This window comes from Drosophila willistoni (assembly GCF_018902025.1).
Source record: "Drosophila willistoni isolate 14030-0811.24 chromosome XL unlocalized genomic scaffold, UCI_dwil_1.1 Seg142, whole genome shotgun sequence".
In the NCBI taxonomy this organism is placed as follows: domain Eukaryota; kingdom Metazoa; phylum Arthropoda; class Insecta; order Diptera; family Drosophilidae; genus Drosophila; species Drosophila willistoni.
The window spans coordinates 3,588,275-3,660,363 of NW_025814053.1; the positions used below are offsets into that span (position 1 = coordinate 3,588,275).

At 33.5% G+C, this 72,089-nt stretch overlaps 3 protein-coding genes across 3 annotated transcripts; 1 reads left to right on the forward strand and 2 right to left on the reverse strand.

The window, feature by feature from the left end:
- Positions 1 to 3,878: 3,878 nt before the first annotated feature.
- LOC6652922 (poly(ADP-ribose) glycohydrolase) lies at positions 3,879 to 6,628 on the forward strand. Its single transcript, XM_023181336.2, has 3 exons — positions 3,879 to 4,106; positions 4,173 to 4,839; positions 4,906 to 6,628. The coding sequence occupies exons 1-3, from the start codon at positions 4,004 to 4,006 to the stop codon at positions 6,338 to 6,340; spliced, it is 2,205 nt and encodes a 734-aa protein (XP_023037104.1). The 5' UTR covers positions 3,879 to 4,003; the 3' UTR covers positions 6,341 to 6,628.
- A 904-nt stretch (positions 6,629 to 7,532) lies between these two features.
- LOC6653107 (probable insulin-like peptide 7) lies at positions 7,533 to 9,908 on the reverse strand. Its single transcript, XM_047011609.1, has 3 exons — positions 9,711 to 9,908; positions 7,808 to 7,989; positions 7,533 to 7,743 (listed from the first exon to the last, which is right to left on the reverse strand). Exons 1-3 carry the CDS (start codon positions 9,851 to 9,853, stop codon positions 7,574 to 7,576), a joined length of 495 nt encoding a protein of 164 aa, XP_046867565.1. The 5' UTR covers positions 9,854 to 9,908; the 3' UTR covers positions 7,533 to 7,573.
- Positions 9,909 to 18,556: 8,648 nt separating this feature from the next.
- On the reverse strand, positions 18,557 to 48,383 carry LOC6653108 (allatostatin-A receptor). The gene is made up of 9 exons (XM_002075453.4): positions 47,887 to 48,383; positions 35,406 to 35,595; positions 35,235 to 35,330; positions 35,013 to 35,163; positions 22,907 to 23,025; positions 20,951 to 21,026; positions 20,530 to 20,685; positions 20,373 to 20,478; positions 18,557 to 18,577 (listed from the first exon to the last, which is right to left on the reverse strand). The coding sequence occupies exons 1-8, from the start codon at positions 48,284 to 48,286 to the stop codon at positions 20,377 to 20,379; spliced, it is 1,290 nt and encodes a 429-aa protein (XP_002075489.3). The 5' UTR covers positions 48,287 to 48,383; the 3' UTR covers positions 18,557 to 18,577; positions 20,373 to 20,376.
- Between the last annotated feature and the right edge of the window lie 23,706 nt (positions 48,384 to 72,089).

Genomic DNA, 72,089 nt, shown 5'->3' on the forward strand with positions numbered 1-72,089 from the left:
ATAAGGTGGTCCCGTCGGCAAGAGACATACACTTAACATATGCTTGCAATAAGTGCGAGTGAAAGGAATAGTATTCTGAGTGTCTATTGAGGGTGAGCGAGACGGTGATGTGAGTGAGCAAACGTGCACTGAAGTTAAGCTTCGGCTTGCGATGAGACCACCTTATGTTATTTCATCATGATCGACATCAACACGAATTCATTTTAAGAGCCGAAAAACTGAGCGGCAGGCATAAAGAGAGTCAAGAATATAAAAAAAAAAAATTTTACACGTGGCACATGCTATATTTGTACATATGTACGTACATACATATGTACATACATATATAGAATGCCCTCTGCAAATGACCAAGCTGCTAAAATGCAATCTAATATTCATATTCAGATTCACATTTTTTGGCATAAGCTTCAATTTAAATTACAAAGATCTGAAATTTCCCAAGCATATTAGAAAGAATAGAATTTCGAATTTTTTATTTTCACAATCTGATCACAGTTTTATCGCATTTTGCTCACAACTATAAAATGTAGCATACTTTTAGGCCTTTCTAAAATATTTACAAAAATTTTTGACAAACATACAAATTTGATATTTTGTTTTAAATTTTGGGAAAAAAAATTTTCTGAAATAATAACAACATTCGCCCTCTGCCTAAAATCACCAAAGATTTGGTATAAAGTCAAATATAATACAGGCCGATATTTTTTTACGCTTTGGATATCGTTATAAATTAAGTTAAATTGGAACCCAAAAGTAAGGTATAGGCATTCAAAGAACTTTTTGTTTTTTAATTTTGTGTAATCTCTCTCACGATATTCTAAAATTCTCGCATTCAAGATATTCTAAAATCTGTTAAAAATGTACAACAAAATTTCCTTTACTTTCTATAGTAACTTTTGGCAAAACCGAGTTCATATTTGGAATCAGCATAAGCGAATTAGTTAGTCAAATTAACATTGTCCCTAATTCGATTAAAAAAAATGCACATGACATAAAGCAAACTTTATTTCAAAATGTTTATTTTTTATTTATACTGCCCGCCACGGTTTTTATACCATACGCCCATAGGGTGAAATGGTATATTAAGTCGCCAAAATGTATGTAACAGGCAGAAGGAAGCATTTCCGACTATAAGAGCTAGGGCCACCAAATTTGGTATGTGGACTCGTGTGGTATGTATAGTTATCGAGTTTGTTTCAAATTTTTGCCACGCCCCCTTACGCCCCCAGAATTTACATAAAAATGTTTTTCTTAAAAAGTATAACAGATAGAAACATCAAATTTGGTTTATATACTGTAGTTACTTCCATAGAAAATGTGAAAATGCAGTCACAGAGTAATCCTTTCCGCCATCAGCATTTCTATTTTCTTTAGATAACTTTGGAGGCCTTGGAGCAGACAAAAAAAAATTTTATTTTTCTTTGTTCTCAATTCAATAAACTAACCTAATATTAATAATTCTTTCCGTTTTTAAACAATTTTCTTTAAAAAGGTCCCAAAAGACACTCACAAAAGAAATAGAAATAATAAGAAATATAATTCAAATGCTATCAATTTGCTCTATTTTAAATGAAGCCAAATAATCTTATTTTTAGCCTAACTAACACATTAATAAAAAAGTTTTATCGTTGCAGTGCTAGGATGCCAGGAACACATTAATTAAAAATTTATTTATTTCCATTTCAATTTTCCGAAATAGTAAATATTTAAATTAATTGATATCAGAATAAATAACATTTAAAAGAATTTTTAATTAATTTTAATTTTAATGGCTTTCATTCCGTCACACGAAGGTTTGATAATAACGCGTTCAAATTGTTAAACACTGGAAGTTCACATTTCATAAATCCTTATAGTGATTAAAAGGACTTAACGATTTGTCAATTCTTTCGTGGCTTGTTTTCTATTCCCTATTTTTTCTTATTGTAATTTAATATTCCATTTAGGTAAATACATATGTAGGTAAACATCTTTAACCTTTAACTTTACGTCATTGCCCATTAAATTAACTCAATTGCACTGAAGTATAATAATTATTATTATCACATTATTATATGGATAAATTTCTGTCAATTGTATTTCGAAATAATAAACATTTTTTTTATCAACAATCTATTTGAATTTGGCGCAAAAATTTAAATAAGGCGCCAATTTTTAACCAGAAAATTCGGTATCTGGCAACGCCATTTGGCGCGCTTTCCAACATTGTCGTAACATTTGGCCACACTATTTTAGCTAGAAACAGTTAGATTCAGCTATTTTTAGCTTTAATCCCGCTAAAAAGGTCAATTTTTATACCCTTGCAAAAAGGGTATATTAATTTTGGTCAGAAGTGTGCAACGCATAGAAGGAAGCATCTCCGACCATATAAAGTATATATATTCTTGATCAGCATGACGAGACGAGTTCAAATAGCCATGTCCGTCCGTCCGTCTGGATCAACGCAAACTCCTCCTAGACCGTAAGAGCTACAGAGCTGAAATTTTGCATGTAGGCTTGTATATACTGCAGGCGTTGTATATCTCGGATTCAGCCGGATCGGACCACTATATCATATAGCTCCCATACAAACGGCAAAGTCACGAACAGTGACTTTTTTCAATATCTTCGTTATTTTTTGAGCTATTGTCGTGAAATTTAATATTGGTGAGTTAATTACACATATTAACTGCTACGCCAAATTTGATCAAGATCGGGTGACTATATCATATAGCTCCCATAGGAACGATCTTTCGAAAACAGTGACTTTTGTCAATAACTTCGTTACTTTTGACGCGATTGCTTTCAAATTAAACATTTGTTAGTTTAATATATCTGTTAATGACTGTGCCGAATTTGATAAAGATCGGGTGACTATATCATATAGCTCCCATAGGAACGATCGGTGGAAAACAGTGACTTTGATCAATATCTTCGTTATTTCCTATGCTAAGATTGTAGGCCGTTCTTTCGCAAGCTTTAGCCTTTTTAGAAAAAACGTTTTTCCATTTTGATGGCTATAGGTAAGGAAAGAGTTACCATAAAAGTTGCAAGGGTATACAAACTTTTGGTTTTTGGTTTTTTTTTAATTACACAAAAACTACGAAATAAATCGTCAAGGCGCACATGAGGTCGTGCTCGTGGAATTTTTCTCTTTCGTTTGATACCAAATTTATGTTGTTTAAGCGCGTTTTGGGCCCGAGTAGCTATAGTAAATATTTACTGTTGCATTTTGTAAAAGTTTTGGTGACACAATTAAACAATGTACATATGTATGTAACTATGTATATGGTTTATATTTGTTTATATTTGTTTTTTATTTTGAATTTTCGGCGAGAATCGGCAAATGACACCGCGGCGCATTTTTTTTTGTACTATTTTGTTTCTAATGAAGGTATATTAGACCTTGCCAAAGTTTCTAGTAACAATAAGAATTCTATACATACAAAATGTAACAATGATTGGAAAGTATATGATTTATTTATAATTAGCTTAAAATATCATAAATAATTTAATTTTTTATGGTATATAATTTATGTATTAAAATATCTATATACATATTTTGATTAATAACTTGGATATAAAAACGTCTACTATAGTTAGCTTTTTCTACATTTCTCTTTTTTGCAAATAGTTTTTTGCAGTGTGTACACACTTTGCAAATATTAATTCATATGGAGAAACTATATTTTTTCTGATTGTTAAATGCTTGTTTGAATTGGGAATTTTCTTTGCCAAATTTGTATTTAAAAATATATTTAGCAATTTAAACAAATTATAACTGTCAAACGTTTAAAAACAAAAATTATGAGCAAGCTTCGTATGTATATAGTTATCTACCTGTGTAGAATCTCAATGAGTCATCTACTAGTTTACATTAACAGAGACTTAACAGACTGTAGGCTATAACAGTGGTGCATGTAAACAGATAACAACAAAATCGTAATTTTCCTTATAATATTATTATTGAATAGTAATAGATATATAGGCGGGGTATCAAGTGTAAATATTCGAAGTGCAAACAATGGAGACCACAAAGCGGGACGCTGCCTGCGATGGTGGCTCTAATGAGCCAGTCGCCGGCTCTGGGTCACCACAGAGAACAACAACAACACCAGCAACAAACGGTGAGTAGAAGAATAAAGAATCAAGTGAATTTATTACCACTATTTAATTTTTCTCCATTTGTATAGGAGATGCCTCGACGCAGTCGCCACAACATTGGCGAGGACAACCCATTGAGGCCATTCATCGAGGCTTACAGCTGTTTGAGCTGGAACACTTGGGACCGATTCAGCCCAGCGGATTCCATAGAGTTCTCTATAAGCATCCCATATGTGAATCAATTAATGAGGCTCCACGCCCCCTTAAATCGGCACCCAAATGGGATGCACAACATGTGCGTCTGCCCTGTGCCGAGGAGAGTAAATATCCGCGAGAAAATGCCGATGGTTCAAGCGAGATCGATTCACGCTGGGAGATGATCGAACGCGCCCTTTTGCGTCCCATATCGAATAGCAAGCAATTGGAGGCGGCAATTCTATCGTATAATACCACATATCGTAATCAATGGAATTTCCGTTCGTTGCACAAACTTTTGCGGGAGGAATTTGATAAGAGTGAGGCGCGTGTCTTCTTTGAGGATTTATTGCCGCGCATCATACGCTTGGCATTGCGTTTGCCGGAGCTAATCAAGGCGCCAGTGCCGCTTCTAAAGCAATATAAGACATCGGCCTTAACACTTAGTCAGCAGCAGATTTCTTGCCTCTTGGCGAATGCATTTCTCTGTACATATCCTCGACGAAATACGCTCAAAAGGAAATCGGAATATAGCACATTTCCAGATATCAATTTTAATAGGTAATTTAAGTTGATTCCATGAATGATTATGTCTCAATTTGAATGTCTCTTTTTGCTGCATTGTAGACTCTATCAAGCGGAATGTCCTTCCACGTTGGAGAAACTTAAATGCATTTTCCATTACTTTCGCCGTGTTTGCCCAACAGAGAGGGATTCGAGCAATGTGCCAACCGGTTGTGTGACCTTTGTGCGTCGCAGTGCTAAACCGGAAATTCAACAGGATTGGTCAACGAGTGAGGCACCCTTGGGCAATGTACCATTACACATAAATGCTGCTGGAACCATCGAGGATCAGGGTATTGGCCTACTGCAGGTGGATTTTGCCAATAAATTTCTTGGCGGTGGTGTCCTTGGCCATGGATGTGTCCAAGAGGAGATACGCTTTGTAATCTGTCCCGAATTGATTGTTAGCAAATTGTTTACAGAATGCCTGCGGCCACATGAAGCTCTCTTGATGGTTGGTGCGGAACGCTATAGCAATTATACGGGCTATGCCAATAGCTTTATGTGGGCGGGCAATCATGAGGATCTTACGCCAAGAGATTCATCGAGGCGCCGTCAGACTGCCATAGTGGCCATTGATGCCTTACAATTTCGCGAGACATCTATGCAATATCGTAAGGATCTAATGGAACGTGAATTGAACAAGGCGCATGTGGGATTCATGCCTTGGATGCCCACGCTATCACCGGGCATAGCCACTGGGAATTGGGGATGCGGTGCCTTTGGCGGTGATCCCCATTTAAAGGCTCTGCTCCAATTAATGGTATGCGCCGATTTGGGACGACCTTTGGCCTACTTTACCTTTGGCAATGAACAGCTACGTGATGATTTGCATGCCATGTGGCAACTGTTTCGCAATCGTGGAACAACTGTGCAGGAATTGTGGTTCCTTTTGCGTCGTTTTGATCAGCGATTATTAAAAACGAACACGAATCTCAATTTATATGATTTTTTAAAAGAGGAATTGCTGAGAGCAACGAAAGCAACAGCAAGTGCTTCAACTTCTGCATCTAGTTCCAATGTGACCCCAACATCGGGCACATCTGGCTCAGTGGTAACTTTGATTGATAGTGTAATTTCTTCAGAGGATGATGATGACAATGATGTGCCGGCAGCTATCATTAATAACGATGATGATGATGTTCATGATGGAAAAAATGATGACGATGATGATGTTCACAATGGTGATGATGTGGAGCTAGTGGTTAATGACGATGAGGAAGAAACTAATGCCATGATGATGGCTGCCAGCTTGGATTCACATCCCTCGGAGAAACTAACACCACCATCGAAAACACGACAATTGACTCTCCTCGAGATGCTGGACAATCATTATGAGAAAGGACAAACGGCAGCTGGCTCCAAACGGCCACGCCACTCGGCCTCCTCAGCTGGATCATCATCAACAACAACAACACCAGCAACCATGAAATGCCGCAAGGAGAGTTTAGATGACTTGGATGCCAGCAGTAGTAGTAATAGCAATAATCCTCGCTAGAAACTCCTTGAAATTCATACCAAAATTTTGAATCTTTCTCTATTATAAAATCATGAAATAGAAAGAGACAAAAACACACACACAGATAGAAAAAAATCAAAATAGAGAGAGAGATAGATAGATAGATAGAGAGAGAGATAGCGAAAGCGAAAGCGAGATAGTGACAGAGCTTCAAAAGCTACAAATAATTTGGTAAATTCTGTTTTAAAACAATTATTGTAGAACAATAAATTCCAATTCAATAGAAAAAAAAACACAAAAAAACTGAAAATTCAAAATTAAACTCAGGTATGCAAATAAATTGTATAGCTACAAAATAAATACAAAAAAAAAATAATAATATAAAAAACAAAAATACCCCCTGTTATACACGAAAATCTTGTTGAATTGAGACAAAAACTATATTGTGTTATATATTCTTATATTATTAATATATATATTTAAGTAATAAGCAATAAGAATAAAGTCAAAAAAAAAAAAAATAAAAATAAAACAATTGTACGTAAAATAAATTTCATATGAAAACTTTATCTATAAATATTTATTTGAAACACACACACAATTTGCACCAAAAATAAATATTTCGAATAAAAATTATTGAAAATAATTCTAATTTACACGACTTAAGATAAATTTATCGAAATAACAGAGAAATAGAATTTTGTTTGCCAAAATAAATCATCTGTAAATCATCTCATTCCATAGAATATATATAAATATACATACATACTTATAGAACCACAACAGCTGATTAAATATGCATAATGATTTGATCCGGAATATATAAATGGCATATGATTTATTTATTTGTATTCATATAGTAAATGATTCAAAGATTTGTCACCAAACAATATTGTTCTATTAATAAGTAAACAAAAAAAAAAAAAAACAAACAAGAAATAGTCATTAAATAAATACCAAGATTTTGACTTAGATTTGTAATATATATATATATAGATATATATTTATGGCCTGTAGGACTTAACTTTTGTTTTCCCCTTCTATAATTACACAAACACAGACATATATATACCTACACATATATATATACATATATATATATATACATATATATATATATATATATACATATATATATATATATACATATATATATACACAGGACAAACAGAAAAAAAATGTTGAAAAAATTGCATTATATATATATTTGTTTTTTGAATTTAATCTGTATATAATCTGAATTTTTGTTTCAATTTTTGAATTCAAAGCAATTCAGTAATGATTGCGTCTCTTATTGGATGGACAATACTCGGCATACTCCTCCCAGGTGCAGCCCACCTTGGTGCAACATTCATTGGTTATCGATGGAGCGCCCGATCGTCGTGTCCTTAGTAACATATTGGCATAGTTCACATGCAACCAAGTGGAGGCAGCGGAACCAGCTGAGGACAGAAAAGTGCATAGTGAAAACCCATCAATGTCAAATTAATATTTATTGTTTCTTACGATTTGCAGAATTATTAATGCTACGCTTTAGCCAGGCCTCATCGTTGCCCGTCCGTTTGCGATTACGCCGCGTTAAACGATAAATATCCTTTTCACAGGCCCAATACAATTGACGTATCAATTTGTCGCGACATCGCGAATGCGTCTCCTGATGCCAAACATTCTCCCAATCGGATTGAGATCTATACAATATTATGAAATATTATTATGAAATGTAATTAGTTTATGTTTTAGTTTTAAAAAGCCTTAAAAAATATCTTTTTGTTCTTTCCAAGATGACAAAATTTTGACAATAATACTTTTTCGATTTGCCCATTCATCGTGATGTTTAGACAAATAGTAATGAAAATTGGTCCAAATCGTTTAGCAAAGATAATGTTCTTGTTAGAGAATAAATCAATTTTTCTTAAGCAATTTCTTTTTTTTTTTTTAAGACTGTTATTTCTCCAATTTCTAAGCGATTTTTATAAGTTGTAATCGTAAATTCGCATATTTTAATGCCCTTTTATGATTCGGATAGTAAAATGATGATTATACATCACAGATTCACAGACATTAAGTTCTCAAGATTTAAATGCAGATTGAAAAGAATATTTCAAATAAGATATAACGTTCGAAAATCAGTTGCAATTTGTCAAAGTTAAAGATTCGCAAAGAATTTGTCGATTTTTTTTACTAAAAATACAATAAAAAACTATAAGTGAGTTTGGGGTTTTTTTAATTTAAAAGATATAAATCAGTCCTGTTCTTATTTTCGATATCAAATTTTTAAATACTCATAATTTTGCCAAATTTGAACTGATTTTCAAAACTGCTGTCCCATTTAAATGTTTTTAAATTGAAATTTAATTGGAATGTAAATCACGCCAATTATCAAGTTATCTTTTTAAGCGAAACAAAAAATGTTAATGAAAAACAAAGTATTCGAATAAACTTTAATTTCATGAAGTTCTAATTTGGTTAATTTTTGGAGCGTTTCAAAAATTCATGTATTTACTTTTAAGTTAGAAAAATATCCTAGAATCTGCGTAAAATCTCAAAACCTTAATTTTTTGCCAAATGCCAATTTCCTTTTATTCTTTTTTTCCTTTTTTCCTTTTGTCCTTTTTTTTTTTGTTCAAAAACCGAATGGAAATGCATTTTTTTTGTAATATCCAAATGTTTAGTGCCATTTTAACTATACCAAATTTTAATTAAATTAAGAAATGCTTATTTAAAATCACTTAGAAATTGGCAAAAATGCCGTCTAAAAAAAGACTGACTAAGCTAACATTTTTTTATTCTTTGCGAATAATTTTTGACCGATTTTCATTAATGTTCTAATTTTCAGATTGTTAAGTGAACATTTAATTTGCCTTATGATCCCGAAAATGTTTAGGTTTTTGGATTGCTACCGTCCCAGCGCTGGCTTTATGACACCCATATGTTATAGTCGTCCAATCTGATAAATTGTTAGTCAATAAATAGCTTAAGTATCAAGTTTCATTACAGTAGCTTTTGTAATTAATGGCATAAAGTTAATACGAACAGGCGGGCAAACGGAAATAATTGTATCGACTCGGCTTCTCTCGCTGATCAAGAATATACCTACTATAGATTGTGGGGTCAGAAACGTTTCCTCTACTGCGTTCGAAAAATCCTATAAAAAACTGTCGATTTTAAGCCAACTATCAATTGTGGCAACCAATTGTTGACTCTATGAATTGCAATTACCAGACCAATTTGTCAGAGAGTTAATAGCTCTTAGCCTTCTATACCATGCTGACCCATTGGACGCCCATTCGAACCATTTCTATTACTTGTTCTATCTTACATTCACTTTTCGAGTATCATTTTCGATTTCATGTTCGATTCTCTGGGTCAAATTGGATTTTAAAGCCACTTGAAAAGTAAGTTCACTTACCGTTCACGGAATAGCAACTCCAAACCCTCTTCGGTATGCTGCAGGGCCTCAGTTGTTGTTGGCATTAGCTGCAGGGCTAATAGAAGCATTGCACCGCGTAAAGTCCAGCTCCTGGAAGCGGCAATGGGGGCCAAACAAATCATATTTTGGAGAGAATTCTCTTCGATTCTTCCTTCTTCCTGCGTGGATTAAAATACTAAAACAACACAAAAAAATAATCTCACTGTTGTCCGACTCACACGATGGACACACGGCAACTGAACGAGTTCCACGGTGCGTTGCCCGGTTTTGAATTATAACCGAAAACGGGTCGGACTAAGCTGACCAACCAAAACGGTCCATGGATGATAGTTGTGTGTTGGCGGCGTTTGCATAATTAAATGGACACCACCAACACACACACACACACGCACAACCACAAAATAGGCGATGGTTTCTTATTTGAAGTAATGAGAGGGACCGACTCCGACACCACGAGTTGTTAATGAAGACCAACGGCAGCAGCAATTGGCGTTTTGTCCTTTTCGCCGTCACTGGGCTTATTGTCTTGTTTATTTGCTTGGTTGCTGGTACCAAACAAAATCAAATTGGATCCCGATCTCGGTCCTGGTCTCGGTCACTGTCTATGGTGGGCCCTGTTGCTGGTTGCTGGTTCACCTGTTGTTATTGTCCTGCCTTACAAAATAAACACATAAACTTGTCCATGTTACGATTATGTATGTATACCTCTTTGTTTGCATCGTAAAAATCTGACATGAGTGGGAGCGAATCCTCCTCACATTCGGATTGCGAGATTGCTGGAATTTTCGCATAAATTTTTCAATATTTGCTTAACAGTGGTTCATTCAAGAATTCACCGAAATCGGAAACCATATTTCTCTTTTTGTTTTTTTTTTTTTGATTTTTCATTGCATTTGAGAGAAAACTTTCAGGCCGAGTTTTCTTTAACTTTATCGATTAAAACCAACCTATAATTAGTTTTGCTGGCAATTTATAATAAATACCATATATCCATCATAGAAGCTGTAGGATTCAGTTGATAATGTTCAGTATATTTAATAATTGATGAGTTGTGAAATCAACAAACCATTAATTATTTATATTCTTGATTTAGATCGACAGCCGAGTCGATCTACCATAACTGTCTCTATAAACACCGAAATCAAATAAACAACCAAATTTTTGTGAAGCAAGATCATACAATTTTTGTCCGATCTTGATGAAAAATATCTCATACGATGGAAAATACAATTAACTTTCTTTCGTAGTTTGAGAAAGATATAACCTTTAAGTCTATAAGTGTCAGAAAAGATAAAACTTAAGATACGTGTAGAGAAAATAAGCATTTAAATGGGCCTGCAGGAGGAATAACTTAGGATAAATTAAATATTCTTTGATTATAAATTAAAGAATACTATTTAATTCAGTTTGACCAAACATACAATTACTTTAGAGAAATAATTGATGTATTTGAAACGTTTTGAATTTTGATGAATATTGAGTTAGCTCAAAAAATCTGTTTACCTTATACAACATGAAAGCCTTAAAAATAGCAAAATTAAGGTTGGAAAACGACAAAACGTTTTAAAATTACTTACTTAACCCTAGAAAATAATTGTTTTGATTTGTAATAATATCAGCGATTTCAAAGTTGAAATTGATTGAATATATTTTTGAAAAGCCCACAAAGAAGTAACTATTCTTTCGACTTCTTTTCGCATTTTTGTGAGGAGTATCCTTAAAGAATTAGCAGAAGTAGATCTAGGCTTGACGATTGGAGAAAACTTTTGAACTTTAAAGTACGTATAAAGTTGAAAACGTTTTTATTATTTATTTGATTGCCTTGCAATTTATAAATTTGTCTTTAAATAATAATCGATTCGAGGATTATTTTGTATCCCAAATTTCGTTTTATTTTATAATAAGCAAATCCTTGGATTGTTTATAGCCTATTTTAGGGAGAAAATTTCAGTCAGTTCAGTCAACCTGACCTAGCCTTAGAAATTAGACACTGAAAATTTTCAAATAATTTTTAATTTTAATACTTTTCGAATATTTTGTAAGAAAAATCAAAGAAAATCTATTATATCTATTTTCTTAAGCGACTGACACTTATTATTTGTGCATAATAAACTTGAAAAGATTTTTCGACTGGGGAATACATTATTTTTTTTAATAATAATTGATCAATTGTTTTGAAATATTTTGGAAAAACAATTTATCTTTTTTGTTATTTTGTCCTTTTGAATCTTACGAAAAGAACTTTATTTTTAAACCCTTATAAAAGTATTTCCTGTCCGTCTGTTTCAATGCAAATAAGTCTGTTCGATTTTAAAATGTTGATACGAAACTTTGTATTTAAATTTCTCTTCTATATAGGCAGCACGAAATCATTCCGATTAAACAATTATACCATATAGAAACCGTAAAAATGCATCTAAAAGAGAAACAGCTAGTGTCTTGGAAGCGTGTGTGTGTAGTTTTTTAGGTCTTTAGGGTGTGAATTTGTAGAAGAATGTGACTTTACTTACAGTATGTAAATGCGAACCCTCTTAAAAGTTGTTTGAGATTTGTCCCACTGTACCAGGCTCTGACGTTGGTAACGCCCACACGCAAGCGACCGGGAGTGAGACACTTGCTTGGCTTAATAAATGTGACTGTTTACCAATCTTTAGAATCAATTTGGCTTTCAAAAAAAACAAAAAGGTCACTTGACAACCAATTGCTGAAAAAAAGAGCCAGTAGACCAACTTTAGCAGTCACAGCGAACGCTCAGTTGACATTTACAATTCCAAGGAATTGGATCATCTGGCAAACCTCACGACTCACGAGTGAAAGGATTGGAAAATTGTCTTTGGCTTAATACATACATATATAACCGACCTACCTGGATTTTATTCAATCTGTGGTTCTTTACATAAGTTAAAAATAAAACAATTTACAAAATTTAACTTTCTTTTTTTTGTTTTTTGTTAATTCTTTATTAAGTTTGCTTCTTATCCTTATGGTAAACGAAACCAAAAAAAAAAAACAAATATTTAACAGAGAATTTGAAAAATGTAAATAAATATTAAAACTAATGAGCTCTCAACATTTTCAGTATTCTTTTTTTAGTTTGCTCATTTATACATCTTAATGGTACAATATATATGTATATATATATATATCTTTCATTTTTAATGTTGTAAATGTTTGCTTATATCTACAAAATATTTATATTCAATTGTTCTAGAATATTTGTAATTTTTGAAATGAAATTTTGTTAAGGATTTTGTTCCTTTTTGTTTTTTTGTTGTTGTTGTTCATTATTATTATTATTATTATTATTATTATTATTATTATTATTATTATTATTATTATTATTATTATTCTTATTATTATTATTATTATTATTATTATTAATTTTTCTTCTGAATTTTCAATTTGTTCAAATATTGTTCAATTCCACAACTGTGCTAGGAATGCAGTACGATTACATTTACAATTGCATATGTATAAGTATATATGCATAAACACACATAAACACACCCATCCAGTCACCCATACACACACACACACACACACACACTCATATACTTACTTATTTTAAACACTTATCTTATATAGTTTAAGTTTTATTTTCTTTTCAGCAATAAAAAATATATAATAAAACCAAGCAAAAATTGACTAATCAATCAACAATCCGAAACAAATTAACAAATTTATCTAAAAATTTTGGTCTTATCTATGCGAACTTTAAAAACTTTTTAGTACATATACTTATGTTTACGTGTGTGTGTGTGTGTATGTGTGTATAGATATTAGAGCATAGCATAAATACATTCAAAAGGCCCAAAGGGTCATTTGGTTTTTAAAAGGTCTTAAAACTCACTTTAATCCTTTGAAGGAGTAAAACAAATTGAGTTAGAAAATAGAAAATGATTGGAATCAATGACTTCTCACAACTCCAAGCATAACGAATTGTGTGTCTGGTATTTACTACATTGTCTTGTTTGTTTTTTTTTTTTAATTTTTTAAGTAAACTTCAAAACAAAGACAAAACAAGGCAAGAAACCAAAATCTGCAGATATTTTACAACTGTGATACCAACTGTGATACCTTCTTACTTCTGAAAAGCTCGCAGCGAACGGATGAGTATAAAAGCGGAAAATAATAAAAAATTAAGCCATCCATTGTAATTTGAGAGTAAATAATAAACTATTGTACCTCTTACCCACTGAATTCTTTATTCATGTCCGATTTCATATGAATTGAATTACCTGGAATTCAAAAATTGCCAACTGCTCGCGTTATGAAACCTGTCTAAAAAATTCTTTATCAATCGAGATTTTTCTTGATCGATTATATCGAAAGATTTTTTTAAACAAAAATAATGACAATTTGTCTCGCAAAACATCTTGGCAAGAATAAACTTATATCGCCTTTTTTGTTGTTGAATTACTTAACGAGTTGTGTGCATAATGAGAACATTATTTAATTGGAACAAGAGTTTATCAATTTGGTAAGTTTAACTCTATTCTATTCGTTTTCAAATGCCAGGAACTATATCATTCCTATGCAGAATTTCTCGTCTCTTATTTGCCTTATGAATATATTTATGCAATTCTCTAGTTAATATAATAGTATATAGTATATATATAACTTTGACATAATTTCTAAATCAACAGCTTCAACCTTTTTGGAACATAAACGTCTTAAAATACACCTGCATACATAAGTGAGTTGAAATAATAAGTGCTCCAAAATTTTGAGCTTTCTTTTCTAAATAGATCTGTTCTGAACGATCGATTGGACATTTAATGTAGATTATGATGATCCCAAATAGAAGCGATTCAGAAAACAGCAACAACAACAGCAAATGTTTGAAAAATACTTAACAAACCATTGGAATTTCATTGAAAGATATAAGTAGATCGTATGATCCATATTTGGAGATTTGAAGAAAAGAAGCTTAAACCCTATACAGTGAAACCTCGATATAACGAATCTGAGGGGGATCGCAAAATTATTCGTTATATCTATTGATTCGCTATAGGTACTGAAATGTAAAACCTTAGTCCTTTCAAGGGACTTAACAAAAAATTCGTTATATTGGGTTTTTCGTTATAACGAAGTTCGTTATATCGAGGTTTCACTGTAATTTGTTTGAAGAAATTGGGTATTTTGAGAAGAAATCGTTCTTCTATATAAAAAAAATTAATGAGTTTCAAAGAAAAACAATTTTTTGGACAAAATTAGACGTGGGTTAATATTTTGTTCTGAATATTCTGATAGAATACCAATAATTTAATAAACATTGGATTCGCTGCGCTAAGAGTGAGCAAGATAGCCTATGTTTCTTTATATAGGTCTCAATTTGGTCTAGGCTACATAATTAATTTCATTTCCATTATGGCAAATGCCTTATCAAATCACTCAATTTAAATAGCATAGCTATTCAAAATTGTCAAAGCTATAAAATAGTTTTTATGTTTATTGGCGCACCCTGTATTAGTTAAGTACAATTTTTCAATTCTCAACAGTTTTGTAATTATTTGAATTTGTTTACAAATATAATGCTAAAGGAAACAAATTAGAAAATCATAGCACCATCGAAAGATAATGACTGATCGATCATTATGTTATGGAATGTTAATTTTAACTATAAACAAATGAACAATTTGTCTAATGATTAAGTGTGAAATATATAAATTGCTTAAATACTACATGAACTAATCATAAATCTTTTGATCGTATATTTTTTTCTACCAGAACAATCGATCTCTGAAGGTCTCTTCGAAAAGGCTTTTAAGACAGCTCAAGGATAAGATACTTTATCCTTGTCCAAGTACAAATACTGGAACTTTATCATTGTTGAATATTAAATACCTAGAAATGGAAATGGACTAGAAATCAAATTTGAAAATTGTAAAAGTAATTAGAACTCTTCTTGTTTTCGATTCCAAACGATTTCATTGAAATTGGATTTAAGATCTGTTAAGCGTTAACATCGTTTGCCGTTCACCTCTCAAATATTTTGTATTTACTTTTAATATGTTGAGAACATTGTTAGCCATAAGCCATGAATCAATTCAATTCTGTCATTAATTTACAAGAATTATTTTTAGCAAGGAACCAGAAAATTGTGTGGAAATACAGCGCGCAAAATTGAAATTGTTAATCGATGTTGGAAATCGAAAATTGGCTGTAAAATAAATTACAGAACTATAAACATATTACTTTACAAACAATTGACAAATTAAACCCATAGAATCCTTGTCACGATGTGCCAAATAATATATATATCCCTGTCTTAAAAAAATGTACTATACTTGGGGCTAAATCCATAAACAAATACTATGTACTTCTTAAAGTGTATTTCAATGTAATGTTAAGTTCTTTCTTAAAACTTTTGGAGCATGTCTTTAGAGAACTAGTTTTTGAAATAGCTTAATCAGATCTCAAAAATGTATTGATCTTGTTAGTTTTCTTCAATGAATGCTCTCATTTATTTTGGTTTTTGTTTTTTTTTTGTTTTTGTTAGGGTAATTGTTTAAAACATTTTTACCCTAATGAATGACTTGTATTAGCATAATTATAACATTGTAATAGTCATACATTTATGTTTATGTTTATATGTGTGTATATATATAACGACAATATTATATATGTAGAACTTTAGTTTTTCTCTCTCTTGATTTTCATTTAATTCTAACAATGAAAAAACCCTTCTTTAAATAATTAATGCTAATTATTATTATTATAAGTATTTAGTAGTTGTTTTCTATAGGATTATACCACTAACCATAGAACACATAGATGGGACAAACTCATGATTTTTTGATTGCAAACGCTAGCCTAGTCATGGAACCCCAGAGAACTTCGGGAAAACCCGAACGCTCTCACTCTCAATGAGAGCGTAAAGTGGGGAAAGGGCCAAGCAGCTACGAAAATAATTTAGTCTAGCACAGACTACCGAACGACGAAGGCAGTCCTACGTCGCTTGTGATTTCGTTCTGTCTATGTATGTGTACACTCGTCGGTACATGCTCAGGCTTCGTAGTGTGTGTGTGACGTGAAGTTGTACAACATCGCATTTCAATAGCTCGCTCGACCAAAATTTTTCATTTTCGACAAAACAGCGGCAATGCGAATAGGATATGCCCCTGTCGAAAGAATATCAAGAAATATTGGCATCATCTTCGTATGTATCCCGGTGGCTGTACCGATAGAGTGCTCGCTTCGTGATGTGTCGTCTTGGGGAATGTTCTTGGGGAAATTCCCACTCGTAACCGACCAAAAAGGTTTTTTTCTATTTTTTAATAAAAATAGAATAAAAAAGAAAAATAAACAAAAAATAAAGAAAAAAAAAATTAAAAAAAAAAAACAAAATTATAAAATAGAAAAAAAAACTTATTTAAGCCGACGATTTCGAGTTGGGAATCGAACCAGGGACATTACATTCCCCAAAACACATCACAAAGCGAGCACTCTATCGGCACAGCCACCGGGATACATACGAAGAAGATGCCAATATTTCTTGATAATCTTTCCACAGGGGCATATCCTAGCATAGCATTGTCGCTGTTTTGTCGAAAATTAAAAATTTTGGTCGAGCGAGCTATTGAAATGCGTTGTTGTACAACTTCACGTCACACACACACTACGAAGCCTGAGCATGTACCGACGAGTGTACACATACATAGACAGAACGAAATCACAAGCGACATAGGCCTGCCTTCGTCGTTCAGTAGTCTGTGCTAGACTAAATTATTTTCGTAGCTGCTTGGCCCTTTCCCCACTTTACGCTCTCATTGAGAGTACGAACGTTCGGGTTTTCCCGAAGCTCTCTGGGGTTCCATGACTAGGCTAGCGTTTGCAATCAAAAAATCATGAGTTTGTCCCATCTATGTGTTCTATGGTTAGTGATTATACATTTTCTTTGGACATTTGTTACTGTTTTTTTGTTGTTGTTGTTGTTGTTGTTAGTTTAATTATAATCTCCTTCGTCTCTGTAAATCACATCGTAAGTAATTAAATTATATAATGCTTTATACCCTTGCAAAGGCTATCAAAAAGTAATTAGAAAAAAGAGACTTCTCTCTCTCTGTCTCTCTCTCTCTCTATTTCCCTTTTGTTTTTTGTTTTCTTGTATTAGATCTTGTAACTACATTAACATATATGTTAATAAATCACTTTTATTTCTCATATTTGCAAGAGTATTAAAACTGCGAAATGTCCGTAGTTTATATATATAAACCATTCATTTGAGAGTTACAATTAACTACAGATAGTTACAGATTATGCAAACTCTTAATATTTAAAACACACAATATTACACATACAAAGTTATACAAATACAATACATACATACACACACACATACACATACAAACACATAGTTATTGGATTACAGGAATTTCCCATTAACATTACAATATACATATTTGTATTTGCTTTTTGTCTTAACACCTAACGCAATTAAATTTGATGTCATTTCATCGTCATTTTTGTTTTTTGTTTTGTATTTTTTTTTTTTCATATTTTTAGTTGAATTCCAACAAAATTTCTCACCTAATTATATACATATTACATTCCTTTGAATAATTATACATACACAAAAAATAAAAAGCAAAACATTCTTATTCAACTGGTAAATGGATTATCCTCTTCATCCTCCTCATCGTCCCGCTCGCTGTCATTCCAATTCACACGATAAATATTCTGACGGAGCAGAAATTGCAATTTTCAGTTGCGTTTCAGTTGATTTCATTTAAATACGTTTTTTTTTGCTTGACATTCGCTAATGACTAATAATCAAGATGAAATATATAATAGAAAACAAAACTGTAATTTGTAATTATTATAGCCAAACAATATTCCAAAAACTGTAAAGATAAAGAAAAAGAGTTTACATTATTACGGAGTTGTATTAACAATAGAAATGTTTATTGAATATGTTTTTCATTTAATTGTCTTCCATTTTTTATAAATCAAAATCCAATTTCTTTTCAAACCCCAAGTCAACTGATGAAGATATAAGTAATACGCCTTTGCCCTTAGGTCGGAGGTTATAGCATTAACTTTACTTAGGGTCATTCTAACAGGCCCGGGCCTGGTGTCATATGGGCTCCTTGTTCGTACTGAGTGTTGTACGACTACGTCTATATAAAGATCTGTGCATTAAAGTGGATCTCCCAAAACTGGAATACTGAGTGGCAATTTAAGTTGAGACCAAGTTTGCCTTAACTTTAGATATATGTACATATATAAAGTGTTTTTCAGTAAGAGAGCTTGAACTCAGCGTATTTTCCTTCAGGGTAGAAGTGCTTCAACATTACTTTAGTAAGGGACATCTCTAAAATAATTTTAATCTTATCTGAATACAAAATTTAAACATTTGACTTTTATGGTCAGTACCATGAATTTTACAAAAGTATTGCATACTTATTGGGGTTATGAAGAAATATCAAATATTTACATTGTTCTTATCAGGACAAAAGTGGTGTGTAGCGGCTTATTTAAGTTAGGCGTTAGCTGAGAATAAATACTTTCCGATAGTTCCCAATAATTTCAATAGTTGCATTTAATATGCCTTTCAAAAATAAATTAATTATACTAATTAACTAAGTTATCTTTTCACGCGAAACCAAAATTACCCAAAAAGAAAAAACTGCAAAGTATTCCAATAAATCTAAACTTCAAGACGCTTTAATTAGGAGTATTAAAAAAATCCATGTCTTTATTAAAAGTAGAATTCATCCGATCTGCATTAGAACATTTTTTGTTTTTTTTATTTTTTTTTTTATTTAAGCGCTGAATCCATACATACAAAAATAGTATCATAACAACACAAGTAGATGATATAAAAAGGACCAAACCTCATTGGTATACCCAAGAGGACTATTATTAGAACATTGAAAACTAAATTGTTGCCAAATCATTTCGGCATTTGTATACATATCTCAAATTTGAGCCCTTAACTTTAATTCTCTACTTAGAACTAACAATTTAGGCAATAATTAATTTTCCAATAATTCCCAATAATATTCCATAGTAATAAAATCAAAATTATTAAAATTTCGCTGACACATTAGTAGGACTTAAAATAAATTTCGTTTACTTTTCCATTTCAATTCGTATAAAACTAAACAAAAATGTTCAGTTTGCATACTTTTAGGCAGTACTATTAGTTCTTCGAGGAATTTTGTGAAAAGCAAATGTGTCTATAGATAATATGAAATAAGTTATTCTATCTATCTTTATTTATTTGACTTTGTGCCTCCAAAATCAAATTTCTGACCATAATACACAGCTTCAAGAGAAGATACTAGAGTCTGCAAGTCTTCTCAAAGTTCAATTTTGACAAATCTAGACAATTATTATAGTATATATTTGGTCATAATTGGTCGATTTCTAACCGATTTTCAAAAAATCATACTTTAAACGTCTAAAAAAAAACTTGGATACCAAAACCGTTTAGGTTACTTTTCAAAAATTGACAAAAATATAAGATTTTTATGCAAATTAATAGATAGAATAGGAAAATTAATACATGAGTTTTTCAAATTGACAGAATTACAGAATTCACAAAGCTACAAAGATCCGATTTTTCCTTTATTCATATTATAGTGCAACTAAATACTTATTCCTCTATAGTTTTTCCTTTTTTTCGACACTTACCAGCTTAGAGCATTTCAATATTGGACGTTCCGTTGCCGGTTGCAGTGCGTGTGGTCTTAGTTGTCTGTTGATTGGTCATAATTGGTGGAGGGCCGCACCAGACCACCTGAAATCAACGGTCAGTATTTGGTTTCAAAATAAGCTCACTATACTTTACCTTACGGAATGCCTTGCGAAAGTTGTCAGATAGAAAGGCATAGAGTATGGGATTAATGCAGGAGTTTGTGTAGGCCAAAACATGTGATATTATTTGAATAATGACCGATAAATGGCTACCGCCATATAAATTCAGAGCCTTCATCACAAGAATGACCTGTCAGAGAAAAGTGGTATGTGGGTATTTAATGTCAATGATTGGCAGCTGCTATTAACAATGTGTGTAAATACTAAAAGTATCTATTCAATAGCGTTTCGATTTCTAAGCAGATGTGTCAATTCCACTAAATGCTACTTGAGTGCAATTGAAGTTCTGTTCTGAGTGTTTGAGTGGCAACAGCTGTTGCCTGCTGTCAAATTGATTTAACACTTTGTTTTTTATATACATGCATACAAATTCTATTTGTAATTAATTTACTTACATGAATGGGCAGCCAACAGATGGCAAAGGCCAATACAACAACAACAACCATTCGAGTGACACGTCGCTTGCCTTTGCTATACATGTTTAATTACAAAAGACAGAGATAGAGAGACAAAAAGACAGAAAGAGAGAGAGAGAGAGAGAGAGAGAGAGAGATTTTGTAAATTTAGCATATCTAACTTTAAATAGGACCACTGCAATTGAGTTAGCTGCATTTGTGATTTATGCACTTTGTGCAACAAACGAATGAGCTAAAACAACGCGGCGTATGCGCAATACATCATCACGTATACGACGCATTGAACGCATTCAGTGCTCAAAATTTTGTATGCATAAATATTCTAATTTAACATTATTTATAGCATTTTCCATAAATGTACATGTATGTATATATGATTATATTTGTGTGTATGTAGGTAGATTACTTTTCACATTTGTTTTTCAACTGACTGCATATGAAAATGCTTTAGAGCCAGGTCTAACTATAATCTTTGAAGAAAAAGCCTTACAAGCGGCTTCACCATATCAGATGCACTAAAGAAAATATAATACAACTGTACCTTTGTCACAAACAACTAACCTAGCATATGACTGGAATTACAATCAGCCACACACGTTGTGAAAAAAACACTTGTAATTCTAAACTAACCCACAAGATCACAACGGCAGGATATCAAATGGCCGACGCCGTGTCCAAAATAATAATAATTTTTCAACCTCCGAATACGTGAGTGTGAGTCGTACTAGAACAAGATCTTCTAAGAACAATTGTTACCTCCTAGAGCCTAAGATAATTCTATATAAACTCTGTACTTTTGTAAATGAAATCATTTCATATTTTGAATTCAACGAATGAAGATTGAGTTATTTTCCTTCTCCCTGTAATCCCTATTCACCTTATGACGTGCAATGATAATTACAATATTATTCCAATTATAAAAATAAGATTTTTCATGCCTAATTTAATTTTAACTGCCTCAACATTTACCTAACCGTATGACTTCGAATTAACTATTGGAACTGGTTTTAAATTAAACAGAGCCATATCGAACCTTTTTAAAAAAGCTTTTCAATTTAATATAAAATATCAGTACTTTAGTTCCAATTTAAATTTGTAATGAAAAATTGATTAATTTGCTTAAAAATATCCCTTATCGAAAGGCGTTGAAAATATATGATTTCCGGGATCATCATAGAGATATTTCTAAAAAGAATAAATCTAGCTTAAATTGCTTACCTAAAATTCAAAATGAAATAGTATTTTAACAGAAGCCAATTAACCCAATTACCTTATAATTATTATATGTATTTGTTTTTAAGATTTACTGAATTCCAGAATTGAATCTTGCTTTCGTAAGTATGGAACTGGCTGCTTATAGTAATTACTGCCTCCTAATAGTAACTGATATTTCTATCATTAAACGATTATTTAGTCGTTTGCTAGTTGAAGAAAAATTTGTACAATTTATCTAGACAGATGTCATATTAATGCAAACAAATAATAAATTTATATATTTTTTGAAATATGATATTGATAGCATGTTCATTTAATCTATATACTTAGCCTTTTGAGTTAGTTGAAGTCTCTAGTCGATATTCTCTAGAGGTAAATAGCTCATATATATATTTATGTACTTGATATGTGTATGTGTTAAAGCACTTTTCCTTTGACAAAGAGTATGAGAGAGCCAGAAGGAGCAAGAGAACGAGAGGGAGGGAGAGGAAAGCACTTAAAAATTTATGAGCAATACTCATGAGTTTTCCTTTTCGGCCTAATAAAAAGGCATTCATCATGCCACATGGGTCACTTGGCCACAGGTGCGTGGAAATCCCAAACCCAATCCCAATTCTGTTTCTCACCCTCTCCCTGGACTATTTCTCTGCATCTCTCTCTTTCTACTACTAAGTCTCTCTGTTGTTTGCGGTTTTGGCATGGGATATTAGGGAGACTCACCGTGACTCGGCGGAGGGTTTGCAACCGGGCGCACTTTTCCATAGACGAGCCAACATTCCCATATACAGAAAGCAAATCAATGTCAATGGGGCCACATATGATGACAAGAAGAATGAGACCTGCAAAATAAAACAAAAAAAAAGTATGGACATTAGTTAAGTAGTTTAAAATTGGTCGTCATTATGGCAAAGAAAAGGAAAACCAAAAATATTTCATCAGCAGAAATCTAACCAAAAAGAAATCACTGAAACTTTGAATTGAAATCAAATGACATAAAGTGAAAAACTAAATGTTAATTTTGTAGAAACAAAAAATGAAAAAAACCACCCAACATAGAAACCCAAATCCTCAATGCCTTTGTCACTTGGCACTTGCTGCTTATTTTTTTCCTCTTTTCAATTCTGTTTTTTTTTCTCACTTTTTGTCAGAGTTGGCGACCAGCTGGTGCCATGTCAGCGAATTTTGTTAACATTCGAAAGGTATATTAGTTTTTACAACAATTATGTATATAATAATAATCAAGACATCGGATACCAATTAAAACAAAGTCAGAATAGATTCGAATATTATAAGAACTCTAATTGATCCCCACTTTTGCTACGCCCATGTCTATAAAAAGGGCATCTCTAATTCGATATAGTTGAATTACATGTTTTTTTAGACTGATTTTTTGCCGTTTTTTTTCTCATTTCTTTACTTTTTGCATGCAAATTTTCAGAATCCACTGACCCGTAATGCCTTCTAGCCCGGCTAGGGAAAAATGTAGAGAAATGCGAGACAAAAAGACAAGAGATGAGAGACAAAAATTCAGGTCCATGGAACCAGCTGCCATGTGGTTTACAGCTGTAAGCCAAATAGAGTAAGCATTAATAAATATTGTTTATATAGGGAAATAAAAGTTAATGCCAAAATATTCGGGATCATTTTAGGTTGCTTTTTATTTTGAAACGAAAAAAACTTCTTAGCCAATTGGCCAATGAGTGAAAAAAAAACTTTTTGGCAAAAGCAAAAGTAAAAAATAAAAAACAAAACAAAAAACAGTTTTGCGCTTTCTGTTAACGTTTGTTATTTTTTATTTTTGCTGCTGCTTCTCGCCTTTTGGCAAGTTTTAACTTTTGGCCTGAATTACTGCCAGGTAGCAGTTACCTGCACTCGATAAGCAATCAGCCTTACCTCAGGCATGAAACTCATTTGCGAATCGTTTTCAAGTGGCCGCCGTCAGCCAAGTGTAAATGATTAAAAGGGGCCAAAACCCAGAGAAACACGATATGCAAAAAAAAAGCCAAATAAAAATTCAACTGCAAAAAGAAAAATTAAACTGTAAACTGCTGGAAAATAAATGCAGGTGTGTGTGTGTGTGTGTGCTGGTGTGTGTGTGTGTAATGAAATGGAAAAAAGACGAAACAAGAATGAGAAACGAAACGTAACGGAAATCGCGCATGGCACACACAATTGTTAATAACCCTCATACCTAAGGGCGTATTTATTCATTTATTCAACCATTCCACCCATTCGTTCATTGCTCATATATTCTTCAATGATGCAAAACCAAAGACAACAACAACAACAACAACAACAACAACAACAACAACACAAACCAAATAAATAAAAGAAAAGATGAATAAAAATGAATAATATGCCTGACATCGGTGTGGCAACTAAATTGAAATCACTTTGGTTTTGTGGCACCCATGGCCAATGAACATGTCGTTTGTTATCGATAGCGAACCTATTTTGACATAATCCGCCCTGACACTTTTCTTTTTTTGTTGCCTCCGTCCACTTGGCTGGCTAACACACACACACACCCACACACACCTTTTGTCGCCTTCTTCACGTGGGCGTGGATGTGGCAAGAAAAATGTGCAAGCATTTTTCTTTTATTTTGCAATATTTCGAATTATTGTTTATTGGTTTCATTTTCATTCATTCATATTTGATTTTTTAATTAAAACACAAGGAGAAATCGTTTGTAATGATTAAGATGAAAAGAATGAGATTACATAAATGAAGACTTGTAATTGTTACGTAATGCAATGGAATTAGTTGGTGCAACTAACGTTAAGTAGCTAGTAAAACAAAGTCTACAACTAATCTGCCCATGTATTTATCTATTGGGTATAAGCTTAACTTTTTAACTAGCTGTACTTTTCTGCTTTTTTGCTTCATTATAATTCCCAAGTAGTTTTAGCAGTAATTTAAATTTATGTTTGTGGCATTATTATTTTTGAAGTGTGATTTAAGAATTTCTTGCTCATCTCTGTTTGTTCCAATAAAAATGACCCCAATACGGTTAGTTAAAAATGTTCTTATGAAAAAATTGGAAATTACAAATTTTGACACTTCGAAAATGCAAAAGGATAAATGAATTTTTTGAATTTTTAGTAACTTTTTTAAAATTTTTTTTGAACCAATCGTATGGAGTTATATGGTTCTTCAAAGAAATTAAAGATATACAACTGGCACTCGCTTAACACGAACTCTTTCAATACTAACTCGGTCAAATTGAAATTTCAGTATAGTCAAAACCATTTCAAAATTATGTTCAACCAATATCGATGGTGGTGTCGGGCATGTTAGCAGACTTAATAAATTTTTGAAATGGTTTTGACTATCGTGAAATTGCATTCTATAATGTGAACTCTATGATATACTGATATCTGCTCATTTAGTTCCTGGTGAAAGTCAGACAATCGATGACCTTGCAAGATTTATAGAGGGATCTATGCTCGATTCTATGAAAGAAATCTAGAACTTATGGAGTTAATTCATTTTAAAAATATCTTGAATTCGTCTGCTGCGTAAAAGCACTTAAAACAATAATAAAAAGATTTCTTTAGCCTGGTCTTAAACAGATTCGATTTTCAAAAGTACGCTACTTTTTTTGTAGATACATGTTTTGATACAAAAACTCTAAGCTTCACATTGCGGGTTATTAATTTATTTAAGACATATGCTTTCTAGGGGAAAATATCTTACAAGAACTCGTCGTAGAATCCGAATCTGGTAAACATTCGTTGACGTTTTTTTTTGCTTCACACAATTTGCCCGCCCTATTATGTAGGGGAGAGGGCCCAATTGTGACATTTTCAAATATTTTTGAAATGCGGTATTGAATGACAGTTTGAGCCCTGTAAATCATGTTCGTTAGACGTTCTGCAGTTTTTGGACAGAAACCAACGTTAATAATCGCATTGTATATACGTGTAGCAAACATCGTGTTGAAAAACTGCGATAGTGACATGGACGACGAGGAATAAATATCGTTGTCATTTATGGCCCATTTTCTTTTGTGTTTTTCATTGTTTTTGCCATTAGCGGACGTTGACGATACTATGCGCAGTACGTTCAAGTGGCCCCTACGACACCAGGACAAAGCCTGTTACGCGCGAGCCCAAGCAGATAACTGCCCACCTCCCACCCGACCGACCGAGGGGTGCAGCCGTATAACGCACGGCACGAATCGCGTGGACAAAATACACAATAGAAAAGACAGACAAGCACATAATACTATAGCTATCTATAAACTAAATGGGATATGATAGATGTTTTAAGCATATTAATAGAAAACTCTGAGCCGATTACAGGGGATAGAAGATTGTAATCAGAGCAGAGGACCCTAAAAGGTTCATACATAGCATAGTTAGAAGAACAACGACTAAGGGATAAAGGTATTAAAGGATGTCTACTCCGTCTACATGGTACCGACAGATTCACCTGAGCTAATAACTCAGGCGAGTCGATATCACCAATTAGGAGCTTGTGCATAAAAATGACACCAAGCATAATTCTACGGTTAGTTAGGGACGGAAGGTTAATCAAGAGAAGTCTACTAGAATACGAAGGCAAATTGACATTGCGATCCCAGCTTAAGCCACGAAGAGCAAATAGCAAGAACTGCTTTTGAACGGATTCTAGTCTAATCTGGTGCGACTCGTATTGAGGTGACCAAATGCAAGATCCATACTCTAAAATAGGACGGACAAGCGAAGTAAAAAGAACTTTAGTTGTATAGGGGTCATCAAATTCTTTTGACCATCTTTTAATGAAACCCAGGACACTCATGGCCTTTGCGACCGTGGTGGAAATATGGGTGTTAAAATTTAACTTATGGTCCATAAGTACGCCCAAATCATTCATATTATTTAGACGTTCTAAATGGCTGTTGTTTAGAATATAAGTGACCAGTTGAGGAGAGTTACGAAAAAAAGTCATTACCTTACATTTGGTAGTGTTAAGATTTAGTAGATTAAACTGGCACCAGGATTGAAAGTTTTTAAGATCAGCTTGTAGCCGACTAAATGAATCTGTATCTTTATAAGTAAGACAAAGCTTGACATCGTCAGCATACATAAGCACACGCGAATGAACAATGACTGATGGAAGATAGTTAATAAATAGTGTGAAGAGCAGAGGGCCAAGATGACTACCTTGAGGTACACCAGAAGTCACAGGAATGGAAACGGAAAAAGAAGACTTAAAAAGTACCTTCTGTTTTCTATTTGTTAAATATTCTCGAACCCAAGAAAGGAAAAGGGGTGGAAACCCAATGTCGCTCAGCTTAGAAAGTAATAGGGTATGATTAACGGAATCAAAGGCTTTGCTGAAGTCAGTGTATATGACATCAGTTTGTTTACCATTTTTGAACCCCTTGATAATTATTGATGTAAATTCTAAAAGGTTAGTGGTTGTAGATCTACGTTTCACAAACCCATGTTGGGATGGCGAAATAATAGAGCTGCAAAAATGTTGCAATTGAGAAGTTATAATTTTCTCAAAAGCTTTCGGAATAGCGGACAATTTTGAGATACCCCTATAGTTAGAGGCTTCGGACTTTTTGCCATTTTTATGCAGAGGAATAATATATGACTCCTTCCAAATATATGGAAAAGAGGAAGATTCTACAGACAATAGAAACAATTTTAAAATGGGTTTACATAATGCGTTTGCACAGAACCTGAGTATACATCCAGGAATACCGTCTGGCCCCGGAGAATAAACAGGTTTAACTAATTTAAGTTCGGTAAGAATAGAACTTTCATCAATCACTGGATTGAAAATGCAATTAGCCTTTTTTAAATGATAAGGATACGGACTTGCTCGATATTCCGTTGAGGAATAAGTTGTTTTGAAAAACTCGCAAACATATCGGCAATTGCCTGATCAGTGCTCGCTTTTTTATTTTGAAAAGACAAAAAAGATGGGTGCACAGAGGTCTTACGTTTAGAATTAACAAAATTATAAAATTGTTTAGGATCAGAAGAAAACTGAAGCTTACACCGCTGAAGATAATTCTTATAGCATTGTGTATTAAGCATCATGAATTTTGAACGAGCGACTGTATACAGAGCATAATCTGATGAACGACGTGTTTTTTGGAATTTCTTATAATATCGTGTCTTCACATTTTTCAAATTGGATAGCTCGCGAGAGAACCAGGGAGGTTTGTTAAGCCGCTCCAGCCTACCAAGAGGCACACAAATATCAAAGAGTGAATTCAGAGTATCATAGAAAAAACGAACAGCCGAGTTCATATCACTACAATTGTACAGATAAGACCAATCGGTAGTAGCAATGTTTTCATTAAGGCTGGCAAAGTCAGTCTTACGAAAGCACCTAGTTAGTGGTAACTCATTTGAACCAAGTAATGGTGAAAGCAAGGGCAAATCAATTTTTAAATTTAATGTAGGATGAAATTTGTCTTCTGGAAAAACAAATGGTTCGATCCTAGAAACCTCACAATAAGAAGAATCCAATACAAAAATAAGATCTAACGATTTTCCATTAGAATTTAAGACAGGATTGACTTGGGATAAAGATAAGCCTAGAAGGCCATCAATAAAGTCATGTGACAAAGAGGGCAGCAACGTGGTAGATTGATCTGTTAGTGACCATGCTAAAGCGGGTAAATTAAAATCACCTACAACTATGAGCATGTCTTGGCTCGAAACTAAAGAGGAGACAAACTGAATTGCCTCTAAATGATTTAAATATACCACCATGTCTGACAATGGTGGAATATAGGAACAAGTAATGAAAGCATTGAAAGATTTAAAATTTACTTTAACACCGACAAACTCAATCTCCTGGGTACTAGAAAATTGAATCATTTCAGATGATAAAGCAGCATCCACAGCTATCAGAACGCCACCACCTATGCGAGAAATCCGGTCACGTCTGAAAATAGAAAAGTTTGTGGAAAAAACCGATGCATCAGCAATATCAGGTTTTAGCCACGTCTCTGTGAAAGCTAGAATGTTATGCTCAAAAGAAAGACTATCTACATAGAGAGGCCTTGAAGGCCTTCATAATAAATAAACCAGTAAATCGCAACAATTCGTGTGACATTCCTTTCATATTTTCTTATTTTCAGTGAATTTTTTAAGGGCCACTTTTTTTTTCGCCCTAAAAGATTAAGAGATTAAATCTGTTCTAAAATTTTTTGAGTAACTCAAATAAGCATACTTTCATTGGAAAAAAGTTGCGTTATGTTAATATTTAAATGTTAAACTTCTTAATTTTTCATTTCCCGGAACTGATGAAAAAATTTTAAAGTTTTTCAAAACCCGGCTCACAACTGGTCCCTCTGCCCTACATATTGGAGCGGATTCTACGACGAATTCTAAAATATTGTCACCAATAAACCATATGTTTAAAAGGAAAAACTCTAGTGTTATATTTGAGCACATTCTAGACACTATAAGATTTTCAAAAATCCTGCAGAAATCTGAGATAAATCATCTTTTCCACTTAAAGAAATCATTGAATATCTCGAAAGTCTTTACTGCCAACAAACTTTGAAAATAAAAGATTCTTTTCGTAAATCTTAGAAAATTTGAAGACGCTTACACCCCAAATGTTTTTCATTTGACTCCAAAATATTAAATTTTGTTTTAATTAGATAACAATAAATTAACAAGGGGCGACTTGACGTCAAAGTTTGAATGTCATATTAGGTGAGCGATTTAAAGACTAATAAGTATATTCTAATAAATATTTATTTTTAGCAAGAATCGTAAAAATCAATCAATTTTCTTTTTGAAATGTAAATTCCTTTTTTAATTCATAAGGTTAGCATAAACCTTTCTGGTTCTTGCATTTAAAATCCATTTTGCTTATTCTGCTTCCGTTGGGAAAAACTTTTTTAATATTCCAAAAAGAACTATTTCGACATTCGAATAAAACCAATTGCTGTATAAATTAATGTACATAAATATCTCCAAAAACAAAAAAAAAAAAAAAAATAAGAAGAAAAATGCCAACAATTTAGCTCAACCAAAATGATCAAAGCGACGAAACTTTTACCAAAAGTTCAAAAAAAAAGAAGCAAAATAGAAAAGAAAAAGGAAATGAAGAGAAAATAAAATCCCATTTTCATGGCTAATGATTAGCAAACATTTTTAACTTTTTTGTTTAGACTTCTTTGTTTTCTATATTTTTTTATTTGTTATTTTTTTTGTATTGCATATTTATTTGTTGTTGGCCTTTTTTGGCAATTGCTTCCCCTTCCTTGTGTGTGTGTGTGTGTGTAGACGAATTTATGATCCAATGCCACTATCCACAATGTTTTGTATAAACTTTGAAGCAGCATAAAAAATAAAATGCGAAAACCGAACATAAAACTCAAGCTCACAACAGGCCACTTAAGACATAGAAATACATAACTCTGATGGACTAGATACATGGCTTACATGGCAAATAATGTAACATGGCATACAGCATACATACCACACGTACATATAACATATAACATGCCGATTTGTAGCCATGAAATTTTACTACACAATTGACACCAAAAGCCCAGAGAAAGAAGGAGGAGAAACACACAAAAAAAAAAGTAGGCGGGCATAACTTCCTGTGTTTCTTTTTTTTTTTTAAACTTCTAATAAAAAGTCATAAACTGAAGTGTTTGTCATATGATAAATGGAATGCCTGGGGTCTTAGCTCGTTAATATTTGCTGCTTCTGCTGCTCCTGCCGTGACCCGAAAATTGCGCCTGGGATTTGTCCATTAAACGCAACTGAGTTGCGTCTGTCCATCAATTTGTGTACCGCGTTTTGTCACTCAGTGAAATTAATCAACTTCAAGCGCCCAAAGCCACCTTAAAGTTGAACTATAGTTTGAATATCCATTTCTTAATAGATATAATTTTATGTCAGTCAACTTATGAGTCTGAAGATGTTTAGAGCGGCTAAAGGGCAACTGAAAAGTCCGTCCTTTAAATAGGCGTTATTAAAAGCTTCCTTTACTGGTCTTGCCCATTGTTCACCATCTTATTTGGCCTAAAACTTTAGGCCAACTTTTGAGGGAGATTTCTTTTGTTGCTTTTGTTTTGTTTCTTTTTGTGTTTCGTTACGCTTCTTTGTTTTATTTTTATTATTTATTTACGATGACAACAATAATATCAGTTAAAAAGGGTGGTGGATGGGTGTGGCCTTTAGTATTAGGTACATAGAGCTTCGGTTTTTCGGTTTTTGTTGATTTTTATTTATTTATTTCTTGATGCGTGATGCGTCACAAGTTTGATCCATTTTTATTGCGGCCATAAAATGAAGCGCAAAAACTATTTCAACTGTTTGCCGACGACAGCAACAGCAACAACAATGGCAACAACAACGGCAACAACAACAGCAATAAACAATGAATTCTATACATACATACATACATATACAGCCATGTATATAGATAGATATATAGGTATATAGAATAAAATTTTGGCCATGACAATGACTAAATCGAAAAGCAAGCAAAACTTCTATGAGCTTTTGTCGCGGCCAATGCCATTTTGACAGTTGCAAATGCGATTTATATGCATGCCACCAGTTGAGTGGAGTTTTTGGATGGCTTTTGATATGAATTTGAAAAGGGGTCGACCAGTTGGGTTAAAGTTTGAGTTGAGTAGACTTTTAGTTGAATTGCATTGGTGATGGTTGAATAAGATAAGAATCAATCCAATAACATCGAAATGTTGAATATAAAACTTTCATCTGCAGATGCACGAGAAGAAATGATTGGGAATACCATTAACCTTTAACTAGACAATTTTCGATATCCAACAATGATTTCAGGTTCAAAATGTTCGATGTTCTTACTAAAATTATGAGCTAGATTTTGAACTTTCATATTAGAATGCATAGCAGTAAGTTGATATATAGTTATACACATCCTCAAAATCATACCTTAGCTTAAACTAGTCAATTTTTTATATTTAAGACCGATTTTACCTCCAAAATGACCGATTTTCACACCTAATGGTCGATTATTCCCATCAAAGTTCTGAGCCAGATGCAAAAAAGTAAACTAAAATATCGCTATAAACATCTTTTAGATTTTACTTTAGCTTTAACTGGTCCATTTTCGATAATCATGTATTCGATATTCTCTTTAAAATTCCGGACTTTCTCCCTCTTAATTATCTATTTACCTTACCAAAATAATGAACTACATTTTTCCCATTGGTTTCCTGGTTTAAAGTTCTTCTTAATCTTTACTTTAAAAGAGTCTTTATGAGTTTTCCGACTGACATAAAAATGTTGTCAGTAACTCAAAAATAGTCACAACTTCATATTTTCGAGCTTCTAGTCTAGAATATCAATCTGAATTAAGCTCATCATAATTCATTATACACTGTTGGCCTATAATTCAAATACTATTAGATATAAATTCTGTTTTTAATCCTAAAACTAATAGAAATGCTAATATATTATAGCTTTTAGTTGAAAATATCGTTTGAAATAAATCTCACGTTTGCATCTCTGCAAATTACAGTTCGTCTCAGTTGGACTATGCAATTTTGGCCAGTGAATTGCCATTAGACAGACAGTTGGTCAGTGAGTGCGAATGGCTAGCTTCAAATGACACAGCAATAACAATAACAACAACAATCTACAATACAGATACACATTGCCAGTGCTCTAGGACAATCCAACACCAACAACTTGTGGCTGTTTAACATCCTTCCGGCATGAAATTACTCTGTGTAGCCAATGACTAAACCTACATACAGACTCATACCAATTCTCAACCCCCTCCATTCTCTTTTCATTCATCTACCATGCCAAATGTCCTTCTGTTGGCTTTTGTGTGTGTGAAAAGGTAACAAATCACTGGCGTCAGATATGGCAATAGTGCTCTTAGCTTTAAACTCAACTTCATTAATTTCAATAATATAAATTCGCACATTAATTCACATTCAAATCTTTTGATAAATCTATAAATAATGCTTGAAATTGACTTTAAATGCAGCGAAGGGTAGCAAATTTTCAAACTGACATACAAGATTTGCAATTGGATTCTGAGTCATATCAACATTTCAGTTTTGCAGGAAAAACTACATACCATTGTCTGGCTTGAGTCTCTCTGTAACTATGCCATCTGCCAGTCGCTAGAGCGCTCTTACATGTCTATCTGCATACACGTTCGCAGAACCATTGTTTTCCTTTCGCCATATCCCATAACCCATATCCTTGCCTAGAAAGGCCAACACAATGCAGTCAGTTTTGTCTGCACTGTGGTTGGTTTCAGCTGTCAATCAAAGAGCTGAACTGTTGAAATGATTTAGCTATCGAGCTGATGGAATGATTTTGCAACTACTTAGATTGATATATCCATGCAGTTTAGGCAAAAAACCTATAGATGGTTCTCTTTCTGTCTGAAGAATTAACAGAACACAGAACGGAATTCCCACAATATAAGTAATTGGCTATAAAATTTTAAAAATATGCTTAAAATTCAGTCTCAGTCATTGTCCTATCTTCAACTAAAAGTTCGATTTTGCTTGTGTAGATATTTTTAATATTTTTCTCTCATACTAATTTTATATAGGTAAATACCATGTTGGTCTAATTTCTAAATATTCTTTTATTTATTATTGAAAAACTGTAAAGAAAAAACACATGTTAGTTTGCTCAATTCAATTGATAGTTTCATAAAACTATCTATTAAAGAAAGAAAAACTTTTGAAGTTCGAAAAAAAACTAGTGTAAGTTTTCATTTCGTTTCTAATATTCTCCTTAAAGTTGATGCTTTTTATGTAAATGTTTTTGCTTATGTTTGATTAACATCAATAGCCATATATATCTGTGATTTGTTTCACAATTTTATATATAACACAGGCCGACATAATTTTTAGTGACTTTAATTTGAAAGTTGCTCCTTACTAATTTGGGTAGGCTGATGCTGAATATGAACACGGTTTTTGGCCATCACGTCTAGATTTTATATTATGTACATATATCATATATATTTTACATTTAAAACCGATTTTAGAACTACTAAATAACTAATTACTAGCTAATAAACAATTTGTTACATGTAACAGATTCAAAAAATTCTTTAAAATTAAAAAGAAATATTCTCCGACTCTCTATAGCATACTTTTGGGTGTAAATTTTATACATATCCAAACACTTGCCAAAGTTTGAGATATTATGTGGGATCGCAAAGAAATATCTATTTGATATTTTGCGATTTACTTTTCAATTATTTACCTTATATGTTAAAAGGTTAAAATATTAATGTTTTAGTATAATATTTTGTTTATATTAATTAATATTTCATTTCGAATGCAGTTAGTTTAAAAGATTCAAACATATTTCTTTCAGAAACACGACAAAAACTAAGCCGTATTACGGCTAAATTGGAAATATTTCTTCGTGACTTCAAAAATCTCGGCTTGTGTAATTGATCATGATTGCCCTAAACAAAAATGGGGCTGATTCAAAACATATTTATATAGGTAGAAAATTCCAATTAAATGTTTCTATTAAATGGGTTAATACGATTCGTGATATCGTTCAAGTATTAGAGGGTATGGGATCACCTTCTCCAATTTATTAATGACAATCCGAACTAATATTCTTCTAGAAATGATCGACTAATTTAAGAAGAGAGTGACAGCAGTAGCTGCCCCAGCAAATCAAGATCTGAGGTTGCCTTACACCAGCTTTCATATGTTTCAGACTGGTCTTTTCCCACTTGAAGGCATATGCTATAACCTAGCTTTAGTTTTATCAGCTTTCGCCCCACTGTTATAGTGTATGCAAATGTAAATGGCAGGCTGAGAAATATATATATATGGATTAGATATCTAAACCAAGTAACTTACCTGAAATCCAACTAGACTCCAGACCTCTTCCTCTGTTGAGAAAACGCAGGCGGTGCCAGCGCGTCCATGATATTGATAGATGCGAACCGAATGGCATAAAGCAACGGGAATGGCACTCGTTACAATCGTTATCCAAGCGCACATGATGGCCCTAATACCATGAAGAAGTGAACAAGTATGTAGTAGAAATGCAAGCAAAAAATGTCATTTTCTTTTACTCACAGTGTGGCATTGCGTTCGGTACGTAGAGACATGCTAGTTACTGGATGAACGACAGCCAAAAAACGATCAAAGGACATCAATACTAGAGTATAAACGCTGTACAGATAAATTGAGATACTTCAGCATAGGATTGAACCAGAGAAAGAGAGATGGAGAGAGATAGAGACTTACCTGCAATGGCATGTGACCACAATCATGTATTGCACAAATTTGCACCACAAATTACCAAATGGCCATTCTGGCAGCACATAGTCAGCAGCTGTAAATGGCACACAGAAGATGACAAATAAGATATCCGATACGGCCAGGTTAATAATCAACAGATTTGTAGTCGAACGCATTTGTTGATTGACAACCACAACTGCAAGTAAAACAAGTATAAATTAATAATTTGGTTTATGAATTTAACCAAAGTTATATTATTTGCTATCACTTTTAAAGAGCGATTACTTAATATGTGGAATAATCACAAAAATTCTTGAATATTCTTAATTAAAGCGAAGCTATAGTTTTTTGCCTGATTTTCTTTTTGGAAACTGCTATTTTAATTTACATAAGATAACTAAGTATCTCAAAGAAGCATAAGCAAATTGAGTTTGTCTTCTAAGATACATCATCATTTCAGTTATGCCATAGTTAGTTAAGGTGACTGACATTTGTGTTCTTTAGCCATTTTGTTATTTGTCCAAGCTACCTTAGCTTAGTAAGTGAATGTGGATATCTCTTGTCCATGTCCATCCTTGGCAGCTGTCCAGCAATTGTCCCATTTCACAAAGATTTTTCTTACCAATTACGCGGACAAAAACCTTAGAAGAAAAAAAAATACAACCCGAGAAGTATATAAAGTGAAAGGGAGAAAGGAGAACGATAGAGAGAGAGAGAGAGAGAGAGAGAGAGAGAGAGAGAGAGAGAGAGAGAGAGAGAGAGGGAGAGAAAGTACAAAACATTGGCATTGTTTCCATTTTTAGGTCTGAGATTTTTGCTACTGCCAAAGGGATCCCACTTGCAATTAGCCCCAACAATTTATGTTTTATTATAACAAAAGGCAAAAATCAAAAAGGCAAAAGGTAGACAAGGCGAGTGGTGGAAGGGAAAGTGGATGAATGGCTAGCCGGGTGACTGAATGTGCCAGGACATAATAGCAAGTCAACGGCGCGTTGAACTGTACCAAAAAAACCCAACCAACCAACCAACCAACCAACCAACCAACCAAGTTTGAAGATGACGACCGAAATTGATGCAGGCAAAATGCCAGGAAAACAAAAAAAAAAATAGACATGCCTCCTTCCGAAGGCGAAAAGTGCATGCAAGGCAAAGCCAAATTGGAAAATGTCGCCACACGAAAACCGAACAAGTTGTTTTCCTTACCACCGTGCCCCCCTCCCCCCTGCCACCATCTTCTACCTCTACCAATTGGCCGCAAATCAATTTCCTTTAGCGAAATATATTTAGACCAGGATGTGGCAACTGAATTGAAAGTGAAAGTTAAAGAGAGAGAAACAGAGAGAGTATGAGAGGAAAACTAGAGGAAAATACTAACAATAAATACAAGTCATTTTCACATACATACATACAAGTTTACACTTGAAGAAATGCTTAGTTTAATACAAACTAAAATTGGCTTTACAATACACTTTTAGACCCCACATAAAATATACCTATATATTTTTGAATTTAAACATTTAGCATTATAACTTGTTATTATTATTATATCTTATGGCCCTCTAGACCACATTTGGTTGAAATTTAAAACGTTATTTTCTTTAGTTGATTTTTTTTTCTCAAGTGTAAGACTTTCGTCTTTTGCTTGAAGGCTAAAGGTAAGCTGTTTTTTGTTTATGGCTTAATACTCGTACAATTTCTAAAGACAGACTTTGTAGAGAGAGAGAGAGAGAGAGCACAGCTGGTTAAGAGGGGCAGGCGGAAGATGAGAGATATTTGACAGCTGTTGTACAAGTATATATACAAATATATTTCAACAGTTTCTTTTTATTCAATTGACTTTCTATGCACATGTTGGCAAACACACACCTGTCTAATAATCCATAGCCTTCAGCCATTTCACTGACATTTATATATTTCATTTACCGAAATTCGGCACAAGTTTAAAGGTTATTTGCTTTGATGAATTTAGCAATTTGATATTATATTGTGAGTATGCATTGCACTTTAAATTAATCTTATTTAATTAAACAAAGCAAAAGTTAAGTTGTAATTTCAACTTTTTACTCTTTAATCTGCCATGTGTATCTAATTTTATGTACAAAATTTCTATATAATACTATTCCCTTGTTGGAACAAAAAAACTTTACAAAATAATAAAGTGTAGCATAATTTATGGCGTAGAGAGCTTTCTCTCTTAAACAAAGAAAAAAAAAATACAGTCAAAGTTCTTCAAGCGCAAAAAAAAGGTTGTTATTTAATGTCAGATAAAGAGGGAGGGAGAGAGTTACAGCCGGGACACAAATAAACAAATAATCAGGCATCTCTCGGGCTCACAAACACATAGAAACACACACACACGCACTTAAACGCACGCATACACACAGATACTTTCGAGTCTCAAGTCTAGATATATAAATTTCCCTTGAATAGAACCTTTAATGTCTCTTTAATGCCTTCCGTACATTAGGCACATTATTGATGCATTTTAAGTGTGTGTGTATGTGAGTGTGTGTGTGTGTGTGTGCGTGCTAGTATGCATGTTCCTGGGTATACATGTATGTCATTGTGCATGTATGTATATATCATTGTTGCTGTAATTGTCGTTTGTCTTCCTTGGTTAGGCTTGACTTGACTTGGCTTACATGGCGTGTACGCTATATTTCTAACCTGCTATGAGTGGGTATAATCCTTTTTGGAAACTCCAGAAATCTTAAATTTTGGCACAACAAGAATTGATTTTAATACAAAATGTACCTTAGTCTAACTTGTTCTATTAAAAAAAAACTCCTCTCTAGACTAGAAAAGGATTTAGTATTATCTTGGAAACTTAACCTATATTATATATATAATTTGTTTTATTCTAGCCAAATTTTCGAATATATTTAGAGAGATGATTTTAATTCTAAACTGAAGTAAGACATATGTCTTTAACTGATTTAACTTTATAAATGTGGAATGGTTCATTTTTTTCTTAATTAATTTTAGTTTTAAGAACAAGATGAGTCATTACAAAATCTTGAATAGCATAAATCTGCGATAAACTTCAAAAGCTGAGAAAGAGACGAGACTATACGACTAAGATAATGACATAGCTAGGTGGAAGAACAAGAAGAAGGAACTTGAATTGAAAAAGAAACAAAAGGATCGAAATGAAAACGGGTTTTCACCACACCGATCTAAAGAAAACATAAGGTGTTATATTCAAATAAGTCGACCAGAAGACTAGACTAATTTGTCTTAAAGGGTATTTATGAGGCCTACAAGCCAACTCAAGCATATCTATGATCTGATTTGAAAGGCATTTGAGGCGCACAGTCGCAGTAGACCTGTTAAAATCATTTATTATCTTAAAGGCGCAATGGCAAAATGTATTTGTGTACATACTTTGAAAATTTTATAGCCAACAGCAAACGCAAATGAAATTTTAATGAAATAATACTTGAAATTAGTGTGGAAAAATGGAATTCAGTTGACTAGATGGACAGACCATAAACTTAGTGGCAAATTGGACAATACTTATGAATGTATATATGTACATATATATTAAATGCAATAAATGAAAATCATAGACAATAAAGTAATTTCATGTTATTGTATCTAAGGACCATGGTGTGTCCCCCCATTCCCTTCATTGCCACCCTCGCAATGCTTATTTAATAGCAATCAAGTTGATACATTTCAATTAAAATTTAAGTGTGTATTTAATGTAGAGTAGAGCAGTAAGTAAGTATAGAAGCGAGATGCTTATAGAGATTTTTGGATGCCATTTGGCTTTGCTTTATGATGCAATTAAAGTGTCTTCTTACACACACACACACAAACTGTGTGAGGGAGATAGAAGGTGAGATTTCCCTAGCAAATGCATAAATAATTGCACTTTAGCCTACATTCCCAACACTAAACAGAATGCAAAACACTTGTGCAACATTTGTGGTAAGTTTGGTCCAAGCTAGCTTCATTTTAAGGAGGTCGGAATGATATCAAGCAATTAATTTATATTTTCATACAATTTACACACAGATAAGACACACACACACACACACGTATGTATGTATATACCTACAAAGAGAGCCAGACACACACATCCTGTTTGCCAGCTTTGTCATATGAAATATCCGGTAACTTGGCACAGAAATGTGTCCAGACCTTCTTTCTTTCATTCTTTTGTTGTTATCTCTTCATTTTTTTCCTTCTTTGCGATACTCTAATAAAAAGCATTACCTTACAGATACCATATATATTCCTGTTTAATATAAAAATCTAAGTTAATGAACTATTGGCTGATGGATCACTAAACTAAAATTAAAGTTTAGTTTTTTATATTAAGAAGGACGAAATATTAGTTCCATTTATTATTTGTAAGAAGAGTGTAAATGCTTCGACATAAATGGGATGTTTTTTTTTTGCAAATTTTCTTTTTTTTTTTTTTGGGTGGCATTTTCTTTCGTCATTTATTCATTTGCTGTTGACCAACTTTTTGCCTGTACAAATAAAAATACATTTAACGCCTAGCAGAACCCAAACAAGCAAAAAAACATTAATAAATAAAATAAGAAAATAGATTCAAGCTAGAAAGCGACCCACAGAAAGAAACCAGAATGTCATTCCTTTCTAATATAAATGGGGGTTTAAATGTTGTCAACAACAACAATAACAACAATATCTAGTATATTCAATTTAAGTATGTTTAAGAGTTTTCTAACAAAAGACAAGAACAATTGGAATTGGATTTTTACAAAAAGTAAGACAAATTTGATAAAAAAAACGCAATTTTTAAATAAATTAAATTTCATGCAATTTTCTTGCTCTGTACTTGAGATAAACTTCAATTTACATAGAACAATAATTTGCGAAGACCAGTCAGTGTTGCATTTCGTGTTGCCAAAAAATAAAGATGGTTTTAAGTTATGTATTTTTTTTTTTTTGATTTTCTATGTTTTAATAATTTGTGTAAAGTAAAACCACAGCCAAGGCCAGTCATCTATCCATCATTAGACAGGAAAGGACAATTTGTGCGCTATATTCATTTTAGCAATTCGTTTTTGGGTTTTGCTCTTTATTTTGTGAGTATATTTTTGATCATACTTTCAATATTGTATCAAATTGCACGTTGTTAGGGCAGCAAGCAATTTGCCATTATTACACGTTTTATTTTTGGCTCCAAATAGATAGATAATCAAATTGTTAATATTGGAATTGGGCAGTATCAAAATGAGTTTGCAATATAAGACTACAAATAATTAGGAAATTGCATGCCTAAGTTAGGAAATGTTGAATTTAGATTAGTGATGAACCAAAATCGATTTAACTCAATGTTAATCGATAATTCAAACGAAAATGGTAACAATTTACCTAAGCTACTTGAGATTTCAGTGTTGAAAAGCGTGAATCGATGGAAAAGCGAAGGAAGTGAGGTTTAATGGATTACACAAGCCGACATGATTTTGGGTGGCGTTACTTTGAGAGATGTTCTTTACTAATTCGGGTACGATAATTCTGATTGCATACAAATAGACACCCAAAAGTATACTATAAGAGACCTATTGGGCTTTTCATTACCTCAAAAATGTCGCCCTGTGTTATTAGTCACTATCATAAAGTCCTTAGATTCTTTTTTGTTTGATGAATTGCATATAAAAGGTATATTTATTGTTGAATAGTGCAAAAAATGAATGGTTATTGCATTATTATTGAATTTGCGCTTAAAAATATAACTTTATTCAAAATGGAATCTTATCCTTTGTGAAATTCTTTGCAAAAATCGAGTAGATGATATTATATACGTACATACATATGTACATACACACATACATACATATACAATCCTATTAGAAACCCTTTCAGCAGTTGACAACAATGACAAAGTATTCAATGCATCGCCTACTCAACCAGCACCACCGCTCGTTCCCCCCGAACAGTATCCCCTCCTTGTATTACAGTCAGCATCATTATCATTGGCAAACAAATGTGAATCAATCAATCAGGCATAAGAATGGCTCAATGGCATATAAAAGAAAAAAATGTTTATATACAAAAAGAGAAAAAGAAATCCCCTACAAAAAAGAAATAAAGATATAAATAAACATACGCCTCCCCTCCCCCCACTTCATAGAGAAGATTAAAGTTAGGAATTTAGACTAACAGATCTGAAACTAACTAAAAATATAAGATTAGCATAAATCTAAATCGAACTAACTTGGCCGAAGGCTGTAAGATAAACATTTTGCAACTTCCGTTCAGTTGCAATAATGCATAACGAACTACACGTCTCTATGCATATTTGCACGTGGGTGTGTGTGTGTATTTGTCTGTGTGTCTGTGTGTGTGTGTGTGTGGGAAGGGTTGTGGACTGATTGTGAGAATTGTATGAATATTGTATGTAAATGTAACTCTTCAGGTATGCAATATAGTTTCAGTTTCTTTTGTGTTGTCACGAATCCTTCCCTCTCTCTCTCTATCTCTGTCTCTTACCCTCTCTTACTTTTCGTTGTCGTTGTCGGACGACATTGGCATTGAAAAGTAAAACAATAAAAATGTACATGGCCCATAAAAAAGCATAAATATGACGAATCTATGGAGTGGGAGTGTAGAGGTAGTAGAACAACAGCCAAACCAAAGGGGGAGGGAGGTGGACCTTTCTTTCACGATTGCCTCTCTGTCAGTGTGAGTGCTTTCTCTCTCTGTGTGTGTGTGTGTGTGTGTGTGTGTGTGTGTGTGTGTGTGTGGGTGCGTGTCTGTGTTGCCCACTTGGGGATTGTTTGGTACGTGTGAGTTGGCATTGCCATTGCCTGCTTTTAGGCGTATTGTACTCAATTCTGGTTATAAATTTTATCACTATCAACGCAGTATAATAAATTTGTACGCCTTGTGGATTTGTGTAAATTTGCCCAGCACACACACAAACACACATATAAAACACGCCCACATTTAACTCACACAAACATACGCTGCTTAAATGTTTTTCACAGCATACTTTTGTGCGTGTGTGTTTTAAGGGTTTTCCTCTTGTTTTTCTTCCTTTTTTTTTTTGTTTTTTTTTTGTGTCGCAGATGTGCAGAATATTTGGTTTTACGTTTGTTTTTTACTCTCCCCGTTGCAGCTGCAACAACTTGTGGCACTCAAATGCCGTGAGATTAAAAATGGAAAACATGAGCACTATAAAATGCACAAACCTGCAACATCCGTATGCCATAAATATACAATTAAATCAGTTTATGATAATCAACACATCATTTATTCACTTTCAACATCTCTACTAAAACTAAACTCATCCAACAGTTATTTCAGAAACTTTCAAATGATTTACATAACCTAAGCTCTATTTAGAGGTGAGCTTCATATTGGCTACAATATTTTAGATAATTGAAAAGCAACTTTAGTTTTTCAATAGTGCCCGATAGTTTACCCAGCGGCCAATCAATTGCAATGGGAAAATCAAATCTCAATATCCCCCCCCCCCATTACAAAGTTGTAGTGAGGTAAGCAAATTGCCAGAACTAAAACAAATTATTAACGTGTAGCCTCCCATTGACGGTGATATTGAAATATGAATATGATTTTTGGTCGAAATCTGTTGATGCAACCATCTAACAACAAGCCCACCTTACATCAGCAATGCAACCACACCCACACCCACACACAAAAACACACACCCACACAACCACATAGACTGAACTGTAAGCTGCCACACAAAAACAGCGGCAATTCGGTTATAACTGAAATCTGCAAATCTAAAATTGTGTTACTTTATTTGTGGTTTGGCCAAAACTAGAGATAACAAAACCAAGAAAAATCAATAGGTTAATAAATAGTCGACCATTAGACATCCTTTTAGCAAATTTAAATCAAAAACTTATCAATAAAGAATATTCATGTGATGTCAAGTGATGGAATATTCAACCTAAACAAAACCAAAACTTAATTTGCAATTATTCAAGATTAACTTTTATATTTCACAAGTCTTTGTATCTTTTAGCTAACTCTCTCTTTGACTGCATACACATATACAGGGTAGCAAAAAAAGGGATAAGAACACTTTGAAACCAAAAACCTGATAGAGAATCCAAGTAAATTTGGTCAAGACGAAGTTTCTATACACTTGCTCGTTTTTAACACTTCAAATGAAGAAGCAAAAACAGAAACTCTCTTAAATTGAATTTCGAATTTTAAACAACTTTACATGGCATAGTAAGATTTAGAAATCTCTAGGCAACTGAACAACAAAAATTTTTTCTTATCGATTCAAAGTACATAGTTAGTTTTGGGGTTTTACCAATTTTTTGTTTTTTTCTCAAAGGGTATTCAAAGAAATACGGAAACAGAGAGAGAGAGAGAGAGAGGGAGAGAGAGAGAGAGAGAGAAACAGAAGGCCCATGGTTATGACAGTCACGTTTTCCAGTTGGTCCAACACGCTCGTCTGGTCAATTACAATTTTATAACACAATCTGTACTTTTGTTTCGTTTGTTACCATTGCCTTTACCCTTGCCCTTGCCCTGTTGCCATTGACGTTGCTTGGAACCCTTCTGGTGGAGAGACAATCTGTTACCATTCTTCCCAAAAAAAGAATTTTTTCAAATCTGTTACTGGGCTTGATCCTTGTCAAATGTAAAATTGAAGTGACAATGTTTCTGGACTAAACATAAATTATAATTACACACACACACACACACCCACACAGAAAAGAAAGAGAGAGAGACGGATACCTAAACATTTGGTATTTATTCAGAATTTGAATTTGAACACAAATTGCTGTTGACAGTTGTCAGATTTTTCAATCCCCAGTTTTATTAGTTATGCATAACATAAAGCCACACACATTTTTACATACATATACATATATATATATATATGTATTTTTATTTATTTATGCATTTATTTCATGTTTTTCCAAAGTTAGTTGTATTTGCTATCAACTTTTCATATGACAAATGTGATTGTTTTTATAAAATTTGCATAAATTATTAATAGAAAATAAAGTTTATTTACCCGACAGATTTAAACGTTTACAAGTTAAATGGAAATTTGTCTTTTTTTTTTTGTTTTTTTTGGTTCTTTTGAGGTTTATGTTTAATGTTAAACTAATCGCTCTGCCACTATTGGTAGCTGATGGGACAAGCCACAAAGCTTAAGCATTTGACACAAGCAAAATAAAAGCTTGTCAAAGCTAACTAACATTAAAACACCCAACCACATATGTATGGCTGTGTGTATGTGTGTGTGTAATCCTATTAAAATTGACTTATTTGCCATCAACTGCAGATAAGAAAAAGCAAAGAGAGAAAAAATTGCACTAGCTTCAGTTTCAGCTCTTAATACTTCTTACTGACAGCTGCTTTGGCCTCCTTTGTGTTCGTTTCCTTTCACTGACCTCCCCCCTTAAAGTATGCAATGGCATGTGGGACAAATTATCTATCCATAACCATTATGATATACACTTGCACTTTACACTGAAAGCAGATAAATCATCTTGGCGCTTTTATCTTTATAATTTGTCCATAAAATCCACACATTCATTTACAAATCATTTATCAAACTGCCTTCGCCATCACACACACACACAATTTTCAGCTGACAAAGTGGCTTATGGCTAAAATGTTCGCTTAAAATGGGACAAAACGAAATGAATATTACTTATGACTCTTACTTCTAAATACCCTCTACATACATATGTATAACGACAAACAAATTTGAAGGCATATTTGTCTTGAAATTCGCACGAATAAAATGAATTTATTCAAAGATTGACAAAATATTCAAGGCACCTCGTATCTGTCTCTGGCAATTAGAGAAGGAAAGCGAATAAAGAGACCTCCATTTATTGATAGTCGCCGGGGGTTCTTTTTTATTATTCTCTCGCGTAGGCATTTTAATAGCCTGAGCCTAGTTGGTAAGCCATTCGAATATAAAACATTCTTCTTTGGTTTTTGTTTGTAGTCGTAAGCTTAATTCATGGCACGAGTAAGTCACTTTGGTGTCCTCTGTTTGACTAGGGTACCAAATCGAGTATATTGACTGGTTAAAAAACATCTCAAATGAAACTACAACAATGGTTTGCATTTTCTGAGATGAAATTAAATTTAAATCTATGCAGAGGGTATACCGCCAAGTCGACTTACCTCAAATATATGTACATTATAGTCAAGAATGTGAGGCTACTTTAACTTGCAATACTTATCTTCTGGTTACAGGGGGAAATGCTTCCCTTCATTTTGCCGTTGGCAGGTGTAAAGCTAAAGGAGAAGGACATCGCATCGTTGTCAAGCCGCATTTATTTTATTTTTAGCTGTGAGCGCTTTATTGAAAGCAAACAATGCCAAGATGGGCGAAGGACCATCTCGGTCAGCAGCATCAGAGCAACGTTTCATAAGGACGACTCAGAATGCCAGTCAGAGAGCTGAGAGAGCTCAGAGAGAGAGAGAGAGAGAGAGAGAGAGAGAGAGAGAGAGAGAGAGAGAGAGAGAGAGAGAGACAAAAGGTGTGTTAGAGGGGTAGACAAATGTTTGTCGTTTGAGACTTTTGAGTCAAGGTTGCGAAAATTGCATACAAAATAGCTTAGCTGTTGAGATTTTTTTTGCCCGAGGTATGATAGAACAGTAACCCAACAACACCCACACCTCACGACAAACACACACACACACACACACACACACACACACACTCACACTTAACAGCTTTTGTCTTCCAAAGAGGGGCTAGTCATAGAGATGTTAAAAATCCTTGCTAGAATACGGTTAAGGTGTCAATAGTAAGAATATATATCTTAAAATTACGATCATTTTTGAATGTAGACAAAATTCTATCGAAACCACGTTAAATAAAAATAACTGATCATTTTTAAGTACACTTGAACACAGCATATTTTATATGCCAATTAGTGGATTTTATAGTTATGGTAAAGCTAAGAAAAACTCCACAGTCAATTCGTTAGGTCAATTTTTAAGTATCCTTTTTATTTTTTGAAAGATAAATGTTAATAGTTAGCTACATCTTGAGAATTCCAATAAATAAACAAAAGTTGAAAATGGAAAAGGTAAAACTAAAGGCTTAAAAGTATACAAATAAATCGTATTTCTCTATTGTAATGAAATTATAAACATTATAAAGCATTTAACAGGAAAAAACGTATAAATTCCTATGTATCTCAGACAATTTCTATTTAATACTAATCAAAATTATTGCTTTCCATGGGACATTAAGTTAATTTTCTCTTTTTAAACACATTCAAAGATGTTACCTAAGGCAAAAACAAGTTATAAAAACAAATAAAAGTTTTTTTGGCTGTAGTTTTGTCAGTTTTCGGTATAGGAAAAAAGGGATACATTGTTTAATACGGGAATAACAAATTTGAAAAAATATCAATTGGAAATATAACTAAAATTTAATATCAACCTTTTGAAAATTCAGTTTTACCTTTAGATATATATTTAAGGATATCCTGATCATTCAGCTTTTCTTAGGTTTACCATACTCTCAAAATCCATTGGCTCTTGAGTAAGATTGAAACATTTTTTAAAATTTTGTCACTATATGTTTTAATTATAATTTGTAGAATATTTCTCATTTCGATCTTAGTTACTTAAATCCATAAATGTAAAAATATGTATAATAAAAAATTCAATCTTCACGTTTAACAAAATTGTTAATCAAATGCATTTTCTGACTTTATCAGTTTTTTTTCTCTTCTAAATATTATGTATATTAAAGACACTAAGAAAAGAAAAAGAAAGAGTGAAGGGATAATTATTGATTTTATTTAAGCCATTTACGGATAGCAAGTAGATCCGTTTATTACCATGAATGCACTTTATAGACAAAGACGTCAATCTGGTCAAAAGGTGAGCTATCCGTCTGTTAACTAAACTTTGAGCCCTTAGCCTTAAATGCAAATACAAGAAACTCAATATAGAAACATTTTTTTCACGTTGTCTGCTCCCGAAAGTATGCAAAGTACATAGAATGCAAATTTTTTGCTTTTTTGCTTTTTAATTAAATTGAAAGTTTTATTTTTGTTAAATATAGTGAAAAGACGTAAGTAAGGAACTAACATTGATGAGATGTTTTAGTTTATGGAATTAATTCAAACAAACATTTATTCATAACAAACGTTGTAGGACCAAGAGTCGTTGGCTTTGCTTCGATGTGCTTATTAATCACAAGTAAAAGCAAGTCAATTACTGCTTTTTCTGGCTTCATTACCTTCATAAACCTCAATCTCATTTAATGTGGGGCAAACATTTACAATTATTACGCATAATTTGCGCAAAGGCTAATGAAAAACTCCTTTTTCGACTGCAACGTTTGCAATGGGCATAAAGCAAAGACAAGGGAAAATGGGCGACAAACGTCAAAAGAAAAAACGATAGAGGGAAGAGGGGGCCAGAGAAGGAGAAAAGGTTCGGTTAATTTCACTGGGCGATGAATGGCATTGGCGATGGTAAAGGCCATACATACATATTTGGTGGGGCGATGGAAAGTTCGTTCACTTACCCAATATGACAAGCGCATTGCCCAGGAGACCAGCGAAACCAATCAGGCCAAAAAAGACCGGCACAATGGTGGATACAACACGCTCCAATGGCCAACTTTCGGGATCCAATTCCATTTCCATTTCTAGCAAATTATCTGATGGCTTTGAGTCATTCCAATGTTGGCCCAAGGATGGAGGATAATTGCTATTGTTGTTATTATTATAGTTGTTGTTGTTGTTATTGTTTATGTTGTTGTTGTAATAGTAGTTGCATTCACTGCTTGCATTTAACCAATCGGCACAATCCAACGATGTGGCTGCCACCATTCCACCCCTACCACCATGACTTCCGCCTGGAGGCCAACTGTTAATTAGGGTGGCCAATAGTAGAGCCATGCCCCAACGGCGGTTACAGTCCATATTGCCACGCCTACTTTATACAACTATCTATCTATATGTGTTTGAGTGTGTTTTTGTACCCTCTTTTTTCCACAAAATATTAATCTTTTTCTCTTTTGTGCCTTTTGTTTTTGTTCTTATTGATTTTTTGTTGTTGTTGTTTTTGCTTTTTGTTGTGCAGTTTTTCTGTTTGTTTTGCCTTTTTGTAAGTTGTTGTTTTGTTTCACATTTTATTTTTATATGGGCGCCCACTACTGCCACGCCCACCACATAATAATATTGTTGATGATGTCGACGACGATGCTGAGGCCGGACATTGCCAGTTTATTTGCATTTTAGTGCTGTCCTGTGGAGCAAACAGAGAGAGAGAGAGAAAGAGAGAGAAATCAGAAAAACGAATTTTATGTAATAAATATTTTGATAGACATATATACAACAGATGCATTTATCCAGATATAAATACAACATCGGCTATCGAAACAAATAAAAGTCAAATTACATCTATAGCATAATTTTTCCGATAACAGAATTTATACATACATAAATCCAAGGGATATATATATATATATATATATTGGACCATTACATAAATACCATGGCCTAAAAGAGTTTGTAAAAATTCGTGAATTAAAAATACTATAACTGTAGCTTAAACCTTTTCCTTCTCAAAGGCTATTTGTCTGTTTTTGTGGTGTCTTTTCCTTTCTTTTTGTTTTTTTTGTTGTACTTCCACCTTGTAACTAATGAAGCAATCCAATAAATTACCATGACAAATTCAATTAAACTCAAATCTATTTATATTACATTACCACATTGCCCCAGGTCAGAACCTTTAATATATTTAAGTGACGCTTATTTTAGACACAAAACATCCAGTTTATCCAACAGGTCTCATCGATTTTTTTTCCCCTTTTGTTTTTTAGACGTGAACTAATTTTGGCCACTGTAGCCAACAACTGCGACTGTTGAGCAGTGTCTATAGCAGATTGGTTACATGTACAAAATTATGCAAAATTAATTGAAATTCATTTCATGGCAAATAATTGAACGGCAGGAAAATGGCAAACTGGTGACTTTATTGTATTTGCATACTTTAATTAGTAAATATATAACAAGCGTTGTTCAAGCGAAACATAAAAGATAGATACCAGGCAGATGGACTCAATTTTGACTGCACACACACACACATACATACATACATACATATGTATATGGGAACGTAAAGTAAAGTAGGGGAATGGAAATGGTAATATGGAGAAGGACATAGCTATAGCAACTCATACATACTAATCGTGACGACATATGTGCTGTCATGTCGTGTCTAATAGCACGCACAAACCCGCTGACAGTTGGCTTAAGCTGTCAATTAACATATTATTAAGCGAGACATAAAAAAAAAAAGACAAACGAAAAAAAAGAATGAAAGACGAACGGCCTGAACGACAAGACAATTGCCAGAGATGAGAGTGACAGACGCCATGATAAACGATGACGATGACGATGAAAACGAAGAGCAACATGATGACGAAAACTGAAACATACATAATTGCAAATGTCTGTGAAAAGTTAAGGCATCAAAGATGATGAGTCCTTTTGGATCATTTGTCATAAAAGTGAATGTACGGAATCTTTGGAATTAGAGAAATTTCAATTATATATAAAAATTGTAACTAAACAAGCTAAAGAAAGTTAATGTAGACAATATGTCTTTAGATTTATCTATCATAAGTGAGAGTCAACAATTTTCATAAAATTTGGATATGTTGTACATAAAATGTTTCCAAGTTGGAAGTAATTTTCTATATGTTCTTATTAAATCGCTGTTTAAAGAGCCTAGTAAAGCCAATTCTTCATTTATTAATATAGGGAAAGAAAACAGAAAAATCATAAGTGATTTCTTATTAAATTTTCTTTGTAATGATTTGTTTAATGATTGGTAAGAATTCTTAGAGACAATCTAACAGTCTTCAATAAGAGAATACCAAAATGAAGTAATTAAATAAATAGTTAACTAAGAAATTTGTGAATATTTGCCCATAATAATTTCATTCTTCATCCTTATTGAATTTTCTCTCTACAAACTATCTAACAGACTTTAACACGAGAAAAACAAAAAATTAAATGAGTCAATAAATAGATGAACCATTAAAAAAATACAAAAAACGGTAGTTTAAAAAACAAGATTTTAAAGAATTGATGCCAATAAGAAGTTCATCCTTCATTCATTTCATCTTTGCCTCATTGGCTTATTAGTTAGCAACTTGTATGAGAATTGAAAGCATTATTACTTATCAGAAATAATTAAGTATTGATAAATCCATACATAATGTATTATATGTATATAAATTTTGCCCTTTTAAACTTTACCCAAGCATTTTCGTTATTAAGTGTTTTTAGCTTAATTATTAAGGCAACAAGAAATTATTAACTAACTAAAAATGTTTTTGGTCTACATCAAATCGCGATTTATGTTGGAGGCATTTTAAGCTGTTTTGATTTATGGCTTCCGCCTCGTTTCTTACTCTTTATGGATTAAAGACTAGAAACAACGACAGACAAAGAACATGTATGCGGGGGGTAGCAAGAGTTGGTGGGGGAATTGGAGATGGTAGGGAAGCAAATAAAAAGGCCATTTACGAGACAAAATCGGTCGATGGCTAAGGACAATCCTATTGTGGGTTGGATTGTGGCCAAAGTCATGAGGGCAAGCGGCCATGAAATTGAATTTGTTAGTTTGTGAAAGTGAATTGGCAGTACAAAAGCCTAAAAAGAAGAAGAAAAATATAAAAGAGAGCATAAAACTGTAAAACTGAATGGGCTAAATCTAGCGTGGCTAAGAAGGCATTTCAGTTTCAATGCATGCGGCCTAATAATAAAGTCGACCAATTTGAATTGAATATTAACCAGCTAATTGCTAAATTGACTTGACTTTAAGCTTTTTTTTTACTTTATTTTTCTCATGGAATTTATCTATTTTGGTGTATCACTTTGATGTATTTGTCTCTCTTGCATTTTGTGTTTTGGGTTAACCTTTTTTACCAAAGCAGAGTAAGTCTTTTATTAAGTGTTAGTACTACTAACTTAGTAGATCTCGATAGATTGACCTTTTTTCATTCAAGTTCCTCTCAATACATAGCTTAATCGACCTGATTGACTTCAGTTAGAAATGACAAGCTCGAATTTTGCAGTTTTTGATAAGTTTTAGTGTTGCATTCGAAAAATATTGAACCCTTTCAAGCAAAAACATTCTAAATAATGGATGCTATGGCTCTATGAACCATTCGAGCGTAGAATGGAAAAAGAAGAAGCTATTAAATTGTTAAGTATCCATTTCAGCTATAACGTTTAAGTTAAAAAGAGTTTTAAAGTCATCTATCTGGTAGTACATTTTTAAGAGATACTTAAAGGGGCTTATGAATTCATGATCCATTCCTTTAAATTTTAATTAAATGAATCTGTCGTACGAATTTCAATTGTAATTATGAAGGGAAACCCGCTTAAGCCAAAATGAACTGTCAGATAAAAGGGTAGTCATTAAATCATCCCATGGTCTTTTTAGTAACTTACTCAATCACTCAATGAACCAGTCAATCAGTCAATTCAAATTTCGCATAAGCCACATTCACTGCTGCCAAAATGAGCATTTCATTTTGAATTGTGCATTAACGAGGACAGCTGAAGGGCTGCAGTTTTGGGATGGGCTGCTCCCTATCATTCATCCTTCCACTTATGCCTGACATGGAGTCAATCATTTATATGCCACCCATATGCCACGCCCCCACTTCGTCACATTGATGTTCAATTATTTCAATTAGCTGTTAGGCTAACAGCTATAGAACAGTTGGGTGGCTCCTGTCTGATGGGTGGTTTGTGGGGCCAAGTTGCCGCTCATGTGGCTTTTATGAACGTTGCGTTCAATCTAATTGCGTTTTTATGGCTCGCGAGTGCGAATCATAAAAGCAGCAGCATTAGCAGCAACAGCAACAGAGGGACAACCAAAGGAAATCCAAAAGGCAAAGCACACAATAATAGGACAAGAAGAAGAGAAGAGAACGAACCAAGTCAGGACAGGCCAAGCCAGGCAAGGCAAAGCAAGGACGTACCGGCAATAAACAGGGTCACATCTGTTGTAAATTAATTATTAATAATTAATTAACTCAAAAAACGGAGAAAAAACATCCCGTAACAACAACAGCAACAACAACAACAAACAACAACCACAGCCACAAGAAAGAGAAAAACAGCAAAGTGATTTTAAAGCAATAGAAGTGTGGCCAATGTGGCGTATGAGTAATGTAAATTGCTTGTTTGTGCTTGTGTGGCAAATGCGGTTAGATTCTAACCAAATGATCGATGTGAATATAAAGTCAAGTTTTCACCTATTTAAAATGTTATTCAAACAGATTGAAAACACGTTAACAATATAAAAAAAATGATTTCATTTCCATGAATTATGGAATCTTAATAACTCTATAACGAAAATGTAAACTACTTTTATTTACCAAACTTGAAACTTAAAATTTGAAATTATTGAAGGCCATGTTTGTATTTGGTTAAACATTTTAGAATTCTTGTTATATTCAAACCATCAACTAAAACTAGACGAAACGACTAACAAGGGAAATGTGCAAGGTAAAAAGCGCCGATCTAAATAAATGACATTAAAAGGGTTTGCCAAGTATATATCGGCTGATTAGTAGTTCGAGATTTTAACGTAATTTTAGAGTTTTCTTTTTCAAATTGTATAACACTGATTAGGCAAACTACATATGCACTTTCAATCAAAGTTAGAGAATGGGTCTTAAATTTGTTCAATCGACTGCTTTATGAATTTAAAATCGGAACGAATAGATACAACATTTCAACTGCATATATGCATTTTTTTTGGTATACGATTTGAAATGAATACTTTCAACAATTTGTGGCAAAAATGAAATAATAATGATGTTACTTTTATTCAATTCGTAAATTTATAATTCATACTTTGAATTTAAGTGGCCTATTAAATATTTAGTTAAAGTTTCGCTCTCATTTTATGGTTTTCCACACTAAAATGCTTGTGCATTGCAGTGAATAAATTAAATGAGTTTGTGTCTCTCTCTCTCTATTCACTCTACTACTAAACTGTATGCTCTTTGTGTGAGTGTTTTTTTTTTTGTGGGTGTGTGTATTTATGTGTGTAATTGATATATTTGCATATCTACAAGGTAAAAATCTTGCTCCACCATCCACAAAACTCTTCGCCCCAATAAATTGTGTGTGTGCGTGTATTCGGTAAAAACAATCAACATTTTTGGTTCTGACGTATGGCTTGATACCTATATATTTATGTATGTATATTCAATTTATTGATAGCATTTAATTATGACTTTTTTCTTCTGTTTTTTGCCCCTCAACCAATATTATTTCCATTACCTTTCTGACTCATATTGACTCATATTTCATATTTGTATAACTGTCAAAAAGGCTCCACAAACAGAAATGAGGCACAAAAAGGCAAAGGCAAAGGCAAAACGAAATCAGAACTTAGGTAAATGAAATGAAATTTTAAGTAGAAATAAAAGCAAAAAAAGAAATTCAAACCAAAATGAATAAATATTTGCAAATACATGGAATGACGAAGAAAAGCAAAGCAAACGTAAAAATAACAAAAATTCTGATGTGAGTCACAAAAGGGTTAATTGGTAGTCAATTTGCAAAGGACTACTAACAGAAAAATGTAGCATTTAAATATCAATTTCACAATTATATATAGGAAATGGAATAAATGAGCAAAGCCAGAGAAGACACACCTGTCCCTATGTATATACAAAACTAACATTTCCAGTGAAACATTAAAAGGGCAATTTTATAGAATAAAGTCCAATATTCTCAGATACATTTCAAAACATGACTTATTAAACTACTAGAAATATAGCGAACCAATTAAAAAATTTGTTACTATTTGCAAAGAGTATCCAAAATGTTGAGTTATATTTTAAGCTTTGCCAAGGCAATTAATGTGATTTCAATTTACTGACTATGTTTTTGGGTTCCTTTAAGTTTACAAAAAGCCAATGAAAGAGAGACCGCCAAAACGAAAACCATCGACCAAACCGACCAATGCGACGTACCAAACCGACCCACAGACCGTCAAAACTTGAAGGAGAATTTAGCCTGCTGCTGTGCCAACTGCTTTGCCAAAGCAGATTAAGTTTTTTAATTAATTCTTTCTTTCGTGGGCTCTGAAGCTCAGTCTCAGGATCAGGGAGACCCATCACCACCACCCACAACCTCTCTCCTCCTCCCTTCTTACCCAAGCTATTCGGCCTAGGCGGCTGGCTACTTGGCAACGCGAGACGAAACGTTAAAGTCAATTAGTTTCATAAATCCGCGTTGACACATATTTGATTAAAAAGTTGGTTGCCACTTTCCCTCCGCAATCTCCTCGCAACTCTCTCTCCTCACCAACATAATCCATACGCAAAACTGGTCCAATGAAACCCAAAGCGAGTATACGAAAAGTGTGTGTGTATACAAATTTGTTTTTAATTATAGTTTAACAAGAAAGTTTTTGGCCAAACTACAAACTACAAAAAAAAAAAAAACAAAATTGTATATGAACAAATTATACACATAACTACTTATAACAATACAACAGTCGGCTACTGCTTTAATTAGTAATATATTTTTGAGTTGTTTAATAAACTAGCTGAAAACAGAAATTTTCAAAAAGTTCTCTTCTCACTTTCATGTCAAGTATGTACCCACTTAATTAGGTTAGACATTTTTAACAAATTGAAATTTATATTTAACAGGAGTGGTCTTCAAAAATATATATGTATATATATAAGTTAGCACACACGCTTCTCCACGATACGCCGACTCCTACAGAACAAGTAGAACTATGCCGTGCATACCGACCAACTATGATGCAGGAAGACGAGACGCAATACCAGAAACTCCTGAATGAGTTCCGGGTAGTAAGTATACCCCTTCTCATTAAAAGTCACGTTGACAACACACACATCTCATAACCCTAGGAAGTACATTGTGACCCATATTAATCCACACTATCCACTTGTTCCATTAATGACTTCCTATACCTAGAGTAAGCACTTTAACGCTTGACCCAATATTAACTTCCTATCACATAGCACTTTTCTATTCACCTTTGTAACCAACCCATTACGACACGTATGATAGACTCATAGCTGGCTTCCGAGTAAGGACCAGACTCGCATCCATTAACCAGACTCGTACTTAAGACTCCTAACTTATATATATATATATGTAGAGATATAGAGCGCAAGCTCTTGAGGAGTAGTAATTTGAGTAATCCCGTTTGGAAAAATAATATTCTAAAACATATTAACCCATAAGAAAGCAGTGTAGAATTTTCGGGGAAGAAGATGAGGGGGATTCCGCCTTAAAAGCTATATTTATTCTATTCTGAAACTTTTGAAATTTCAATTAAACCTTGACTTTCAGCCGGTTCGAGGTTCTTCTTTAAAATATAATTATTTCCAAGGCAGCAGAAAAATATGAGTTGATTTTCCGTTTAGCTATTTCAAACTATGATATTCAAGATCGATTCCTTTACGTAAAATGACAGATTTATTTGCGCACAATTAAGGGCACAATTTATTGGACATTTTTTTTCAATGCCTAAATAGTATTTAATAGTATTAGTATTTTTGAATTTTAATTAGTTGTTTTTTAACATTTTTATATAGTTGCACTGTTAACTTATAATAATTTTATCAACCCTTTTATAAGCCATCTCGAGGTCAACAAATAAAAACACAAAGTTTTATAGTTTTTCTTTCCTCTCTAATTTCAATATTTTTCGGAGATAGTATTTTATAATATTTAATATACATATTACATATGTAATTGTTAACTTGCTTGCAGTTGAAGAAAAAGTAAAAGGTCAATAAAAGAAAAATAATATTATTTTATATCCTTTTTTCTTTCTTTTGGCTGTCTGTTAAAAATATAGAAATCTATAACATGAAGATAAAACTTTGTAGAAATTGATAAAAACGCAACCACACACTGCAATTCATAGTATATATATTAAACTTCTTCTGCAATAAAAAAAATGCTTTAAAAATGATTATTAAGATATATTTTTCGGATGGCTTAGTCAGTAAGTAGTTATTTAAGGTTTTCATATGATGACTATTGAGTCATCAACAATTGTGAAATTTTTTTAAAGCTCTCATACCCTTACATGAGTAATGTGTATAAAAAAAAAAAAAACACACACACACACACAAAAGTTTGTGGTTTGTTGAGTTCATTTTTTGTTTTTGTTTTTCTCATCATTTACCCCCTCAGGCCGCAGTTTCATATAAAAAAGTTTCAAGTATTTTCATTGATTTTGCTTAAACTCTAGGGATAATGGGAATATGGCTGAGGGAAATCAAACCCAAAACACACACACACACACACATACAGAAGCAGACAGCATTCCTAATGATCATGGCCGCAATAGTTAAACTTTAAGCTAGATTCAAGTTCTCTCTCTCTCTCTTAAGTCAAAAGTTCTTATTTGTATTTATTTAGACTCGGTTGTCTGGAGTTGCAAACACTTTACTCAAGTAATTTCCTAATTGGTTAAAGCGCAGTATAAACACACGTATAACGCACACACACACACACACACACGCATATACAGTGAGCGAAAACTCGCAGTCGACCATTTATAATAGACGGTCTTTATGTATGGATGCTAGAAGTAAAGCCACTACAATGGGCAAAATGGCCAATAAAAGTGCACAAATTTTGCAAAGCACTTTGGCTAATTGTTGTGATAAAGAGCCCCCCACCCCGTTAAAGCCGTTAACTTGTTGCCTCTCCCCGCCTACCCCGCTCTTGTCAAACATATTTCTCTGCTTGACTCTGCTTTTATCTCGCTCTGTGAATTATTAAAAGGAATATTTGTTATGGCTTGTGCCGACTTGAAAGTCAAGTGGCAAATCCATTGATAACGTTGCCAAAGCAAAATTTAATCAACAAAATTTGTTAAGCAAAATAAAGTTTTTTAATTGGCATGCTTTTAATTTTAATTTGTTGCTCTTTTTCTGATCTGCTGTGTACTTTATACTCTTAAATGGTCTTTTAGATTATGTTTAGCAAGTAAATTGTAGATAAAATATATGTAATAAGTATATAAAATTTCTAAATTAACAGAATCTGAGCAAAGGTCACTCTGTCTCTGTTTGATGTAAAATTTATGATAAATAATCGTTTTTTGGCAAAAAAAAAAAACTTGTTAGCTTTGCCCATTTGCATTAGATATATAATTATAATTTTGCATAAATTCAAATCAAAATTTTTATTGTATTTTTTATGAAATGTTTTACAAAGAATATTAAAATATTTATATTCCATTTAAAATCTCTCTAAAGATATGTGTGGTAAAGTGTTCAAAGAAATCTCTGCTTAACATTGTCTTCTTTACAACTCTTTAGCTGATAATGTTGTTAGAAAGCCAAGGCCTTCATTCTGAGTCTTTAAGTCAATGTCTGGCTAAAGTGAAAATCTTGTAAATGACAATGTTTCAATATCTAAGATGCTACAATTTATGCGATTTCCCCTGGCAGGAAGCTCAACTATGTAGCGTATACGATAGTAAAAGTCAAACGGTTAATCAAAAAGTTTTCTTTAACCAGTTTCAGGACTAACCATTATCATCGTCATAGTCATCGTCATCGTCATCATCTTTGTCGATTTGGAATCAAAGTTGGTTGGCATGCATGTAAAAAAGACGTGCGAAAACCTTTGCCTTACTTCATGACTTTTCTTTAGACCATTTTCCACTCTGCGTGTGTGTTCAGTCGTGCGCGTGAGGGCTTTAAATAGAAAACCACAGGAAACGAAAGAAAAATCAGGGTTAAACCAGAGGGCCGGGGCTAACTTCGACCGCGTCAAAGTTTGTATACCCTTGCAACATTTTTGGTAACTCTTTCCTTGCCTATAGCCATCAAAGTGGAAAAACGTTTAAGCTAAAAGGGCTAATGTGTCCGAAAAAACGGCCTACAATCTTAGCATAGGAAATAACGAAGATATTGATCAAAGTCACTGTTTTCCACCGATCGTTCCTATGGGAGCTATACGATATAGCTACCCGATCCTTATCAAATTTGGCACAGTCATTAACAGATATATTAAACTAACAAATGTTTAATTTAAAAGCAATTGCGTCAAAAGTAACGAAGTTATTGACAAAAGTCAATAAGCTCTTTAGCTCTTTCGGTCTAGGAGGAGTTTGCGTTGATCCAGACGGACGGACGGACGGACGGACATGGCGATTTGAACTCGTCTCGTCGTGCTGATCAAGAATATATATACTTTATATGGTCGGAGATGCTTCCTTCTATGCGTTGCACACTTTTGACCAAAATTAATATACCCTTTTTGCAAGGGTATAAAAATAACAAGAAACCAGAGGGCCGGGGCTAACTTCGACCGCGTCAAAGTTTGTATACCCTTGCAACATTTTTGGTAACTCTTTCCTTACCTATAGCCATCAAAAGTGGAAAAACGTTTAAGCTAAAAAGGCTAATGTTTGCGAAAGAACGGCCTACATAGCAAATAACGGAGTTATTGATCAAAGTCACTGTTTTCCACCGATCGTTCCTATGGGAGCTATATAATATAGTTACCCGATCCTTATCAAATTTGGCACAATCATTAACAGATATATTAAACTAACAAATGTTTAATTTGAAAGCAATCGCGTCAAAAGTAACGAAGTTATTCACCAAAGTCACTGTTTTCGAAAGATCGTTCCTATTGGAGCTATATGATATAGTCACCCGATCTTGATCAAATTTGGCATAGTCGTTTATATGTGTAATTAACTCACCAGTATTAAAATTCACGACAATCGCTCAGAAAATAACGAAGTTATTAAGAAAAGTCACTGTCCGTGACTTTGCCATTTGTATGGGAGCTATATGATATAGTGATCCGATCCGGCTGAATCCGAGATATACAATGCCTGCAGTATATACAAGCCTACATGCAAAATTTCAGCTCTGTAGCTCTTACGGTCTAGGAGGAGTTTACGTTGATCCAGACGGACGGACGGACGGACGGACGGACGGACGGACGGACGGACATGGCTATTTGAACTCGTCTCGTCGTGCTGATCAAGAATATATATACTTTATATGGTCGGAGATGCTTCCTTCTATGCGTTGCACACTTTTGACCAAAATTAATATACCCTTTTTGCAAGGGTATAAAAAAAGAACAAAAAAGAAAAATGAAACTACATACTAGAAAGTTTTCTATGAAAAGCAGGTCACTATAGCACTTGAGATTTGTAAGTTTGTTGTTGTTGTTGTTGCTGCAGTTGAACTAATTTTTAGTCGTCTTAATTTAATCTTACTCGCTATCTTCTTTAAATAGTTGGCAAGTTGATTGCTTTTTGAGCGAATTCTTTTTATCGCCTGCTTCATTGCTATTTCGAATGCATTTCAAAGTGCTATCTGGATAGTCCTGAATACTATATGTAGTCTGTATATATATGTATATATCCCAGACATGTCCTGGCCCATGGCATCACATGCAGCATAAGATTTGGCTTGCATTTTAATTTCGGTTTCTACTTTTTTTTTTTTCTTTTTTTTTGGCCAAACAATGGACAATACTATATGGCCAAAGAGATCAGAAGATGTGACCAAAGAGGCTGAACGTGCAAAGGGTTTTTGATTATAAAAATACCGTTAGAATGGAGATTGCTTGGCTAACACATAGACAGAAAGAGAGACAGACAAAACACACCCACACACTAAATTGCTTTCTCCGTTGGGCACTTTTTTCGCCAAGTAAGAGAAAGAGAGTGAGAAAGTTAACAATGAAAAGTATTATTTTTTTTTTTGAAAATTTACTTTACACAATGCGCACTGAAAATCTGATTTTCAAGGCAATTATGCTTGATTGTGAGGAACAAAAAGAAACAAGGACCAAAAACGTCTTCTAAATGTGAAATGATTTTTTGTTTTTATTATAAGTTGTTTTTTTTTTTAAATTAAATCTTTCTGTATACAATCTTTTTCCTATATTAGTATCTCATTTAAATGAATGGAATCAGAAATGTGAAAACCTTTTCCTTGAAATTCGCTCGTTTGACTTTCTGTGACTTCTATAGTCAGTTGGCTGTTTGTTTATAGCATACTTTTGGGAACTGCAAAGCACAATGGTTCGGATTTCATGGAAATATGTTGTAAAAACTTTAAGAATTTAACTAAAAATCTTAAAGAAGCAAATTCTTACAAACTTGTGCCAAAAAGTAATAATGCAAAAGTTTACTCTAGATTGGGCTTAAAAATCTTTAATAAACACATCTTTTTTTTCGCAATTTTGTCCTATTTTGCAAGAAATTCGAGTGTGAAATTCGGCGTACTGCATATGTGGATGAATAAAAATTGAAATCAAAGACTTGATTTTTGGAAAAATGGATTTAATTTTGTATTTTAACTGACTTTTAAGCTAAAAATAACCTACAAGATATGCAGTTTTCATATTTCTATTATGAACATTACTCAAAATTTTTCACAACAAAATTGTTCTAATAGTTTGAGTAGATTGTTAAATTTGCTTCAATATATATCTGAATAAACTTTTTGGCATTTATTAAATATGGGTTTTCCTATATCAAGAAGTATAGAAGTAAATTTATACATGTAGGGGAGAGGGCCCAGTTGTGACTCAGGCCCAGTTGTGACATTCTCAAATATTTTTGAAATGCGGTATTGAATGACAGATTGAGCCCTGTAAATCATGTTTGTTAGACGTTCTGCAGTTTTTGGACAGACCCCAACGTTAATAATCGTATTGTATATACGCGTACCAATCATCGTGTTGAAAATCGTGCGAAAAAGTTATTTTTAATTTTTTTCAAAGTACCAAAATTTTATGAAATTAACAGTGAAAAGGTGCATCAAAATACTGTATTTGCCGTATATTTTGTGATTCTATAAAAATTTATGTGATTATGTAAATAAAAAATGTATATAAAAAATATACATATAAAATTTAAACTATAAAATGGCCCGGTTATGACTCAGCTGGGGTGCCCAGTTATGTCCCATTTTTTTTTTGCACTCGGATTATGTAAATTTGTCAAATTTCAACATTTTTGTTGTTGTTTAACAACAAGGAAAGGATATTTTCATATTGAGACCAGTTTGTCCGAGAATATTCTGGAAGATCTCGATCGGAAATGTTCATTCGAAGTGCGCTAGCATTTAAGCATGTTATTTCGCTTGCAAAAACTGCGAAAGTGACATGGACGACGAGGGCTTAAAATCGTTCTCATTTATGGCCATTTTCTTTTGGGTTTTTCATTGTTTTTGGCTTTGAAGCCCTTCAAAATAAGTAAACCATTAAATCACAACAATTCGTGTGACATTCCTTTCATATTTTCTTATTTTCAGTGAATTTCTTAAGTTGAGTCATAACTGGGCCACTTTTTTTGGGTTAAAAAAAGTTATCCAAATTAAATCTGTTCCAAAATTTTTTGAGTAACTCAAATAAACATACATTCTTTGGAAAAAAGTTGCGTTTGGTTAATATTTAAATGTTAAACTTCTTAATTTTTAATTTTCCGGAACTGAAGAAAAAATTTCGAAGTTTTTCAAAACCCGGGTCATAACTGGGCCCTCTCCCCTACCTATAAATGTTTAAAATCATAACAAAAAGTTGTTTGATAACATAAAAATTAATCGGCTAAACACACAAAAAGTTGCAAATAAAATCTTAAAGTTTTTACTTTTCCTTTGATTTTGCTTCTAATCGAATGAAGGCAAAAATAAGTTAAACAAAGAAAATTCGAAAGTTTTCATATTTAACAGTTAACGATTCTTGTTCAACTTTTTGCATATTTTCGCATGAAAACTACATTGATTATCCATGGATAATAAGTTGAACGTTGATTGCGATAACAAGTTATCATCACAATGATTTTGCTCATTACTCTTGGTAACTCCCTTTCAATTACTTTCTCTCATTCTTTCTCATGTTTAATCCCAACATTCACAATTCTAATTGTTTCCATTGCCTTAACAATGGTGACGTTGTCCTCACGTCATTCTTTGTGTTAATTAATCCATTCCACTGAGTACGCATTCGCTTGTTAATTACAATTGGATAACTGGTCATAAGCCGGGACAATTGTGAACAAAAAAAAACAGGAGAAAATATAATTAAATCTTTAAGCTAATAGGGTTTCCACAATTCCTGCCCACGTTCTATATGGGTAATCGTTAAATATTTCAAACAGTTTGAAAACGTAAAACTTTTCACACAAAAAAAAAAAACGATGAGTTCTCAAATTTAAAGTGATTGGAAAAGTTTTGACTATGAAGTATCCATTTTTTTTTCTCTCTTTTTGATAGACGATTTTTGAAGGCATCACTCAAAATGTTTTGCCGCCACATACCAAGTGAGAACTTGTCCCTGATTAGAGACAAGTTTATCTCTCTCTGAAAGGGTGTGTGTGTGTGTGTGTCGGTGTGGCACGCCCACTACATGTCATTGAATGTCGTAGTACATCCATTGCAAAAGTTTTGGTTTTTTTTTTTATTTTTTTGCCCACTTAAACGTTTGTTTCAAATCAAATGGCAACTAAACGAGCAAACGACCAAGACAAAAGAAAAATGTAAGTGAACGTCAGCTACAGCACCGATTGCGATATACCCTTTCGCATGAGACTGTCATTAAGGGCACTTGCCATGTGTAAAAAGAATATGCGCCTTGGGTTCACATAAATAATGAAGATGATGTTGCATACCTCAAGGGGTTTGCACAAGACTCAAATTGTTTAATGTTTCCTGTATGCAAATTACAAGTACATATGTATTTTACTATAGTGCCCAAGGAAATATACAATGTGAAAGTACTTTTCAATAGATAAACAAAGGATTCTATAAGTCCAATATACTCAAATTTATTCGATAGATAAAGGGTAGAAGTCACAGTGGACTACTAGCAGACATAGTTGAAAACAAAACAAATAGTGGAAAAGGGTCGATAAGAGTGGGGACCATGAAATGGTAGAAACTGGAAACGAAGAGGTTCCTCTCCCTCTAAGGATATCGGTTTTTGTGTGTGTGTGTATGTGTGTGTGTGTGTGTGTATTGTAGGGGTCATTGTAATGCTGTAACTTTAATATACCATGTAAGTGGCCAGCGGAAATAACAAGTAAGCAAAGGATTGTGGTTGTTCTCCAGCTCCAACTCCATCTTCTATTCTTTTTGCGGTTCACATTTCTACAATGCAATTGCCTGTGTCTGTGGTCGTGGTATATATATATATATATAGACACACAAACACATAGACAAAGAGACATAGTTAGGGGACGGAAGGAGAGAGACAACTGTGGCCACAATGATGTCACACAAAGTTGACAAAGTTGCGTTGAGTTTAAGTTTTTATCGTAGTCCATACAGTTTTTTAAAGCACGAAAGGAAAAGAAAAATACAAGGGAGGGAGAGAGAGAGAGAGAGATCAAACTAAAGGTCGATTAAATCCATTAGATTACTAACTAAACTCACAAGTTGCTGTCTGTAGTAAAGATCATGGTAAGTTAAAAGTTGTTTCTACTTCTGTTTTTGCTTGCTCTTTGTTAACTCGTTTGAACAAACATTTTCTATGGTAAATTGAAATAAATTCTCTGGCAATCAGATAAAATTGTCTCCCTCTCCATATTCTTAGCCGAAATTATCTTAAGTCAAATGCAACCAAAAGCTTTGCCACTTGGTCGTAAGAAAACTGTATTATGTATGTCTTAAATTCAGTTCATAGTAACTTCAATCAAAAATATTTAAGAATCTTCTTTAAAGAAAATTGAGCACTATTAAGCTAACCACAAAATGGTGGAACATCGTTCTCAATCTCATATCCGCAATATTTGTAGCCATCTATCAAAATGGCCAGGAAACGAGGACATAAACCAAAACTTCTCTATCTCTTTGTCTGTGAGTGTGTGTGTGTGTGTATGTGGGCTCGATTTTTGTTCGTTTGTCTCTTTTTTGTTGTATGACATGACTTTAACCAAATAATAGACAAAATCAAGAAAAAAAGAAAAGTCTCAGATAGAAGGGCGTTGTGGGGGGAGGGAATAAAACAGAAACGAAAATTTTGGACAAACCAAAGTAAATAAACGACTATGTCTCTCGTGTGTGTCTCTTGCTATGTGTATGTGTATGTGTGTGTTTGCTTGTTGTTTTTATTGATGGCACAAATGGGTCATTGTTTTCCATGCTGTGTTATCATCATCGCATGGCATGGGTATTGGCGATAGGTTGTTTGGGGGGCGTGGCCAGTTGACGCTTCATTGCAATGCCATAAAGTAGATAAAAATTAAACATTAAATCACAAGACACAAGGCACAAATCCAATTGATCTATAAAATGTTGCAGCCGTGTTCAGATTTTTTTTGTGCTTATTACACAAAAGCTTTCAGGCAAAGACGAAAACAAAAGGCTCACTCACTCATTCCATCTGTCTCTCTCTCTCGCTCTCTTCCTCCCTCTTGAACACTGTAATTTTCCAATGAAAGGAAGTGTGAAATTGTGCCGTTATTCATTATACGTATATATATATATATATATATATATACCTATATACGTTTCTATATTGTATATAGTTCGTTGGCCGACATCAAGAGCTGCGGTGCTATTGAGGAAAAGTGGCATGAAGTGTTGCCAAGAGGAAGTCCTGACTTTCGTCGCCAGGGCGGCGGCTTTATTGTAAAAATTGAAATTGAAAACAAACACACTGATGAGGGGCCTGCCCAAAAAACCGTAGACCACAGTGGCTCATAGCCATCAATACGTTAAATCTGCTAAAAGTGTTAAATTTGTTTGGTTTTAATGATATATCTTAGGAGGATCTAGGGCTTACGAAATGGGGGAATTCCGCCCCTTATAGTATGCAATAGGCTGGCAAATTATTCATTGCTTCCACAAATTTATAATTTTTAAAAATCTCTGTAAATAATGTTTACTTCAAAGATTATTTTCTATCCACAGGATAATCTACAATTTCTTCATATGCCTCAATTGCATACTTTGGGGGACAAATTTGCAGTTTTTAATAGCTCTAGATCCGCCTGTGTGTATGATATGCAGATTTTTTTAGTTTTTCAAGTAGAAGTTTCTAGTTTTTTCCGTTTTTATTGTTACTCTATATTTTCAGTTTTTTTAGTTATCCGAAATAGTACACTAAGAATGATAAGTTAAATAGTTTAACTAACTGATAATTAATCCCTTTTATGTAAAATAATTAGAAATTTAGCTTGAAACTAGATGGAATTGTTTATATTTGAAACCACTGTGAGAATATACACACACACACGTACACACGTAACACACAAAAAAGACAGATGAGAATGATGAGGAAAGCGTACTCACACCCACACACACACACACACACATATACAGTGTAACAAAGCAGACGAGGACGAGGCCATGGAACAGGGACATGGACTTGGATACACATTGTTGCCTTGCCGGTTGCTAAGAAAAGAACGCCCCTGGCCGACTTTTGACTTGTGTTTTTACAGCTGCTTCGTATGTGTAGGTGTATGCCAGTGTATGTGTGTGTGTGTGTGTGTGTGTGTGTGTGTGTGTGTGTGTGTGTGTATATCCCACCCACCTATCCAACGTATTTCTCATTCCCATTCGCCATTTTCTGTTTCGGCCCGGAAAATTTATGTGCGTTGACACATACACACGCATATGGGAGAGGACCACAGACAAAGTTGCCGAGGCAAGGACTCGATGGCTCCAACTCGACAACTTGACTCCTCTGAGGTGAGAGCTCTCAGCAGGCAGTAGCAGGCAGAAGCAGCAGCTCCCGGTGATTTTTCAATGTGCCGCGCCTAATCACGACAAGTGAAAGCCTCCCTGTCCTTGTCTCCTTTCCCTGTGCATCTCCCATTTGCCATTGCTATGGAACCACGCCTCTAGGCAGACATCACCATAAGTTCAACCGGAACTTGTTTGGCAAATAGTTTCACTCCACACATATTTTAACGACAGACAAAGTTGGATTCAACAAGTTGAAAATTGTTGAGCATAAAAGAAATGAAAAAGTCGTCTTCGCTCAAGTGTTAATCAAATTAATATTATACACAATAACCTCAACTACTAATGGTAATATATATATATATATATTACCATGTATATATGTATTTGTATATTTGAAATTGACTAAATTGAATATTGCTAAAATATAAAAGAACCATAACATAACATATAAAAGATATAACAAATCTCATGACATTAACACTGCAAGTTCACTTTGATGTATTAAAAGATTCAAAATTTACATAAAGTTAGACGATCCCCAAAAATACACTTAGTTTTGTTTGAATTTCGTATATATATAGAGGAGAGATAGCCCTATCCATCATGACATTGCTTTGATGCCTAAAAGATAGGCATCGATCATTATAATTTTAATATTAATTATATTTGGCCACAGTAAATTTTCCTTATATACATATAAGTGTTTTAAGTTGAAGCTTGATTTTGCGGTTTCCGTTTCTTTCTCTTCTTTCCTATTTAAGGTGCAAATATCTGAGCTTTCAATGCCTTTTCTGGCGCAAAAATCAAATAAAAAAACATAAATAAATCGGCAAATTGTAATTTTTTTTCTATCAGTTCTTTGCATACTCTTTCAAAAAGGGCTTATTCGTGTTAGTCACAGATAGGAAATGCATAGAAGCAACAATCTGTCTGTCCGTTTGGATTAACGCAAAGTTTTCCTAGACCACTTCGGATTTAATTGGGTCAGAGTAAGTATGTCATATAGTTTTAATAGGAAAATCAGTAACTGATTCAGATTCCAACTCGCAAGAGAAACGATCAAACCGAAAAATGTTATTGTTTCTTTATTTCGACAGTTGTTTTAAATAAATGGATGAGAAAAGTGCAACATGAAAATTCGATAGGGTATATATATGTCGGCAAGGTCGAAACCAGTCCGGGCCTTGGGTTTTTTTTTTGTTTTGTTTACCAATTACCATAACAGCTGCAAAAATACAAACCACCTTCGTAAATAATAAATGAATACAACGAATGAATGAAAGAAGAAGAAATATATAAAGCAGCCAGGAAAAACAGAATTCAAAAGAAGCGTGCAAAGTGAAAAAGTGGGTATATGTATGTAAAAACGTAGCTATACAAAAACGAAGTTGAAGACGAAGAAAATAAATGCCAAATGCTTGCGACCTTTGACCAGCAAATCAGAAGGCAAATAATTTCCGCTTTGAAAGCGACACAACCAAAACCATCCCCAACTTCATTCACATTGCCCTCAAGCTGATGGAGCTGCCCAGCTAGGCAAAACAGTTTCCGTTTTCCGTTTCCTGTGCAAATATATGAAGATCCTGGACCCCTACAGACCATCAGACATCAACCCCCCCCCGAACCCCGCACTCAAAAATAAAGTAAAATAATAATAAAAAAGAGTTGGCCACTTCTTTGGCTGCTGCTGGTGCCTCTAAGTTGACATGATTTGAGTCGGGTTCATAGTGTACGTGTAAAGACGTAAGGACTGGCTCCCTGGGTCTCTAGGTTGCTGTTCGGGGGGTGAAGTGGGGTGGGGTCGTGGCCATGTCTAGGCGGCTTATTGGTCAGACAAATTCTTTTTCTTGCACAAGCTGTCGTTGTCGATGCTGTTGTCGGTGTTGGTGTTGGTGTCGCTGTCGATGCTTGGAATTCGCTGTCTTTCTATTTCCCTTTTCGCTATTTATATTCCATTTCAATGTCAGCATGATAGCAAATTCCTGTAATATGTGTATGTATATTTGTGTGTGTGTGTGTGTGTCTGTCTGTGTCTGCATAAACGTTTGAAGGCTTAAAATCGCTTTTATAGTTTTCCAAATTCTCTCGTCTCTTTCACTATTGTTTTCAATTGCATTCAACAAAATTTCACCTAAAACCTCGCATTCAAGTAAAATTAATTTAACTAAAAATATCAAAATTAATTGGCATTATGAAAAAGGTAAAAAAACAAACAAAAAGCATGCACAGCATGGCGAAATTCCTTAGTTGCCCAACCTTCAAATTTATTCATCCAAATAAATATGCTTTGAAATTTTTCATTAGATTTAATGCGTTTGCTCTCGATTGAATGAATATAGCGAGAGCAAATTCTTCAAACTGCTCTAATAAGTGTGCTATAAAATTTTTCGTAAATGTTTATATACTTTGACCTGATAAGTATGCTATGAAATTTCAACAAGTGACTTTATAAAGAAATTTTTATAATTCAGCATTTTTTCCATAAAAGTTAAATTATCAAGTAAATTGATTGATTAAATTGATAGTAAAATTCGCTGATATTAACTTTTTTTTTTGTTTTTGGGCAATTTTATCAATACCCAACTGCAGCTAATGGCCAAGTATGTAAACCAAATTCATTAGTATGTAAACCAAAGTAATAGTCTTGCTGTTACACCTCTAAAACGAAGCTAAACGTGCTTGTCTACTATTAACTATTATTTCATGGCGCATCACTTAAGGTTTATAGCATGATTAGGGTAAGTGCAGAGTAAACCTTAGTAGCCAAGCTCTGACAATGTCCCCCACACACCTACACACACACACACGCACACATACATTCCATCATGAGTTCACAATAACGACTATTTTTTTTTTTTTTTATAACTACTTTAAGTTTCAATCAATTCGATCGGAGAGTGGCCCACATGGAGTGCCTGCCCAGATAACATTTCATCACTTTTTTACAAATATAGCACAGTATTTCTTGAATTTCCCATTTTTTCCTCTCTTTTTTGTACGTTTCAATACTTTCTGTGTGATGATGTGTTGTTGTTGTTGTTGGTTTTCCTTATTGTTATTATTTTATTTTTGTTTTGCTTCTCCTTTTTTCTTTTTCCTTTTTTTTTATGATATCGTAAACAGCACATAACACTAAAGAGTCTGATGAGTGGGCGTGGTAGTCTCTGGACCCCAAATAAAATTTGTTGCTTACTTATTGTTGTTGGTATTGGTGTGTACGTGCGTATCCTTTGTGTGTGTGTGTGTGTGTATGCATCGGTGTATACGTCTTTGGACTTGTGTGAATAATAAAATAGTTTCGAGTATCCATTTGCATATTTAAAAGGGGGAACTAAATATTTGCCACCTCTCAACGAATACCTCGCCTTTCCCTAAGCCCACGACTCTATTCACCCATTCACCCAGCAGTTCTTACACATACTGTTGCATATGCATGTGTGTTTGTGTGTAAGCTGGCCCCAAGTCCTTTTGAGCTTTGCAAATGGTTTTCATGCAAAGTATTTTTATTAAATTTTTCTTCTATTTTTATTATTATTTTTTTTTTTATTTCATTTTCATTAAATAATTGCCATACAGACGCTAAGTGTGGACACACACCGCACACACACACACACACACACACACACACACACACACACACAGAACAGAGATAGAGAAGTTGCAAAACAGCTGTTGCCATTTTTGCCCCGCCATACCTTAGCCCCCCGGGCAAGTCCCTTGGGAGGCAAGTTTATTTAGGTTTGGCTACAGCGCAAAATCTTCTTTTTATCCAAAGTCCAAGGAGAGACCGTTGGTTGGTTTACTGATTGGGGAATTGAAGTACAAATACGTAGAAAACTTTAAGATACAAAACACATTCACAGCCAGTTCTCTGATGACGATGACGATGTATATATGTATTTCTTGAGTTTTTCCGTTTTTTTAATTAAGCACCAAATGCTTTGACACGAACAAAAATGAAATTCGAATTTGAATTTTGTTGAGGATTCTCTATTAGTTTAGCTGTTCTATTCCATTTTTCATTTAGCCTATGATTTATGCAAAGACCTTAACAAAAGTATTGATTTGGTTTTGTTAGTTTTTGGGTTTTTGTCTACACTTTAATTTTTTTTCCATTTTTCTAATCTTTAATTTATATACAAGCAAGATAAGTGGGTTCAATTTTTTCTTATTTAAGTGAGTTTTTCCTGGAAACGTTCATAAATATTGAGAGATACAACACTTGAGTCGTATTGAATTTCAAGTCTCTGTAAGACTATAAAAGCATATTTATACAATTTTGATAACAAGAAATTTTGTTGATTGTAACCATTTGGTCAAAATGTTTGATGCCACTGGTGAATTTTCGGTATTAGGGCATATTGGCATTATTTTGGCATAATTGTATGTAGTTATGCATAATACGGGTAAAGTTTTAAAAATTTTAACCAAATATAGCGCAATATATTACAAATCAATATCGTTTTGATCTAATCATTAAGTTTACTTAATGTTCCTTGTGAAAAAAATCTAAATAAATGCTCAAGAAAAATGCAGTTTTCGAGTTTTTGGGACTAATGACTTACTAGATACTCAATCCACGCAGAATTCTAAGGAACGCCCCGCTATGAAAATTGTGCTCAATTAAAAATTTAATAAGAAATGCTCTTTGGTTTCTAAGAAATTTGTAAAGAACAAGGACTAATAGAAGAATTTAATACGCGTATATCCTATGCAACGAGAAATTGTGGAATTATCTTCAAAAGTTTCGTTCGATTTTTAATCAAAACTCACCAAAAATATATATTTTTTTGCAGTTTACAGTTGAGTTGTTTTTAAAAGTATATTTTTGATTGACTAGTCACTTAATTAAAGCTAAACTAAAACTAAAATCTTTACTAATAAAACTTTTTTCGCAATTTTTGCATGCGTGTGTGTGTGTTTGTGTGTGTGCTTGGGTGTGTGTACGTTCTTGTGTGTGTTTATTTATTTTAGCTAGTAACTTGGCAAAAGTTACATGTCACATGACACAATTAAAAATTGTGAATCCTGTTAGGTTTTCCTTGAAAATGTTCACTTATGTACATACATGGTGTACATAGAACATGTATATATATATATATCTATATATGTATGTATGTATAATAAAATATAAAGACTTATAAGCATATAGTGCAAATTCCTAAAGCATTAAATATAAATTAGAAAACTCTCGTTTACATGCAGACAAACTAGCAAGGATTTGCCAACACACTTAGGCCAATGTGTACTTAGCTGAGCTCTTTGGAAAACGTATTTAGAGCGTATGGCGCATGGAGACCTTTCACCTGGTCACCACCTCGTCACACCTGCACACAGACTTGCATATACCCTCAGAAAATCCACAAAGCTTGACAAACTTGGATTATAGAAGATACAAACAAATTTGATGTGTTCCTACTTATCTATATACCTATAGTTTATGCATTTTCATAGGCAATAAAACAAGCCTTTATAGCTTAAACATAGATAAAGAAAATTTCTTTGAGCTTATGTATAAGGCACATTAGTAAGTACTAATTGAAAGATATTTACTTAGTACGATTGCAGTTGTGACAATGCTTAGTTAGTTATACATATATAAGAAGAGAAATATTTTTTCTAAAATAATGAGAACTTTTTATGAGCTTATGAGGATTTTTATTAAAAGTCTTTTTGATGCTGGTACAAATAATGATTTAAACTTAAAATTCCTTTTGATTTGTCAATTCTTGTAAGTGCTAAGCAATTTGATTGTTTCTACCAAGTTTTCATTAGTATTGATTGATTTTAAGCAATCTGGCAAACATATTGTACGCTATTTGAATAAAGAATTGGTTAAATTCTTGTCAGAAGATAAACTGCCACAATTGATTTTGATTAGTTGTCTGGGGTTGAACGGGTTCAATGTCCATTTTGAGTCGTGATTAAATGGAAGTATCCGCTTACCCATCATGCCATCATATATCAGGCATAATGGTGAGGGAGAGAGAGGGGGGGGGGGAGTACCGCCAGAA

Coding starts and splice junctions, on each gene's coding strand:
- LOC6653108 (XM_002075453.4), bottom strand. CDS start 48,286: ATGGACTGTAACCGCCGTTGGGGCATGGCTCTACTATTGGCCACCCTA. Junction 35,164..35,234: donor ACCGAACGCAATGCCACACT/GTGAGTAAAAGA, acceptor TCATGGTATTAG/GGCCATCATGTGCGCTTGGA. Junction 23,026..35,012: donor GGAGTCTAGTTGGATTTCAG/GTAAGTTACTTG, acceptor TTTATTTTGCAG/GTCTCATTCTTCTTGTCATC.
- LOC6652922 (XM_023181336.2), top strand. CDS start 4,004: ATGGAGACCACAAAGCGGGACGCTGCCTGCGATGGTGGCTCTAATGAG. Junction 4,107..4,172: donor AACAACACCAGCAACAAACG/GTGAGTAGAAGA, acceptor CCATTTGTATAG/GAGATGCCTCGACGCAGTCG. Junction 4,840..4,905: donor CCAGATATCAATTTTAATAG/GTAATTTAAGTT, acceptor GCTGCATTGTAG/ACTCTATCAAGCGGAATGTC.
- LOC6653107 (XM_047011609.1), bottom strand. CDS start 9,853: ATGATTTGTTTGGCCCCCATTGCCGCTTCCAGGAGCTGGACTTTACGC. Junction 7,990..9,710: donor GAGTTGCTATTCCGTGAACG/GTAAGTGAACTT, acceptor AATATTGTATAG/ATCTCAATCCGATTGGGAGA. Junction 7,744..7,807: donor CATTAATAATTCTGCAAATC/GTAAGAAACAAT, acceptor TTCTGTCCTCAG/CTGGTTCCGCTGCCTCCACT.